The sequence below is a fragment of the Musca autumnalis genome, unplaced genomic scaffold (assembly GCF_047663935.1).
Source record: "Musca autumnalis isolate F117 unplaced genomic scaffold, ASM4766393v1 scaffold_1, whole genome shotgun sequence".
NCBI classification, from domain to species: Eukaryota; Metazoa; Arthropoda; class Insecta; order Diptera; family Muscidae; genus Musca; species Musca autumnalis.
In genome coordinates, this window is record NW_027411644.1 from 296803631 (window position 1) to 296866277 (window position 62647).

Consider the following 62647-nt stretch of genomic DNA (forward strand, 5'->3'; position numbering starts at 1 on the left):
AATAATCGGTTGCTTGCCAGTGTGGCCGTTCATTTTGCCTCGTCTGTTTTTACTGCTTCATTTCTGACATAACCCTGCGTTTACACATGACAGGACAGTTGACTTCATGTATTGATTGTCAGAAATCGCTAAAATCACCTCTCATAAGCTGAGAACTGTATTCAACATCATACACCGCACCTAGAGAGAAGGAAGGCTTATACTGAAGGCCCTAAATAGTAACCCCATGAATTGACAGGAGAATAATTAAAGAAATTGACGAAAGACCCCATAGCAACACCAGAAAATTTCTTTTTCCAATTAAAAATATTTACTAAGCCTTCATCACGAGCGACTAGGTAAAAACCATGGTAGAATCATTACAAGGTAGGGCATAGCAAACAGCTGATTACAATTTTTTCTATTGGTTTGCTTATTCTTTCAAATCAGTATACACAAATTGTGTATGTATGTGTATGGTTTTGACAAATATGACAAAATATTTTATGTATAATATAATTCAGTCGAAATGAAAATTGTTATTATAACACTTATTATTTCTATTTACTACAACATTGTGATGAAACAAACTTTTGTAGATATACAGAAGCTGACTCTGTAAAGAAAACTTAGCCTCACAATTTATCTTTCGCGTTTTTAGTTAATGATCCAAAATATCAAATAAACAGTACAACCTGTTGCATATTCAGTTTTGGTAATTCTGACAGAAATACACCCAGGCCTTGTTTTTCACAATGTGTTCGAACCTGACCTACCTTCCAAATTAATGTACCATAGTAAAAACCATTGCCCTCCCAGCGCCATATACATATAGAAACTATTCAGACTTGTTACAGACAACTTTTCACGCCGGGATGACGTTATATTTCGACAATTCATGGGTGCACCTGAAGAAAAAAGTCGAGAATAGGTTGTCCACTAACAGGATGGATTAAATAAAATGCATTAAAGAAGAATGGCAAAAATGGAATATGACATTCCGGAACTTCCCAGCAAAAAGTTTGCATCAGCGGATGCAGTTAAATCACTAGAACAATTGCCGCTGGAGTACATCTATTCCTATGAATTCACCTATAAATTTTACAAGAGAGCGCGCAGCTAGGATGCACTCCATTTTGCTTCCACGGCACACAGCTAGGATGCACTCCATTTTCGATCCAAATCACAGCCTTTGATGTAGTGTTTTGAATTGAATTTAAATGCAGTCTAAAGATGTTATAAAATGCAAGCCATTGCAAATATCCCAAAATAAATAAAATACATTGCTTATTCGTGTAAAACAAGAATATTAACTTTATTACATTAACACAAATTATAAAAACGTTCCATTAAATTTGATCGTAACTCAGTTTACTTCCTCTACTCTGCTTTTTATGACATCGAAATTGATATTGCTTCATCATCCAAATGGTTTTTCATTTTTCCTCCTACTTCAGTTCAGATTTCCAAAAAAACTCCAACTCCACTTCAAAAATAATTTGCGTCTCGTGAATTACAGCAATGTTCATAACTTTAGTTTGTATTTCTTTATTTTTTATAAAACAAATTCTTAAAGGCCTGAGTACATAAGCTGATCTGCCTGATTGCCTTGCTTTCCTGCTTCATTTTTGACATAATAAAAATAAAAGAATAAAGAAGGCCGAGGAAATTTCGAACTGGGTTACCCTTTTCGTTTTTCCCCCTGTTTTTGTAAAAGTTTTTATTCTTCTCACACGAACTGTCAAATTTTGTAGATCGATTTACTCGCCTCAGCGCAAATGTAGAGCTCTGATTTTTAAAAGAGGATTTCTTAACTATGTATGGAACGCGTCTACGAAAAATTAGGTCCGTATGTCATCTGGGAGCTGAGCTATGGATGCCTAAATTATTACGAATATAGACGAACGAACAAAAAATAGTTACAAAAACAGGGGGTTTATTCTTTTATCAGAAGTAAGCAAGGTAAGCAGGCAAGGCAGCTTATGTACGCAGGCCTTTAGAATTTTAACACTCTTTCTTGTGTTCAGAAAAAAATACTGCGACTGTAGGGATCAAAAAATTGACTTGCTTGGCTAAGGATCTTTAAGCGAGTGCTTCCAAAATGTATCGAGTGCAGTGCATTTTCATAACTCCGTGTGGACTGCATCGAAAGATGTATTGAAATCATAACTCTGCATTGCACTACTTCCAAACTTTTTTGCTGGGTTATTTATTAAATTCAGAGACGTTTACAAGTTGTTATTGATGCCCAATGTGGGCATACAAAATATTAGAACCATCTTTTCGAAAAATACCGTGAAAGACTGAAAAGTTGTGAATTTTGAAATTCTATAGTAGAGATTTTTTGCTTTTTTTGCCTGTTTTCGTACTTTATAAAGTGGTAAAAGTAGTAAAAGTTTTAAAAATCGTAAACGATTTTCATATAAATTTTGTGTACGGGAACGCAAAATGTGTAAAATTAGTAAAAATTTTAAAAACCTTTTAGTTCTGGGACAGAGATTTTTTTTATAAAAAAAAGGTCTGTACGATAACCCATCAATTTGTACAAATTCGTAAAAAATTTTACTGAATGCTGTTCGCTAACAAAATTATCCTTTAAAAGAGAGCGAGTTGAGAGAGATTTGTTGACAGTTCTGCGACTGAGAACTTGGAAATTGTTGCTGGGAAAATTTGTTCTGTAAAATTTGTAAGTTTGGTCAGCTAACTTTAAATCACCTGTTCATTGTAAACATCTTGAAATGTTAATATTTTTGACCAAGAAAGTTTCACAATTTCACATTTTTTTAGATTCTAAACCGTTGCGGATAGGATTATTATTTTAAATAAGTAAAATGCAATTTAAAAATTTATGTTTTTGTTCCATTTGGTTTAAAATATCAAAAGAAACAAAAACAAATTCCCTACATGTTGGAAAACAGCAGAATTTATCGCAAGTTCTTACAAGATGTTGTTCGATAACTTTCCGCAATTTTTCTTGCTTGAGAGAGTAAAATTCACTGAGATAAGTTGCTGGAACTTTCTGAGTAATTATTGCTGCAGAAACTGTCGTCTGTCAGGCTAAATTTAAATGTACAGTGACACAGAAATGTATACATACACCCTACAAAAATGCAGTTTAGGCTAAATCGTTGGGTTTTTTACAGCAACAACTGCACTGTGTGGCCCCTTGGTGACAAAATAACCATAATTACACAAATTTATTTTAATCTAATACGTATATTTAATACAATTAAAGAAATTCAATTTGCACAACACAGAAAAGTATACATACACCCCAAGGAAATACGAGCATTATCGTAAAATTTATGGAATTAGTAGCAAAATTTATAAATTTTTTAGTTTTGGCGAATGTATCTGGGTGTCTCAGATATATTTTAGAGAAAACTAATCATTTTTGGCTGTTTTATGCCGTTATTTAAGGTCGGACTTCTTGTATAGCACATTAAAGCTGACCCTTGCTTAACTCTCTGCGTTTTTAGGTATTGTACTTTATAAAAAGCACAAAATTAGTTTCATATTGCAAATCTTGAGACCCAAGAAAGCTTTGGAGTTCTTATTGAGCAAAATATTCCTTCCTGGACGTCGATTAATGCACGTTTTTCCTCAAATTTCTCAGGAAGTTAATATTTTCCGCGGAATTCCTGGCGCAAATTACATACAAAATGCATTAAATTGCCTTGTACTATGGTCTGATACAATCCTTGGGCATTAATTGAATCAGAAATGTGACATATTTTGTTACAAACCTGTCCCCAAAGCTTTTAAAGCAACAAAATATAAGCACTACCAAAAAAGCATGAAATTTGTACTGTGAACAACGTTGTTTTCGTATTATGATCATTACCGTTACAATAGGACCGAAACGTTTCGTATAATTGTACATTTCTGAGTCAATTTATGCCCAAGGATTGTATCCGACAATATTACAAGGAAATTCAAGGCCATCTATATATAATTTGCACCAAGATTTCCGCGGAATCTATTCACTTCCTGAGAAATCTAAGTGAAAACGTGCATTTATCGACGTTAAGGAAGGTATATTATGCACAAAAACAACTTCAAAGCTTTCTAGGGTCCCAAAATTTGCCATCTGATACGAATTTTGTGCTTTTTTATAAAGTACAATACCTAAAAACGCAAAAAATTAAGCAAGGGTCAGCTTTAACGAGGTATATAAGAAATTTGACCCTAAAGAACGGCATTTGACCCCCAAAAATTATTTTCTTTTCTCTAAAATATATCTCAGACACCCATAGACATTCGCCAAAACTAAAAAATGTATAAATTTAGCTACTAATTCCATAAATTTTACGATAATACTCGTATTTCCTTGGGGTGTATGTATACTTTTCTGTGTTGCGAAAATTGAATTTCTTTAATTGTATTAAATATACGTATTAGATTAAAATAAATTTGTGTAATTGTGGTTATTTTGTCACCAAGGAGCCACACAGTGCAGTTGTTGCTGTAAAAAACCCAACCATTTAGCCAAAACTGCATTTTTGTAGGGTGTATGTATACTTTTCTGTGTCACTGTACATCTTAATGCAAATTACCGCTGCCGTTTGTCTAGGGTATAACGTTTTAGCTAAAAGCTCTTTTATAGCTCATTTAGACTAGCCATAAATCCAGTACAAATCTCATTGCATTTAGATATACATTTTGGAGGACTTAAATGGCAGTCAGCTGATTTTTGTTCACAGCACAATTACCAAGGTAAATGCATCAGCCCATCTGATCGAATTTGAAACGTCAAAAGAATTTTTTTGTAAATTGAATTTGTCTCAATAAACATACGTCAAATTACAAATTTATTGTTTAATACTGATAATGTTAGCACATTATGCTACTAATGCTAACTAGGGAGCAAATAAAGAATTATTTAATCGCAATTTGTCCATCTTGTCCAAATAAATAAACGAATTATTTTATCGTTTAGACATCGTAAATATTAGTCTTGGTTGATTAAAATCAACATCGAAATAATTTTTTTTCGCCTTGTTTACAATTTTGTACATTTTATTTTATTTGTGGTGTAGCAATTTACCGATGCATCTACCTTGTTTCTCGTGCCAGCTTGCAACTTTTTGTATTTTCTAGCAACATGTTGCAAAAAACAGAGTTGTATGCGAGGATTTATGCCAGATTTAAAAGAAATCCACTCAATACGAGGATTTATTTTTGTATGGGAAATCTGGTAATTTTTAGCTGGATTTAGCAAATAAAAGCTGATAATGTGCCAAATCCGCCTAATGAACTCAGATCTAAATGGCCTATCAAATTGTTAACGGCCGACTGTTATTCAGCAATACAGGTGATAATATCACTGGCAATACCGAACACCAATGAACTATGTTCAATGAGCATATGTCATGTTATGTTTTTATATCTGGCAATGCTGTGAGCATTTACAAAAAAGAAAAAATAAACGTTTTTATCATTTTATTCACAAATTATCAAGTGTGCTTCGACAATAAATTTATCTTTAACTAATACTGCTACTACTGAACCTCATATTTGATGCAATGTGATGGCGACAAATTAAAAGTTACGTTTCGTGTATGTGAATACGTTTATGATTGGTTTTGAATTCTTATTAGCTTACGTGAAGTTGAATTGGGGTCCTGAGTATAACGATATAAATACTTAAATGAAATAAATACTTTCCTGCCAAATTAATTAATTAAATGTCTTACATTTTAGACGACAACAACAACTCTTAAATTTAACTATTATATAAAGCGTGGCTGACTTCATAATTGCAGTGTGATGCAAGCAAAAATGTGGAGTATGTTAATTACCCATTAAGCTAAGGCAAACTTTTCATTTAAATCGTAAGTTTTCTTTAAATATCAGGCCTTCGAACGGAGATTTAAGACTTTCTCTGATGAACATGGGCATATACTATCAGGTAAGCAAACAAAATTGTCTTTAGTACATTCATTTCTAAGTAGCTGGCTTTATAAACAAGGGAAATGTTGGATCTTCAGAGGTCTATATCTCCGAAAGTATGGGCTTCCTCCAAAACTGTTATATACAGTATATAACCAAAATAAAACTTATCTCTAAATAATCGATGCATTTATTGCAATGCACAGTGTCCGATTTTCTGAAAAACCTGGCCAAAACTCTAAAAATTAATAGATTTTTGACCTAACCTTTGGTTCTTATGTTTTTCCGGCCGCTGATTACATTTTTGATATTATTTAACCCTCAGACGGTCATTTAAGGGGTCTTTTTGGTCCCTCCTCCTATAAAATGTGATCTTATCGGATCAAAATATCCTACAAATTTGTTCGCCATCAATTTTTATTATGGGTCCTAGAATACACCAAAACTCTATACCTTACCTAAACTCCACAAATATGCACAATTATAAACACATTTTAGGGTTAAGGGAGTACTTCATGTGAATTTTTGCAAAATTGTCCATAATTTTAGCAGAATGCCGTCAAAGACAAAAATGTTCTCTGCTAAATTTCACTATAAGTTACGAAAGAAAAGAAATCTCTATTTGCATTACATACCAAGAAATATCGGTATCAGTTTTGCCGAAAAAACCAAAAAAACTAAAATAGGGTTGCAAGCTTCCACCATTTCTACAGTTTTGGAAATATTTGAGTTAAGATCACTTGGAATACTTGCACTTTAGGTGTATAATGTCTTTGGTAGCTACACTGACAAGAATGCAAGGAATATTTTTCTTAAAAAAATTAACCCTCGTGCGAGTCAAAAAGGGGTCCTTTTGGTCCCTTTTTCCACAAATCTTTAAAATCTCCTATAAAATGTGATCGGATCAGACCAAAATATTCTAGAAATTTGTTCGCCATAAAATTTTACTATATGTCTTAGAATATACCAAAACTCCAAATTATACCCAAACGCCAGAAAGTGACCCTATACTATATTCTGACATTCTGAATGAAAGAAAATCTGTACATACCTGCAAGAAAAAATATCACATAAAAACAAAAAGTGCAAATAACCCTTCCTTTTTTATGAAATGATAAATTACACGGCCCAACTCGATCGTACTCACCACTATTTTCATAATTTATTGTGAAAATTGATCTTGAAAAAATTAACAAATACGGACATCAATTATTAAAGAACGCACAATTCATTGGCAACACTGAACATCTTAAATATGTTTCACATACCTTTCATTACAATTACAAAAAGAAAATATTTAATAACCATTATTTATTTTGCATATTATCACAGATTTATAAACAACTTAAATATTGAAAAAAAAAAATCCAAATAGGGTCACTTCGACCTGCTTTTATACCTACAAGAAATGTATATATTTTTTCATAACTACACGCACTGGTATCCTATAAACAATATCTGACGCTTTTTAGTGTAAATTGACAAAAATTGTTTTTGGCCAGGTTTTTTGGAAAATCGCACACTGTGCAATGGTGCAAATTAATGGGTTTGTTGAAAAATAAAATTGGAATTTGGAATAAGTTTATTGTCTGTTTGTGTTTGGCTCAGTAGATCCCATTAACCCAGGTATGCCCAATCTCCTATATATAGGACACACAAAATTCTTGCCAATTTGATATGTTATGTTTATCAAAGTACCGTTTATTTCGGTGATATACTCAGTACACATCTGTAGCTCTTGGGATATTAAGTGATTCCATTATTTTGAGCTACTATTTTTGAGTTTTAATGTCTAGTTCATCGAATTTGCCAAATGTCGGTTAGTTTTTACAATGATTTGCGTTATGACCGATTATTTATTGTGTAGTTTTATAACGAAAACATACACGATGTGGAGCCTACTACGAAAAAACGTTTAGATTTTTAACACTTTTGCTTCTTAAATAATATAAAAATACTTTTAAAATGATCACAATCAAGCAATGGGCATATCTGGGTTAATACGCTAACCTGGCTGGTGCAGATGGAAACGTTCAGTCTACAGTTTGGAATTGCCACTGCTGCACTTAGTATTATCAATCTCATCTGTTTTTTGTCCTGCATGATGATGACTTACATGTTCGTCCATGTGATTTATGAAGCGCAGCCAGTTGGCCTTAGTCGTATTGTCTATATATGTGGTGAAGGCGTTTAGAGCTATTGTCGTACTTTGCTGCTTGAACAATCTAAACTGCTTATTCGCAACCGTAAAGTTATCTACCATATTTACGGTGACCAACCGTACTCTATTATAGAGGACAGTACTCTATTGTAGGTGTCCGTACTCTATTTTTTCAACGTACTCTATTTGTCCTCTATTTTCATCAATGTACTCTATGTCCTCTATTTTTGATTTGTCTGACAAATCACCTGGTCTGACAAATGATGTCGTTTCTCTTGGACGTACAAATTTTGCCGTAAAATATATTGAGTGTTTGATAGAAAGCGGGAAGGATAGAGCTCCTCTACAATTAATTTCACAAAAACTCAATTTATTTTACGCAAACCTTTTACGTGTGACTACCAACGTTTCGGAGTCGAGCCATTTTTGTTTCGACTCTGCCTCCGGAGTCGACTCCGAGGATAATTTTTAATAACACTCAATATGAATAAAATATACACAAGTTTCCAATTTTTTCCTATATGTTGGCCTTTTTCTGTATTATAATAAAAATACAAGATCACCGAAATTTGAAACTCTGTGTAACAGGTTCTGAAGTGGGCAGGCTTACGCTCGGGAATATGAGCAATTTGGGATCATCTTCTTGGAATAAAATTGATCATATTCTAGATCAAGAATGTGTGGGATCTAAAACAAATATTCCAAAATATTTATACATTTCTAATCGTACATTAAGAAATCGACCCAGCTTGCAAATTCACGCTAAAGTTGAAACTCTAATTCGATTGTCATGGAATTTTAAGTTTGCTTTATGGGCCGATTCCGTACAGCGAGGCGAGTCGTGTCGCGTCGCCAAATGCAATTTTTCGATTCCGTATGGCAATATCGCCTGACGTCGTCAAATTTTGTCGCCGAAATGTTCATTTTCCGGCGACAACAAATTAGCTGTCGCCGTACATTTTTACTAACGAATAAAAATAAAATAAAAATAACTTGTTATCGACGATTATTTTCTATCGCTGTACGTAGTACATTTTTTAAATTTTGTCACAGAGACGATAGACGACGCGACATGACTCGCCTCGCTGTACGGAATCGGCCCATTAGAGTATTAATTGGACAAAAAAGTTCTTGAAATTAATTTTAGATAAATGAAGAAAAAAATTGTTGCCCGGAGTTGGAGCCAAGTTTTTTTTTCTACTCAGTCTCCGAGTACAGCATAATTGCTCAACTCCAATTCAGACTACGACACCCTATTGACTACTTACTATAGGATGTTGTTTCATCGCGTCGTCATCACGTAGAAAATTGTGAAAAATGGTCGGACGAAAATGTTCACAACTAAATTCCATATCTTTTTTGCAATTAATTCTTCAAGTCCTGTAAAAAACGCAATAAGTGGTACGTCATACCGTACTGAGTACGCTTAAGCTAGAGAATGTTAAGCTTTCCAATGGAAATGGTAAATGGCGCCCGGCATTGTTGTCTAGTCCAGAAACTTATGTAGTAGCCCTCGTATGTGTACTCTATTTTCATCCAAAAATATTGGTCACCGTAACCATATTGGAGATAAGCAAAGCTGCGGTTCAATCCTCTTCAACATTGTAATACAAAACAAAACTGACACTGGGTTGACTTGATTAGAAAAAGGCTTCAAAAATACTTCATATCTGCAAATTTGCAATAAGGTTTGTATAAATAAAATTTATCAAACTCAGTCTTTGTCTTCTAGCCATTCACATCCGATATGCCCGATGAGCTGAATTAAATCACCAGCGAAACGATCGTAGCATATTGGTTGGGTGTGTGGGATTTTGCTAGAATTCACTTTTTCAATACAAATTCTTTAGGTCATGTTAGCTCGATTAATTCAATTAATTAAAAACTTTCAAAAATAATGATCTTCGTCCTAATAAGGCAACAACAAACAAAACAATATTGGTTTGGTTTTTTTTATTAAATAGGAATGGTTTACACTTTATTCGTTCTCATTAATTCTTTCTTATTTTTGGTATATGAACAATGTGTTGAATATTCTCATTAAATCATAATGTAAAAAAAAAAACAAAATATTTATCTTCTAAATGAAACTCAAATTTCAATGCGATTGATCGTCGAACAATTTCATTTGTGGATTATGACTTTTTTCGTATGGCTTAATTAAACTTAAGACAATCTAGAGGGAGACGAGAATCACTTGATTTGCAACAAACAAATCAAATGAATATGCAAACGTGTGGCGGCTCTGGTGTCTTACTTAACAGAAAAATATCTCTAAATAAACAATTTGGTGCTGCTACAGAAGGCGGCTTAACGATTTAATCCTTTGATGGCATAACCTTCAAACGTTCAAAAGCTTGTTTCTCCAGCGTTTGACGATGATCGGGATGAGCAATTTGAATAAGTTCATAAGCACGTTGACGCATATTCTTGCCAAACAAGGAGGCAATACCGTGTTCGGTGACAACATAGTGGACATGGGCACGAGAGGTAACAACACCGGCACCTTTAGAAAAGAAAATGTATTATTTTTTATACAACCATGTGCGTTTATGGGTATGTGAGCTTACCTGGTTTAAGTGTGGGCACAATTTTACTTTCACCCTTGTTGGTAACGGAAGGCATGGCAATGATTGGTACACCCTTGCCGTCAACACCTTCAGCGGCACCACGAATGAAATCAACTTGGCCACCAAAGCCAGAGAAGAAACGTGTACCAATGGAATCGGAACATACTTGACCAGTCAAATCGACTTCAATGCAGGAGTTGATGGCAGTCATACGGGGTTGTTGTTTGATTACACCAGTGTTGTTGACATAATCAATGGCATACATTTCTGGAAAATGGGAGAGATTATTTATTAACAATTAATTTTCTAAGCATTATTTAGGTCTTTTCTAACACTTACCAATGAAGGGGTTATCATTGACGAAATCATACAAAGCTTGATTACCAATCAAGAAGGAACCCACAATACGTCCCTGATGCATTTTCTTCATGCGATTTGTTACGGCACCAGCCTTAACCAAATCGACAACACCATTGGCAAACATTTCCGAGTGAATACCCAAATCCTTGTGATTGTGCAAGGCATTCAAAACAGCATCGGGAATATTACCAATACCCATTTGCAAGGTGGCACCATCATGTACCAAATTCTCGGCAATCAATTTACCAATTTTAGCTTCAACTTCACTGGGACCCTTGCCGCCATGTTGAGGTAGTGGCACATCGATTTCAGTCATATAATCGAAATGGGATGAGTGGATGGCAGCATCACCAAAGGTACGGGGCATTTGCTTGTTGACTTGGGCTGGAGAAAGAAGAAAATGCGAACAATTTAATATATCTCAACCTCAATAAGAACTCTATTAAAAACTCAGATCTTACCAACAATCTTCTTGGAGTGCAAGAGGGCAGCTCTGACACAATCAACACTGGTACCCAAGGAGCAGTAGCCATGACGATCGGGTGGTGAAACATGAATCAAGGCAACGTCGGGTTGTACAATTTTCTTATAGAACAATTGTGGAATCTCATGCAAGAAAATCGAAAAGTTGTCGCCACGACCTTCGGCAACAGCTTTACGTACATTACCGCCCATAAAGAAGGAATTCGAACGGAAAATCTTATCATTTCCGGGTTCAGTGTAGGCAGCAGGACCTTCGGTGTGCATGTGACAGACAGTGACATCTTTCAGGTTACTCGACTTGCCATGTTCAACCATAGCATTGATGAGAGTAATGGGAGTGGCAGCGGCGCCAGAACAAAATACAACATCACCTACACAAAAAAGAAAAAAAATAGCAAAAAAGAAAAGTGAAAATGAGTAAAAACATTAGAAGAATGCAAACAGAAAGTAAAACTTGAACAAAAAATGTCGCTTTTGAATGCAATCCAAAAAGAAATCGAAAGAGAAGAAAAACAAACAACTTGTTTTCATGCACTCGGATACTGGCATTTGCATTAATGCATTCATTTTGTAGATATGTATGTTGTGGTGGGTTGTATGTGATTTTGTATATTGCACTGATAGATAAGTGACGAGGAGGAGGAGGAGGGAACTGATGTAAAATCAAGTGTAAATAAACCACCTTGAACTGCTTTTCATTCCTTTTGAAAAGTGTATTGACTAAGAGCGATAGGGAATTATAATGTTCTTTGTTCTTAGTACCATCTCACATCTGTTTTTGTGTTTTTTGCATCTATGACTAATTTATTCTCATCTATTATTATATAAAAATAAACCAGACAAATTTTTTTCAAAATAAAAAACTAATTTTGTTTACAATCTTTAAAACAAAATATTACATCATTTTTCTGAAATTAGCCATGTTTCCCACTCCATACTCTTGAAAAACGATTAGACTTCAATCTATGAAAACATATTATCCGCTACCTTTAAAATTAGAAGAATTGATACATTTTTGAAGTCCTTGAGGTCATCCTTTTGGTTAATAATTGTAAAAAGTTGTTGGAAATGCTTTTCGTTGACAGTTTAAGGGAAAACATGTAAAAATGCATCAATGGGCTTTGCTAACGGGTACCTCTCTCCAATGTGAGGAAATGTCTCTGATCGATTCGACCCCTATTATGGCGGTACAATTTGTATACTACCTTCAGCCTTTATGCTAATTATACACACTTTCATACGGTAAAAATGTGCATCATCCGAATAATGGTTTTCGACCCCAAGTATGTTTGGACAAAATCCATTTTAGACAATTTGGAATCGATTTAGCCACGTCCGTCTTTTTGGAGCGCACTATAACAATCGAAAAGATCAATCGATTTTGCCCAAAGTTTGGCCTTCCTAATATTTTTTTTACACCCTCAAAGTTCAGAAGTTCAAGACTATTCGCTAAAATGGTGCGCACGACAACTCCTGAAGGCAGTAACCGATTTGGTCCATACTTAGCATACCGTAGTATTTCTACGAGACATAGATCAGGTTCGAATATGGGCTATATCGGCCTACTGCTTCGGCTACCTCAACAAAATATTGGTTAAGTGCAGTTAAAGACCTGCTCTTGAATCGTTTTATTTTTTTTGCAACGGGCTGTTCTCGGGCCCCCTTTTACCATGGATCAAGTTTTTTTTATACCCTCAGCATTTATGCTAACGAGGGTATATACACTTTCATACGGGCAAAATGTGTCTCATTTAATAATGGTTTTAGACGCCAAGTATGTTTGGACGAAATGTGTTTCAGACAATTTGGAGTTGATTTAGCCATGTCCGTCCGTTTGTCTTTGTGGCTAGAGCGCACGATAACTCTCGAAAAGATCAACCGATTCGGTCCAAAATTTGGCTTTCGTAATATTTTGTCCAAGGGTGCCACCGTGGTGCAATGGTATGCAAGCGCGCCTTGCACGCAGAAGGTCGGGGGTTCGATTCCCCGGCCAGGCAACATCAAACATTTTTTCAACGGTGGCAAAATACCCCTCAGTAATTTTGGCGGGTCCAGGATGAATGTTTGGACTGGATTTGGATCTATCTGTAATTTTTATCACAGGCAGGGCTTGCAGTGCTGATCACGTTAATATATATATCATGGACAGGAAGTCCATACTTCCCAAGATATAGGCTTCGAAAGTTCAAAAATTACCTTGGTTTTGACGATAAGTTTAGTTTAAATCGAAATTTTTCCATATATAGCAGGCCTTCGGCCGGGGATTTAAGAATTTCTCCTATGGACAGGTACAAATCTCGGCTAACGCGAACAAAATTTTCCTTTAAACCGAAATTTTTTTATCATCGATCCGAATCCAGTCCGTATATTCAACTTATGCCTGTTGGCGACATTTCCTGAGTATTTCAGCCTTGAAAAACTTCTCCATAAGTGGTGTCTTAAGACACGCCGTTCGGACTCGGCGATAAACAGTAGGTCCCATATCATTGAGCTAAATATGAATCGGGGTGCACTCATTGATATGAGAGAAGTCTCCCTTGTTGTGGAACAATGTTTTTTTTTAATATTTTGTTCAAACGTAGTTTAAGTTCGAAGATGGGTTATATCGGTCCACTCCTTCCGGTACCTCCCCCAAAAAAGTTCGGAAATGTTCGGAAAATTTGTGCGCACGATAACTCTTGAAGGAAGTAACCGATTTGGTCCATACTTTGCACATTGTGAAATTTCTACCAAACTTAGATGAGGTTCCAATATGGTCCACGCCTTCAGCTCCCACACAAAATTTCGGAAAAAGTTCAGTTTATGACCTGCTCTCGAATCGCGTTGATTTTTGTTGTAGCAATTTGTATTCACTGCCCCCCATACGGCGCTATAAGTTTCATCAGGGGCAAGTCCATACTTCCTGAGAAAATAGCCTGAAAGGCACAAAAACCCCTATGACACCGTGTGTAGTGGTTGGAGTTTCGGTCCAAAATGAGGCCTTCGTAATATTTTGTGGAAACTTAGTTTAAGTTCGAAGATAAGCCATATCGGTCCACTCCGTCAGGTACCTCCCCCACAAAAGCTCAATCATGTTCGGAAAAATTGTGCGCACGATAACTCTTGATGGGAGTGACCGATTTGGTCCATACTTTACACTTCCTAGTATATCTACCAGATATAGATCAGGTTCGAATATTGACTATATTTGTCCACCCTTCGGGTACCTCCCACACAAAGTTTTGGATGAACTCAAGGTAAGGTCACATTAGGCAAATATTTGCTCCAGCGACCGGCATTGTGCGCTTACTGAGCTCAAGTGAGTGTTAATAATATATTGAATTTATGCTAACTTGCTCTCAGTAAGCGCACACTGCCTGTCGCTGGAACAAATATTTGCCTAATGTAACTCTACCTTCACTCATACCCCCAGTTTATGTATTTCAAAACGAAAATGTGTGCGCATGAAAGACACCCAAACTTTAGTTTTTGAAATATTATTTCATTTGCTTTTGCTTCAAAACAAAAAACAAATTTGAAATACACACTAAAATTTGGGTAAGACCTGCTCTCGAATCACTTTGATTTCTGTTGGAGCAACTTGCATTCGCTTCCTCAATTACAACAGTAAAAGTTTTTTCAAGGGCAAGTCCATACTTCTTGAGAAAACAGCCCGAAAGTTGTAAAAAACCCCTAAGGCACCAAATAAATGAGCGGCTCGAGAGCTCGAACCAAATACTTGGTTCGTCCACACTTTGGATATTATAATATTTCTTCGAATATTAGATGAAATTTGAAGGTGTTGCTTATATGTCTACTCCTTCCGGTACCTCCCCCACAAAAGTTCGAATATATTCGTAAAATGATACGCGCCATTTCTTATAGACGTAGCAATCGATTTGATCCAAACTTTGGATATTTAAATATTGTCGAAACATAGTTTATGTTCAAATTTGGGCCCTATCTCTCCTATCCTTGTGGTACCACACACACAAATGTTCAACATTTTTGTGTGGTTAAGGGTCTGTCCGAGGATCCTTTGGACATTTTACCGAAGGTTTTCCTAGTGGCACTGTTTAAAGCGATATTATTTTTTTCGTAGGCTAGTGTGATAAGAAAACCCTATCTATCGTTATCCCCTTAAAATTTTGAGCTTTAACCCTATCCATACTTTTGTCGGTTCATACGCCCAAAATCTTGAAGTTTTTTTTTTTTTTTTTTGGAAAAAAAATATTTCAATCCACACAGGCTGAGGGTATATCTCTGTCGGCAAAGCCGACCGATACTTTTTTACTTGTTACTCAGTATACTCTTTCAAGCTAGAAAAATTGCAGAAAGTTATCGTACAACATTTTTAAGAATTATCTTTTGTTTTATTGATTTGGCTCGAGGTCAGGGAAAAATTAAAACAATGTTTTGTTTTGATTTTTATATTTTTATTTTTGCCAATATTTCGATCATATTCTATGATCATCATCAGGGCATTTTCACTTTTAAAAAGAAAACAACAGAAAATTTATATAAATATATAGCAAAAAAAAACATTTTTCACATTTGGATAATTACATTGTTATTTCTTTCTTAGCACCACATACGTCTTGCTCTTGTTTGAGTTCAGAAATCAACTAACTTTTTGGTGTTTTTCAATTGTGCTCCTGTATATTTGCGCACAGTGTTCGGTATCTGTTTTATAGTTTATACGTTTTTCTGCAGGAATGTTAATGATATGTAACATTTCCAACATATATCTCCTTCTGTAGTTATTTTCCTGCGCTAAGATTTGTACTTGTTTGAGATTAGGCGTATGTCCGTTTTTGGAACAATGAGCTGCTAAAGCAGTCTTTTGTTCCAAGGGTTTATTGTTGTTTTTCTGGTCGGATTTGTGACCACTCATCCTAGTTTTGAGTTTGCTTTTTGTAGTGCCAACATATACCTTTTGGCATATGTTGGACTTGTCACCATTACAACTGATCTTATACACAACGTTTGATTTGTCGTCTAGGGGTATTTTTGATTTTGTCCTGCTGAAGAACGCATTGTTTGTATTACCGCTCTTTAAGGCTAGTTGGTATTGGTCTGTATTATATAGATTTGATTTTGAAAAACGTTCGGAAAAACCAGGAACGTATGTAGATCTTTTATATGTTTTTTCTAATCTTGTTTCTGTATTTCTACTTTTGCTGACCTTTGTATGTTTGATCAGTTCATTTATAGTTTTTATGGGGAAATCATTCATCATCAATATTCTTCTGACCTCTTTTGTATTTTTGGAATGAAACTTCTTGTCACTGATTTGAAACACTCTTCTTATAAAATTCGTTGCGGTATTGATTTTGATACGTCGAGGATGTTTGGAGTAATAATTGATGATACGTCCGGACGAAATAGGTTTTTGATACCAGTCTAAAAATAGAGAATTTCCCTGTCTATGTATCACTGAATCAGATTCACATTCCATTGTAAACTTTAACTGATTATTGTATGCGTTTAATGCTTTGAGCGTGTTTTCTATTTGGTCGTTTTTTACGATACAAAATATGTCGTCGACATATTTTGTCAATAATCGTGGTTTTATGAGTAAATTTTTCATTGTTTCGTCGAGTAAGTTTTCCATTACTATATCAGCAATCACTGGGGAAATTGGAGAGCCCATCGGCATTCCCTTTCTTTGCTCATATATCTTCTCTTTGTATAAAAAGTATCGTGAGTCCTTGATACATATAGTCAAAATATCAATAAATAGATTCATAGGAATGTTGGTATAATCCTTGATAATGTGCCATTTTTCTTTTATGGTGCTGATGGCTAAGTTGACAGGGACATTTGGAAAAAGAGATATGACATCAAATGATATGAGCTTTTCATCTGTGTCTATGTGTTGGTTATTGATTTTTGATTTAAATTCCACTGCGTCATTTATGTTGTATATGGAGTCTTTTGTTAGAACTTTGAGTATTGTTGCAATGTATTTTGACAGATTATAGTTGGGAGAGTTTATAAAGGAACATATTGGTCGTAAGGGGATTCCTTCCTTGTGGATCTTCGGAAGTCCATAAACTTTGGGAGGTACTGACGTCTTGTTTAACATCCTGTTTTTTTCAATTTCGTTTATTATTTTTAATTCAAACAATTTCATTATAAAATTGTTGCATTTATCTTGTAGTTTTGTTGTTGGATCTTTTTTGATTCGTTTGTAGGTGCATAAATCTGAAAATATTGTGTTCATTTTGTCTTCATATTCACTCTTTTGCATCGCTACTGTTTTGCCACCCTTGTCTGAATTAAGTATCAGAATATGTTTATTTTCCTTTAGGAACTTTGTTGTATGTCCCACTGTGTCTAATGTGAAACGATCTCTCTTCCCTAATTTTGTGTTTCTCATGTAATCATTTATAAGTGTGACCAAATTTACTCTGGCGTTCTCTTGCCGTTCTTTGCTCTCCAGTGTCTGTATACACTCTTCTCCCTCTGCGATAATATTGAATAATGGAAATGTTGTTTTTGTTGTAGGGAGACTAAATTTGGGACATTTTGACTATATGTATCAAGGACTCACGATACTTTTTATACAAAGAGAAGATATATGATCAAAGAAAGGGAATGCCGATGGGCTCTCCAATTTCCCCAGTGATTGCTGATATAGTAATGGAAAACTTACTCGACGAAACAATGAAAAATTTACTCATAAAACCACGATTATTGACAAAATATGTCGACGACATATTTTGTATCGTAAAAAACGACCAAATAGAAAACACGCTCAAAGCATTAAACGCATACAATAATCAGTTAAAGTTTACAATGGAATGTGAATCTGACAATCACTTACCATACCTTGATTCAGTGATACATAGACAGGGAAATTCTCTATTTTTAGACTGGTATCAAAAACCTATTTCGTCCGGACGTATCATCAATTATTACTCCAAACATCCTCGACGTATCAAAATCAATACCGCAACGAATTTTATAAGAAGAGTGTTTCAAATCAGTGACAAGAAGTTTCATTCCAAAAATACAAAAGAGGTCAGAAGAATATTGATGATGAATGATTTCCCCATAAAAACTATAAATGAACTGATCAAACATACAAAGGTCAGCAAAAGTAGAAATACAGAAACAAGATTAGAAAAAACATATAAAAGATCTACATACGTTCCTGGTTTTTCCGAACGTTTTTCAAAATCAAATCTATATAATACAGACCAATACCAACTAGCCTTAAAGAGCGGTAATACAAACAATGCGTTCTTCAGCAGGACAAAATCAAAAATACCCCTAGACGACAAATCAAACGTTGTGTATAAGATCAGTTGTAATGGTGACAAGTCCAACATATGCCAAAAGGTATATGTTGGCACTACAAAAAGCAAACTCAAAACTAGGATGAGTGGTCACAAATCCGACCAGAAAAACAACAATAAACCCTTGGAACAAAAGACTGCTTTAGCAGCTCATTGTTCCAAAAACGGACATACGCCTAATCTCAAACAAGTACAAATCTTAGCGCAGGAAAATAACTACAGAAGGAGATATATGTTGGAAATGTTACATATCATTAACATTCCTGCAGAAAAACGTATAAACTATAAAACAGATACCGAACACTGTGCGCAAATATACAGGAGCACAATTGAAAAACACCAAAAAGTTAGTTGATTTCTGAACTCAAACAAGAGCAAGACGTATGTGGTGCTAAGAAAGAAATAACAATGTAATTATCCAAATGTGAAAAATGTTTTTTTGCTATATATTTATATAAATTTTCTGTTGTTTTCTTTTTAAAAGTGAAAATGCCCTGATGATGATCATAGAATATGATCGAAATATTGGCAAAAATAAAAATATAAAAATCAAAACAAAACATTGTTTTAATTTTTCCCTGACCTCGAGCCAAATCAATAAAACAAAAGATATAAAAAGTCCAAAGGTCAACAATAATTATTACAAGAATTTTTAAGAATTTGCAAAAAAGTCACCTGTTTCCGAAAATGTATGAAATTGTGTTTTTGTTTCTTTTGATATTTTAAACCAAATAGAACAAAACATAGATTTTAATATTGCATTTTACTTATTTAAAGTAATAATCATATCCACAACGCTATAGCATCTAAAAAATGTGAAATTTCTTGGTCAAAAATGTTAACATTTCAAGTTGTTTACATTGAACAGCTGACTGAAAGAAGATTTGGTGTGTCAATGGCCCACTGCTTTACTGTTAGATCATCCATTCGTGAATAGATTCTTTTAGTTATCTGTATCATCTCCCCAATGTTTATAAATATGAAAACGATTTAGCACATTACGCATGAGTTTTTGTTTGTTGGAACATTTTCTAAAACTTATTTTTAAATATATTATTTTTTTAGTGGAAACACGGGCGTGTCATAATGTGTATCTTTTTTTTTTTGACAAGTATGCTTTCAGATAAAAAAGGAAAAATATTATTTTGATACAAGTGTCGTCTCTATATGACGTCTGTATGTATGGATACGTACTATTTAAAGCATTCTAAAAAAAGCACTGCGAAAATTTGAGGTCAATGGCCAGCAATTACAATACATACATAGGGACTGAATTCATTTTAATATTTTTTTTTTTTGATTTCATTTATGTATATGGTATTTGCATAAGTAGAGTAGAGTTCCAAAACGTATGAGTACCATCATAACAACTAACGTGTGATATTACGTATACGTATTTTTTCCATACAAACGATGTGGACGATCGGAACTACGTAGTGAACTTGTAGACTCTCTACTATGTAGACAACTCTACTACCGAGTGATATCAAAACATACCAAGATTCTCCTTATTTGGTGGGAATGAAATCCCATCATAATATTTATTTTTTCTATTAGACAAATACAATTTTTACAGTGCTGCGATCTGAAAAAGTAAACTTTGAACGTTCAGACAACGAACTTTGAATGTAGAAGAAAATAATCAGTTTTAAAACAAAATATGTATGCCAATCTAACGAAGACAACAATCGAAGGTCAAGAATAAAGGAAAACATTTTAAAATATATGCCAAAAAGTTTCTTCATCCTTTCTTATCGCAGCACATGCTAATTCTTTTATTAAATTATTTTAATGTGAAATTTTAACATATTCAAATGGGTCTGGCTTGTTAAAAAAAAAAACCAAAAAAAGATGCAACTGTTTGGTAATTAAAATCTTCAATATGATAACACAAATCATTGCACTGAGATTACTTAAATAATACGCTAAAATTCCTATAATCATAAAAATATATATTTTTTAAATTTGTTTAATTTTTTATGACCCCATCGGAAATGTTTGTGGAAATGGCTTTAAAACAAAATTTATTAATCTATGACATTAATTAAAGGCCAACAATAAAAAACACACTTTTTATTAAAAAACAACATTGTTCATCTTCTTATAAAAAAACGCTAATTTGTAGTTTACTTATTTCAATATAAAATTATAAATTATTAAAATGTGCCCAGTTTACTAAAGTTCCATGATTTTGATACTATAAAAATGAAAATTAAATTTTTTACGACAAAAAATAAACAAAATACGTCGTCTTTATTTTCATTGATTAATGAAAACCTTACGCCCTAGTCTTAAAAAAATCGTAAACAAATTTTCAATTTTATAAATGATGAGCATTGCCATTATATGTAAGTGCGTCTTAAATCTCTCATATACCCACTGAGCGAGAAATTTAACGATGTATTGGCTGGGTTATCAGTCCCAAAACAAAATACATACATAGTTTAATCTTAGCCTTTAATTATAGGTCAAAAATAAAAATATGTTTTTTTATAGAATCAATCATATAAAGTGGTTCATTTCTTCTTATCAAAACAAATGCTATTTATAGGTTAATTAAATGAAATATAAAAAATATATAAAGTGATATTAATTCTATGAGTAGGAAAAATGTGCATATATCAAAATTTATCCAAGTCTTATAGGACTTCTTTTATTTATTTCACATTTGTATGTAAAAACCAATTCCGTTTCAGATCGTCAGCTTTTCTGGCTGGTGCGCAAGAGAACACTTAAGAAGCATTACAACGTAATACAATTTTCGCACAACGTAATATTTTTCATGCACCAAAAAATTGATTGTCAAACCATCAATATTTCAAATTAAATTGATGGTATTTGGTAGGAGGAAGCCAATGAACTTGACGACGTACGATAAGATAATTGAGTTGAAAACTTGGTGAACACAGACGTTCTCTTAATTTTAAATAAAATTATTAAACATTAAGATTGTTCATGGTTTTGTTTATTAAAAGTTTAATTGTATGATATTGTCAATGTTTTTCGCTAACAAATTGGTCTGTACTAGAACCGACGAGAATCACTTATTTTTGCCAGATGTACTATTTTTTCCTTTACCAATTTGAAAATTTTTGTACCCTACATACACAATAGCCAAAAAGCATAGACTTGCTCACAAAAAAAAATAATAATATAATAAAAAGTATCACAAGCAGTACTTTTGGTAAAATGTCATTTGTCCGATGTAGCCCATCTTCGAGCTTGATTTAACTTTGAGATAAATATTGATGTGCATAGGTGAGACCAAGGCCTATAGAAGGTCGGCCATTCAGAGTTCTGTTAACAACTTTTGACAACAAACATAATAGATTTTATATTATTGTGATTTGAGTTTCTTTGTATTTTAAATCACAATAATGTTTTTGACAACAAACATAACAATCAGGTGGGCTTAGTGTCCAATTGTATATGTATAAACTGTGGGTGAGACCAATTTCAAATCTTTGGGCCAGTACGTCTCAAACCCACCCTCGAATAGCCCCCAAACCGCACTTTTTTGAATTTTCTTTAATTTTTGTGAGGTAAATATTTAAAGATGTTGTCCGATTAATACCTTCTTGAAACTTGATGTAAGTTTGGAATAAATTTTACGATGTAAAAAGTTTCTAACGGTCATGATGCGGACAGAGTTTTAAGAGCTTTCGAAAAAAAGGAATTGTACTTCGTAATAGGGGCCATAAGGACAACTTACTGTAAAATATTTAAAATGATCCGAGAGTTGGTCTTAAGCTGAACTTTTATGAAGAATTGTGCTATATTGTATGGGTGCCACCGTGGTGCAATGGTATGCACACCCGGTGGTGACAAAATCCCCCTTAGTAATTAATGTTGGCGACATTTCCTGAGTATTTCAGCCATGTAAAACTTTTCTAGAAAAGTGGTTTCTTAGACACGCCGTTCGGACTCGGCGATAAACTGTAGGTCCCATATCATTGAGCTTATATGAATCGGGGTGCACTCATTGATATGAGAGAAGTCTCCCTTGTCCCTTATGGGATGTTTGTGGAACAATTATTATAATACATATTGTGTGGGAGGGGATTCCAATCTTATTCTGTGTTAAGAATAAATATTACGATGCGCAAATTTGGGACGAAATCACTTACACTCTTCGAGAGTTAACCTGCGCATCATTTAAGCAAAAAAAAAAAAAAAAAACAGTAAGGAAAGGATCAAAGTCGGACTATATAATACCCTACACCACTGTGAATATGTAACATATATATGGGAGCTAAATCCAAATCAGAACATATTCTGGTATAATTTTTCACATTTATTTGTAGACCAAATTCCGTCACATGTATAGCGTGTTTCGTGCATCAAATACCTCAAATCGGTCGAAAATATATATGGGAGCTATATCCAAATCTGAACCGATTTCGAGATGATTTGCCACAGTTATTTCTAGACTAACCACCGTCACACATTTCAAATTTCATTGAAATCGGACAAATATAGCGTGTTTCGTGCATCAAATATCTCAAATCTGCCTAAAATATATATGAAAGCTATATCCAAATCTAGGCCAAATCCCGGCAAACATTCCAAATTTTATTAAAATTGTACATATACAGTGTTGGTCACAGAATTAGCACACCCCTTTGGGGCAAAATGATTTCAGTCCGCTAAGAGTTTTGATAGGGCAAATTGAAATATTTTCGTAAACAAAATCCTTGCCTATAATGTATTTAACAGATTTAATGATATAAGTGAAAAGTATTATCAGTGGTTTTTTGAAAATAAAAGTTTTGTGAAGACGTCCAAATTATCAAGGGGACATATAATTAGCACACCCTATGATTTTTTAATTTAATTCAATTAATATACAAAAATTAATTTATATTGAAGTTAATTCATATTCAAAACGCATTGAATAAATCATTTTTTCAAAGACAACATAATTTATCACCCCGGAATCTCAAAATATATCCCAATAGCGGACCATTTTTCGTAATGTACGCCTAAACGTCAGAAAGTCGCAAAACTTTAAAAATAAATGTACAATTGGATCTGAAATTATTAGAGTTGTTAACCGATTACTGAAATTTAAATATAAAGTGCAAAAACTTTTCATAAAGTATTTAAGGTCGATGATTCATTCAAGAAAATGTTCGATTTGGAAGGGGTTTATAGAATGAAGATCAATAAAATGCACCCTTATGTAAAGAAGGATCAACTTATAACACCATTTGTTATTCAAAATTACAAGTCTGAATAACACCAAAGACCTATCACAACAAAACTGTCAACAAAGCGCTAGGTGAACACGTAGCAAATGAGTATGTTCAAAGGTACAATCCCTTTCTAACAATAATGGATTTTGAGGTTTGCTGAAATTGGTCAGAATCCATGAAAATAGGCATATACTATTCAAGATAAATGTTTTCTGGATTATTGATTTTAAATTTAATCGTTTTAAGCTCCGGGAAACATATTATCTTGCGGTCTCACTAGACTATCTCCAATTTGCCTTATGTTTACAAAATTATTGAAATTTGCGTAGGTCCCATAGAGATGAACATAGGTTTATCGTGGCATACATCACGACATATCGCTAAAATTCAGTCCAGATGGATAAGTATTTATATAATCAATAGCTCAAACCATCATATTACAGTTTATTAATGAAAATTTTTGTGTCAAACGGATTTTACAGATGCACACTGCTGGTGGGTACATCCCACTATTCGCAAATTTACAGAGATGAACAACAATATGATGTTTTATTTGATGTTTCTATGAACTACTTGCATCATTGAATTTGTTTACATGTGCAAAAATCGATAAAAAAACACTAAAAACTGAAATTTCTATCAGTCCTTGGGACCCAAGGTATACCCCATATAATTCCCTTCTGACACTGCAATTTCGGAGAATGGTGGAGAGTATAACTAGCAGACTGGAACTTATTCCCAAACGAAAGGGATTTAAAACTGAATATGGACGAACATATTGAAACTATTCACAATATTAGTGATTCTTTTAAGGTGTGCTAATTACGTGTCCAGTGAATTTAGGACATTTTTTACATTTTTGGGGGTTAGTCAAATTGACAGTTATGTTTCCGTTTCTGTATTGCGTTGTATTCTTTAAGCATACAACAGAGAATATATTAGTACAAATACTTTATTCAATACAACTACTTTTGAAGGTATTTTTAGGCAAAATAAATGTTGGTAGTGGGGTGTGCTAATCGTGTGACCAACACTGTATAGCGCGTTTCGTGCATCAAATACCTAAAATCGGCCGAGAATATATATAGGAGCTATAGCCAAATTTGAACCGATTTATATATAATTTGGCACATTTATTTCTAGACTAAATACCGTCGCACATTCCAAATTTATTTGAAATCGGACATATATAGCGTGTTTTGTGCACCAAATTCCTTAAATTGGGCGATAATATATATGGGGGCTATATCCAAATCTGAAGCGATTTCTATATAATTTGGCACACTTATTTTTAGACTAAATTCCGTCGCACATTCCAAATTTCATTGAAATCGGACATATATACCTTTAATCGGGCGAAGATATATTTATGGGGACTATATCCAAATCTGAACCGATTTTTACCAAAATAAATAGCGTTCGTCCTTTAGCAAAAAAAAACTATCTTCCCCTATTTTCATGCGAATCGGACAATAAATGCGATCTGTACTTTGTTTACAAAAATACATGGACAGACAGACGAACATGCGTAAATCGACTCAGAAAGTGATTCTATGTATATCCCTAAAAGGAACTATGGGTCTATCTCGTTTCCATTTGCATGTTACAAACTAATGCACAAAGACATAATACCGCTTACCACAAGGTGGTGTAGGGTATAAAGAACTTCTGACATATGTTTCAAAATTCATATAAGATTGCACAAAATATTACGAGGTCAGCGTTTGGACCAAATCAGAGATACATCGCTTGACTCAATAAATGTCGTCCAAACATACTTTGAGTCCAAAACCAAGCATCGGATTTCTTTATGATGAAGACAGAGAGTATAAAAACAATCTAAATAGTGTTTATAACCCTCAGCCTTTAGGCCAAAGAGGGTATTGCATACACTTTGATAGGACCAAAATTATGTCTCAGTCATGTCCGTCCGTCTGTCTGGTGTGCACGATAACGCTCGAACGGATCAACCAATTTTGGTTCGTATTGTTTTTATTAGGGTAACCCTAGTACTACCACATAAAATGCAACAATCTGGCAGCATTATAGCAGTGTTGCATGCATCAGTAGTTTTAAGTTATTATCTCTCTCTACTCATTGTCAGTACACAGTCAGTTAGTTACTTTGCAACCACCAATTAATAGACATCTCATCTGTACATATTTCGTCATATTTCATTGTTCTTCATAATTAATACTTTATTTCAACTCATAAAACAACTTAAAGTTTTATTCAATAAATGAATTGATTGTTATGTTTAAACATCGTCTTTCATTCAATCGACCACCTCCGTAAGAACATAACAGTTTTGTTCAAACTTAAGTTCGAAGATAGGCCATATTGGTACCGCCACAAAAGTTCAAAAATTTTTGGGTAAAATGGTGCATACGATATCTCTCGGAGGGAGTAACCGAATTGGTTTGGTGTAATAACTTTGTATATGGTACTATTGATTCCAGGCATAGATCAGATATGGACAACCCCCTGTTTATGTATTTCGAAACGAAAATGTGTGCGCATGAAACACACCCAAACTTTAGTTTTGGAACTATTATTGCCTTTCCTTTTGCTTCAAAACAAAAAACAAATTTGAAAACACACTCAAATTTGGTAGTTTTTCTTGCGCATTCATTTTCTTATCGACATACATGAACAGGCCCTAAATCCGTATACTCCTTCGAGTACTTCTCACACAAAATTTGGAAAGAGTACAGGTTTTAAATTTTTTGCTACAATTTTTGTCGGCGACAAGTCTATACTTCCTGAGATAATGGCCCAAAAGCTATAAAAAAGCCTGCCGACATCAACTGATTTGGTCCAAACAGGGGGGTTTTTGAACCTTTCAGGCTATTTGCTCAGAAAGTATAGTTTTGCCCCTGATGAAACTTGTACCGCCGTATGGGGCCCTGAATACAAGTTGTTACAAGAAAATTCAAAACGATTCGAGAGCTGGTCCTAAACTAAACTTTTCCGAAATTTTGTGTGGGAGGCACCCGAAGGCTTGGACCGACTGAGTCCATATTGAAACCTTATCTAAGTCTGGTACACATTTCACGATGTATGGTATGGACCAAATCGGTTACTTCCTTCATGAGTTATCGTGCGCACAAATTTTCCGAACATTTTCGAACTTTTGTGTGGGAGGTACCGGAAGGAGTGGACCGATATAGCCCATCTTCGAACCTAAACTACATATGTTTGGGCAAAATATTACGAAAGCCAAAATTTGAACCGAATCGGTTCATCCGTTCGAGAGTTATCGTGCGCTCCAGCCAGACAGACGGGCATTGCTCAATCGACTCCAAATTGTCTGAAACACATTTCGTCCAAACATACTTGGGGTCTAAAACCATTATTTCGATGAGTCACATTTTGCCCGTATGAAAGTGTATATACCCTCGTTAGCATAAATGCTGAGGGTATAAAAACTTTAAAATACCTGAAATTTGGTGGTACTGTTATACCCAAAACGGTCGGAAATGGTCATATCGACGTAAAATTGCACGGTGATCAAGAAAATATATACATTGTGGGATCTTAAATTACTATTTCGTTGAGTTACAAAACGAATGACAAACTTATTGTACGCTCAAGTATTTGGTGAAGGGTATAAAAAGTAGTGGAACTTGTATATGACTTGTTAGCTATAACGATAAATAAAACGTTATTGAATTAATTTTAATTTAATTTTAATTTTTATTTGACAAACACAGTTTACTTTGTCAATGCAAAGGTTATTATTATCAATCAAGCCTCATTTTTTATCTTTGTATGTATTTTTATAAAAAGTTTATGCAAATATTGGCAATTTCCCTATTCACCACTGTCTGTATCATACGCATATGCATGTAAATATGCATACCTATGCAGTGTAAAATTTGTTTACACAAATGTTTTTTTTCGTTATCAATGCTAATTGTTAATACAAAATTATTGGGCTTGTTAGTATAATTAGCATGTATTTACAGGTTTACTAAAAATCCACGTAAATACACTCAAACAAGTATAAATATGTAGTTGTTTATGTATTGAATTTTATTAACAAACTTGTTGTATTTTTTATGACGCTCATTTTCAAATTGTGTTAATTTGAAATGCACACAATTTCTTTTGAGATATAATATTAAGATACAAATTTACAAACATATGTTTATGTGAGGTATAATTGATAAGAATAGATTATTTGGTGGTGAACACAAAATTTCTTAATTTCACAAGCAATTTGTCAAATAAATTAATAAATCGATAATGTTTCGAGTTGGTTGTGGCGGTTATTCCTTAAAAAACATTGACAATAAAAGTTTAGACATTAATCTATAGATGTGATCAATGTGGGGTTTAAATACTACTCAAATAAATAATAACAAAATAAAAACCTCAAATATTTTTGAAGATATTAAAGAAAGAACAATTTCCCTAGTTGTTAAATTTCTGATATATGTTTTCTTCCCATTTCATTAATTTGGTATTAGGTTAAAGGCTACGACGAATATAGACTACTTCATGTGTCATTTCAAAGTATATATGTACATACCCAATATAACAAATATACACAACAGCAACAAATTGAATCACACAAAAAATGTTGAGATTTTAGGTCTGCAAAAATGGGCACGTTTTAGTTAATTTGTTGATTAGATTGTCAATAGCCAGGGAAAAAAACAAGGGGGTAATTGCGTCAGAAGGGAGTGTATTTGTGATTTTGTTTTCTTTTGCGACATTATTGTTTTGTTTTTGTCGACACACATATACACATATGTATCAAAACTTAATAAAAAAAAAACATCTAGACAGCAAAACCCACTTGAATGTATGAACATTTATTGCTACTTGATTTGGGCGATATTGAAATTAGCATATCGATGTCAAGACAAGTGGGATATTCTTTAGAAACTTCAAAGTTATATTATATTGATCATGGGGTTTTGAAACTAAATGTGCAGTACATACATACGTACTACAATAAGGGGTATATTAGAAATGGTTTGTTTTTTATTTAAAACACGAGCTGCTACCTGCAAATAAATGTTTGTTCTAGAAACGAATGTGTAGATAAGATATGCTGCTTAGTTAACACATAATGTCATAATTTTGAAAGAAAAAAAAAAAAATAGTATAATAAAATAAAATTATGTAATTGGAGAAACCCCACACAAGCGGTCAATTTAAAACATTTACACTTCTTCACTCCAAATGGCTGAAAGGCATTTTTGAATAAAAGCAATAGTTTGGATTATTAATCTCAATATTTATATAAAAGAATGTTTCAATAGGCCTACAGCACAAACTGACAAATTCCGAACATATTGTACCTATAGTCGGATCAGATGCGGTTCAGTCTCTTCTTTGGCTTAAGTTGTTAACCCTCGTTTTCTGTCTCTTCACCTTAATCTTGGGCATAATGTTATAAGCATGATCATCAAATGATTATAGTGTGGATTATTTTTAAAACCGGACAGATTTTGCCTGTTGTGTTATCAATTCTGATCGACTAGAAATTGGTAGTCCCATACGGAACCCACATTCAGATATGCTTTCTATTACCGAGACGCCAGGGACATTGTAGGGGGGTACTTATTTGTAGCCTAGTCTAGGCAAGCCGTCAATTTACGGCACAATCTTAGGAACACCATATGGAGAAGAATGCAAATGAAACAATGAAATCCCCAAACAAAAATGTCGTTTGCAGTCTGGAAATTCTTCCGAGCTGGTGGTAGCTATCCTATAGTGTGTTCGGAACCATTCTGACACACTTAATCAGCAAAAGCCTAAAAAAACACGACTCGGTACGTCCTTAAATATGGACAACATATGAGTACCAATAAAACAACTTAACAAGTATCAGTCGCCTTAGCCGACAGGGATATATCCCAGACGTAACGAGAACTATCCAAACAAAGTTCAAAATATATGTGCAAACTAGCCTGAACCATCTTCAAATTGTACTTAAGTAAAGAATAACGATTACGATGTGCAAAGATTGGACCAAATCGAGGACTTCCTTTAAGAGCCATTCACATGGGGGCATAACAAAACGCAAACCTATGTCCATTATTTTTGGTGAAGTTTCTTCATCATTGGGAATCCTAAATTTCAAATTGTAGCTAATTCGGTCCAATTCGTGATTACGGCTTATCTTTTCTTTACCGACCCACCTCAGAAAATTATGAAAAAATTACCACAGATAGTGCTTTTTATCCCGATTCCAACCATGTATTGCTTGGAATCGGAAATGTTTAGTTCCCGAGATATGGGCCTCCAAAGTTCCACAAAGGCCCTAGTCTAAAATGTTGGCAAACCACCGCAGAAAATTATTAAAAAATTACCACAAGTAGTGATGTTTATACTGATTTCAACGATGTATTATTTTGTTGAAGGGTATGTATACTTCCCGAGATATAGACCTACAAAAATATTAAATTTAAAAGAAAATTTTGTTCCTGTTCCCGAGATTTGCACCTGTCCATAGGAGAAAGTTCTAAACCCCGGCAGAAGGACGGCTATTTAGAGAAAAATATCTAATTTAAAAGAAAATTGTGTTCCTATTCCCGAGATTTGCACCTGTCCATAGGAGGAAGTCTTAAATAGCCGGCCGAAGGCCGGCTATTTAGGGTGAGATTTTTTTAGGTCCATATCTCGGGAAGTATACATTTCCGCAACAAAAGCAATACATCGTTGGAATCGGGATAAAAAGCACTATCTGTGGTAATTTTTTCATAATTTTCTGCGTTGGGTCGGTAAAGGAAAGGAGTTCCGTGATTACATTTGAGCTTGATCTATGTTTGAAAAATTCTGTGCCAAAAATGTTTGAACAAAAGGGTGTACACCATTCGAAAGTTATCAACCATTTTAGTTGTTCCATCTTCTAAATTTATCTAGGCTTGGAGGTTTAGGCAAGTGTAGGTGTAGGCAGATTAAATGCACATCGCTGTTATCACTCCAAGAGGGACTACTTGTGCTGAGAATTTCATTATTATGTTTCTGCTTCGAACTTGATCCAAGTTTGAAGGTTTAGAGGTCCACTTTTTGGGAAGTTTGGGTTTCCGCCTGATAAAATGCACCATAGACTTTTTTGGTTGAAAATTAAGAGCTGGTACACTCCTTGGCCCACTCTTTAGAAGGTGTTGACAGAGGTTTAAAGCCATAACGATGCACATAGACTATCAGGGGCTGCTGAGAATTTCATTTAATAATCTAAAATCAAAAAATGTTAGTTATGGTGACAATCTTAAAATTTTTAAAAAATATGTAATACTAAACCATTTTCTCATTGTACGGCATTGCAAAGTCGTCCCCATGATCCTAATATGTAATTCATTTATTATCTGCTACGGCAAGTAATTGCTATTGTTCATTCAAATCACTTATTAAGTGAAAAAGCAAAACAGCCAGAGAACTAATTTATTTGACTACCCCTCGTCCCCTTGTTTTGTTGAACATTCCGCAAAGTCTATCAATTGACTATAAATGTAATTGTTGTTGTGTTTTCCTTTTTATTATTTTGTTAATAGGTATATATTGCGTAGAAGGAAATAACAGATTCTCCCCCACCCTCTTTGGCCATAGGCAAAATCAATTTTGATTTGATTGATCAAAATAAAGTTAATTTGCTTGTAAATTCTATGACGTAAAAGTGCGGGTAATCTAAGTTAAGTGACATCTATTAAAATAACAAACAATTATTTATTTGGCTGTTAACATTAATCTTATCTCTTGAGATAGGGAGGGGGGAAGGTGGTATGTAATATTCTCTCAGTAGGCATTAAATTTTCTCATTTCTCACCTGAAGTAAATAAATGTAATAAATATTTAAATTAATTCCACTCAAGTACACAGTGTACTTTAATTAAAATATTAAACAAAACGCTTCAATAAAACTATCCAAGACTATCTTGTTACATAACCACACATGAATGAACACGTAAATAGTTTGGCGCTGACTTGATGTTGTTCGCCAACATTCTACTTTGACATTCCCCTTGTTCTATTTGCTTTCATAGTGTTCATGGAGAAATTAGATTTTTATTAATAAAACCATGGGCCTCCTCTCTCACAGCTTATGCAACATACAAAACCACCTTAACTTACAAGGCATTAAATGAAGAATTTTAAAACGTTAAATATGTTAATCTCCTTGAAAAATAGTTACTTACCCGATTTAATACATTTTACAGCTTCTTCGGGTGTTCCATTTGGTGGAACACGATTTAATGGATGCGAGATTTCATTGGCATAGGTGTAAAAGCTATTATTGAGGGCAGCAATCATTAATTTTGGCTGCTTTCCACCGACAACACGTCTCAAGTTTTTTGTCAACATTGAAGCCATGTTTATGTTGTTTCACTCCTGTACAGCTAAAAATTTATTTGGGATGTTTTTTGATCAGTATAAACTTTTTATGAAAAGAGACTGTTGGGGGGGTTAAAAAATCATTTATCTCTTTCAATAAATTGAAAGTTTCAAATTTAGCACAAGCAATAAAAAAATTCGCTCGTTTTCAATTCTTTTATTTAATTGTTGTTGCTTTTGTTACTAATACTACTAACCGATTTCTTTTTTAGCACAACACCACCACACGGAACTTGTTTATTTTCTTCACAAAACACCACCACCCAACCGATAAACGGACAACTTGAAACTGTGCTAACTGTGCCGGCGTTTTTTTGCTATACCCGTTCGTGAAAGTTATGAATATAAATAGCTACAATGACGGCGTAAGTCGTTTGGTCGTTTGTCGGCAAGCACAGTGCTTTTTACTGTATGTTTAAGAGACTTTTAATAAAAGAATGATAACAAATTTAAACATTTAAAATGCTCTCTTAATAAACAAAATGTTTTTATTGAATTAGCATTATATTTTTTACATTTTAATGTTATTTTAACCGTTTGTTAAGTTCATGATGTGCCGCTTAACGACATGATTATGCAGTCCGTAATGAATTGCTGATTAATACGTAACGTATGGTGTATATCGTAAATCATTTTGCACGCCATTAGGTGTGTTCGTTTACTCAACAATTTGTTCGATAAATTCAAACTATAACAAAAGAAGACTTGTAATAATGGATGTATGTGTTAAAATTACCAAATAGAGTAAAAAATAATAATAATTACTTTAGCTAGACTCCAGAATATTGTTGCTAGAAAAGTGTTCCAAAAATAACAAAAGTTGTACCCAAACTTATGACAGTAAAAAATAGCATTCTCTTGTTTTCTACTTGACAAGTGATTGATGGCATCTGACTTACAGATACATTTCAGCCAGAATTTTTATAATATTTGTAATATTGATGTTGTATTTGTTTCGGCTGAAGGTCATTAAAAATCAGTGTTTTTTATTTTAAATTTTGTTCTCTTTATTCATCCAATATTTCGATTGTCGTCGACAATCATCTTCAGGGATCTGTTGCAAAAACACAATATATTATAAAAAGATAAACATACTAGTATAACACAAACATTACATTATTTACATTATCCATTGCTACTTATGGAATAAATTTCAATTAATATCAATATTTGTTCAATCGAAAGTATTTATTACTATTAACATTAACAATTTAATTTTGCCATGCAAATAAAAATCGTTTTTATTTTTAAGATATAGTGTTGCAGCAGAAGTTTTTGTTGAAACAATTTACCGATGCATCTACCTTTATTATTGCATAATGTCAACAACAAAAAATATCAACCCTGTTTTTGACAGAATAGGTATTAATAAGTCCGTGTTTATACATGGAAAGTTGATGGGAAAGAAAATTGAGTTTATGGGCGAGGGAGTAGAGAGGAATAAGAGGGGGTACACACACCTCTGTACTGGCAAATTCTGTTTTGTTTCGTTTTTCTTCGTATACAACCTGAAGTTGGCTGCAGATTTGTTTTTGCATTCTCTTTCATTTTATTTTCTCTGTCGAGAAACAAACAACAGCGAAGACAATTGAAAAAACCTTTTACCCTGCGTTTACAAATGCCAGTATTGGCAAGACAATAGCAAAAATACAATTAATTTCCTTTGACGTAGTGTCGTTATTTCCAAGCGTACCAATAAATTTAGCATTAAAGACCATCACGGAAAAATGGAATATACTTAAGGACCACACAAGAATACCTAAAGACTTATTTATAGAAATACTGAGTCTTTGCATTAAAGATTCTAGATATTTCATATTTGAAGACAAAGTGTACGAGCAGCGAAAAGGACTTCCAATGGGATCGCCAGCGTCACCGATTATTGCTGACGTAGTAATGGAAGAATTATTGGACGCTTCTATTGAAAAGCTGACGACGAAGCCGAGGCTATTAACTAAGTACGTGGACGATATATTTTGCATAATTAAGAAAACTGAAATCGAAAACACATTGCAGATTTTGAACTCATTCGACAAGAACATCCAGTTTACACATGAAATAGAACAACATAATAAGCTACCATACCTAGATGCAATTATAATACGACAAGGCAGTGAACTTAAGTTAGATTGGTACCAAAAACCAGCAGCGTCCGGACGATTGATAAACTTTTATTCAAAGCATCCCAGAAGAGTGAAGGTGAATACAGCTATGAATTTCATCAACAGGATTTTCAGTATAAGTGACGAGCAATTTCACTTAAATAACGAATTAAAGATAAAAACGATTTTAGCGAAAAATGACTTCCCACAAAAAACTATAGAAGAGTTACTAAAACACGCTAAAAATAATCGTAAATCAGCAATAAGAGAAGAAAACAAAAAGTCATACAAATCTATAACGTATATCCCCGGTTTTTCGGAAAGATATTGTTGTTCGGACATTTATAATAAAGACAAATATCAACTAGCTTTAAGAACCAATTATAATGTTAACAAGATGTTTAGCAAAACAAAATCTAAGATAAAAAAAGAAGATAAGTGCAATGTAGTTTATAAGATAGCTTGTAACGGTGACGAAACCAACGTATGCCAAAAGGTATATGTTGGTACGACAAAAACAAAACTTAAAACTAGACTTTCCGGACATAAGTCGGATCAAAAATCAGACAAACCCCTTGAACAAAAGACGGCATTAGCAGCACATTGCACACTGACAGGACACAAGCCCAATTTTAAAGAAGTCGACATTTTAGCTCAAGAAAATAACTACAAGAGACGTTACACACTAGAGATGCTACATATCATAAATACACCCAACGACAAAAGAATGAATTACAAAAGTGATACGGACCACTGTGCACACATTTACAGGAATCTAGTTCATAAGCACAGCCGAAAGAAAACTTAGTTTAGCTTTGACGTTAAATTCGGATAGACGTTTTTTCTCCTAAAATAATGTAATGTTTGTGTTATACTAGTATGTTTATCTTTTTATAATATATTGTGTTTTTGCAACAGATCCCTGAAGATGATTGTCGACGACAATCGAAATATTGGATGAATAAAGAGAACAAAATTTAAAATAAAAAACACTGATTTTTAATGACCTTCAGCCGAAACAAATACAACATCAATATTAAAAATAGTCAGGTCAACAATAAACAACAACAGAAAAATACAAACCTTTTTCACAAATACATTTATAAAATTTTTAAATATGTATAGAGAAAAGTATGAATGTATTGGTGAAAATGGTTTGTAACTTTGCTATTGTCTTGCCAATACTGTCTGTGTGTAAACGCCTAGTTAGAGGAAAAACTATTTTTTAAGCAAAAAAAATTCGAAATAAGTGGAAATATCAAAATTAAAATGCAATCCAAGGGTTCCTTTAATAAATAATTGCTTATCACTTACATCCATTTTTACTTGGCTTTGTTTTTGCGCGGAAATTTTAAAAGAAATTGAGAAGAAAAATTTTCTTTCCTTTTTGAGTGTCTAAACATGGTCTAAGAAAAAAATTGTAATCAGCTGTTAGCTCTGGCCTACCTTATAATTATTCTACCATGTTTGATTAGTTAAAATGTAACGTAATGCCAAGTTTACACTTGCGCTCCAAAATCCACAGGATTTCACGAAATACTGAAATACACCCCGGTGTTTACACTTATTTTTGTTGATTTCAAACATATCACAATGATCAAGGTAGATGCATATGCGCAGGTGATCGAACATGAATTTTCAAAACAAGTTGTTGTAAATTGAATTAGTCATCAAAAATATACGACAATATAGAACTTTACAACTTTATTTCGAAAATTATCGTAAAATTATCTATATATCGTTGGTCTGTTCCAGTACTGCAAGAATCTAATAATTTTTACTATTTTTCCCGATAACATAAAGGAAAAAATGCTATCGTAGTAAAAAATAGTAGCTTCTTGCAGGTACTGGAACAGAACACGTATTAATTGTGTATAGTAATAACACATGAAAAAATAAAAAATGATTTTATCGTTGAGACATCATATAATAAATTTTGATAGATAAAAGTGGTGTTCAGAACTTGCAGCAGTTTTCCGGTTTAGTGCTAAAAATGCGTTCCCGTACTCCGAAGTTTAGCAAGACTTGCACTTCTCTTTAAACAAAAACAGCGCCGAATAACACCCTATTCTCCTGTTTTTTGCCATACAATTTTGACATAGTAGAAACTAGCAACATGTTCATTATCATCTGAATACGATAGCTGATATGTTGATTTGCTGCAGTTTTTGCAATTTCCGTAATTTTTTCGTTCCATTATTTTTTAAGAAATTTGTATGGGGAATCAATTTTTGACAATTCGCTCTTTTTTCTAACATTACCATTAAAAAAGTACAATAACACACTGAAAAATAGCCTTGTGACAAAGTAATTTAATACTTTTTTCATATTGTTTACAAATTTTGATACTAAAACTTTTTGTTGCATCAATTGACCATCTACCTTGTTTATTGTGATACGTGAAAAGTGTAGCAACTTTTGGTACTTTTTCAGGCAAAACCAGGGTTGTATATCATGTGTACTGTGATTTCAATGTTGATTTCGCTGAAATCACGAAATGAGATGATTTCATTTTTTTATGCGAAATCATGATAAATTTTGATTGATTCCGCTCGAAATCACGAAACGCCTTCGAAATCACGAAACGACGCCGAATGTAAACCAAACATAATATTGTGAAAGGGTGGCAAAACAAATACCGAAGAAAACAATTTAAAAATCTACAACAGACAACCGTTTTATAGTACGGTTACACTAGAGTTTTTTGTCGGGTTAACCCACTTCGAGAGGATTTATTTGACGTTTGCGCTATGGAATTGACATTCAAAATCCAAACCCAATGGGTTAATCCGGTTAAGTGTAACCGGGGTATTATAGTACGTAGCAAACTCACTCAATGCCAATTCCATTGCTTGTATTTCAAAGAAATCCTCATAAAGAAGGAAGGAACCCTGCAAAATGCTATAATAGGTCCGTCTGGTTGCCCTAAAACTTGAACCAATTCGTACCAATTGTTGCTGGAAGTCGTCTGCTAACACAAAAAGCCAGCAAAAGAGAGCGAATCGAGAGAGACATTTTGACAGCACTTTTACTGAGAGTTTGCAAATTCTTGCTGGACAAATTTCTTCTAGCAAGCACATGCAACTCAATCAGCTGTTTTTAATTATTCGGTTATTTATGTTTGTAAAAATTAAAAACAGTTTTATTGCGGAAATATCACCCCTTATTCTATTGTTTTTTTTCGGATAACAAAGACACAAAGTGGAAAAATTCCTTTTTTGGGTCATTTTCTTCTTTATTTTTAATAAATCACAATTTAAGGGTGGAGAGGAGGGGAGGTTGATTACCGAAACTTTTTTGGCTAAGCAAATCCAAAATTTACCGTTCTTTGCATGACTTCTTGCCCAGGCCCACAAACTATGGCCTTTTTCACCAACAACCGTACGTTGCCTGTCCTCCCAATAATTGCCTGTTATATATTGCAGCACACAGTATTTTCGTATTTTCTCTAGGTAGCCTTTAACTCCAACACCTATTCAATAATCACAACTTGCTGATTGTTCTCTACTTGCTGATTGTGTTAAGTCTGTTCCAACATATAACAGCGCCACACAGCATCAATTAAAGAAGGCAAAACTAAACTTCATTCACCAATAACAACAACCACCATCCAGGTGGTATTTACTTATAATGCATCCATATGTAATGTGTCGGTTTTCTCCACAACACCTCGGCCTGTAGCTCTTCAGATTCCTTCACCAAATAGGTTTCTGCATTATTGCGTTGTATCTACTTCCAATTGCTGTTTTGTTAATGCTGTATCTGCCTCCATCTACCACCGTCATCATTTAAATAAAAATCCACAACCTGCTGCAAATAAAAGTATTATTTTTTTATTTCAATTCAATTAAGATAAAAAAACAAAAAAGGCACAACTAGTAAGCTGTTAAAACATATTTTTTCAAAAAATACATATATAATCTGCGTAAACCTATGTAGGCAGGCATTTTGTTCAATTATCTGCTTAATGTTCTCGGTTTCAGGCCAAACATTTCGGCGGAGCTGGTGCTTGTACATGACTTAAGGATGCAAAGATTAGCGGTAGATATTATACATTCCTTGTATTCGTTTTAAATTTTTTGTTAGGATTTTTCAAAAATATTTCATCTATTTGTCTTTTTACGGTTTCTTTGTCTATCTCCAACTGATTATCATATATATATTTATAATTTCAGACTGGGTATCACATGAGTCATGCTCATTATCAACGTTTTCTGCATTTCTTCGCACATTTAATAGCTGTCTAAGTTTGTCCTCTGGGACCCCAAAAACTTTGGCATATTCTTCCGCAGGTGATTTAGTAAGCATGCACACTTCCTCCGCTTCATTCATATTGATATCAAGATAACCCGATGCTTCGGGTGTTTCTGCGTGTCTTTGTGTGCCCGAATAGGAATCAGTTATTGTTTGATTACAATAATGTATTTCGGGATGAAAAAGGGCAGTTTCTGTTGAAACGTTTTGTGTGCCACCACAATATTGATATTGTGTTTCGGGAAATGATGGTGCTATTTCTGCCATTTCTGCGTGTGTTTGTGGGTCCGATGAATAGGAATCACTTATTGTTCCATCACAATAATGTATTTCGGGATGAAAAAGGGCAAGGGGTGTGCCACCACAATATTGATATTGTGTTGCGGGAAATGATGGTGCCATTTCTGCATGTGTTTGGGTGGCAAGGATTCTGGTGTAACTATTTTTATTGCGCCACCACAATATACACAAAAATATTGTGTTTGTTCTAATGCAAATGTTTTCGTGTCTGATGAAAAGGCAGTTTCTGGTGTAACGTTTTGTGCGTTTTGTGTTTCGGCGTGTGTTTGTGTGACGTTTGATGCAAATGATGATGATGTAACGTTTTGTGTGCCACCACCCAGATCAACGTTAATTCAATTTTATTTTTGATGATTTCTAATAGAACAGATAGAGATATAGAGATATAGATATTATATATACATATATATTTTTACATATTACAATTCATAATTAGTTTTGAACAAAGTATTGCATGCTAATTTTGTAGCCTTTATTCTGGCTACTTTTCTTTGGCCATCTTCTCCCTCAAAAACTTCGTCTCCAACTGCAATTTTGACATGCTTCAACCCATTTCGTGTACTTTCAGTGAATGTAACATCCTTTCGTTTCGAATTCAGCAATGCTCCGGGAGCCGTTTGTTGCCAGTTGGGTGGATGTAAGGGTTCCCATTGAACACTTGCACCCTTATCTTCCCATTCCTTGAACAATTTGAACATGGAGTACGATGCCATTGTAATTAATGGCCTCGTCTCCATGTTCTTTTGAGCCATTTATTTTTCCAAGAAGTAAAGGCCTGCGTACATAAGCTGCTCTGCCTGATTGCCTTGCTTTCCTGCTTCATTTTTGACATAATAAAAATAAAAGAATAAAGAAGGCCGAGGAAATATCAAACTGGGTTGCCCTTTTCTTTTTTAGTCTTTTATCAGAAGTAAGCAAGGTAAGCAGGCAAGGCAGCTTATGTACGCAGGCCTTTATCCTTTAAAATGTCGTCATACACTAGCATTATCGCCTCTTCTTGACTCCTTCCTTCTTTGGCAATCTCTTTATTTCCCCACGTTGTGTACGCGAGCACTTTATTATTTTCACTATGGAAAGTGAAGGTCACCCTATTTATTTATCGAGGTCTATTTCGTGAATATCAAAGCCTAATGCCATGTTTATACTTGAGCTCTAAAATCCGCTGGATTTCACGAAATCCTGAAATACACCCCGGTGTTTACACTAATTGTTTTGTTGATTTCGAACATATCACAATAATCAAGGTAGATGCATATGCGCAGCTGATCGAACATGAATTTTCAAAACAAGTTTTTGTAAATTGAATTAGTCATCAAAAATATACGACAATATAGAACTTTACAACTTTATTTCGAAAATTATCGTAAAATTATCTATATATCGTATAAATTGTGTATAGTACTAACAAATAAAAAAATACAAAATCATTTTATCAGACATCATAATAAAAAATTTTGATAGATAAAATTTGTGTTCAGAACTTGGAAAATATTAATACCTGCAGCAGTTTTCCCGTTTAGTGCTAAAAATGCGTTCCCCTACTCCGAAATATAGCAAGATTTGCACTTCTCTTTAAACAAAAATAGCGCCGAATAACACCCTATTCTTCTGTTTTCTGCCATACACTTTTGGCATAGTAGACACTAGCAACATGTTCATTATCATCTAAATACGATAGTTGATACGTTGATTTTGACATTTCTGCTGCAGTTTTTGCAAGTTCCGTCACTTTTTTTGTTCCCGTATTTTTTAAGAAATTTGTATGGGGAAGCAATTCTTGACAATTCGCTCTTTTTTCTAACATTACCATTAAAAAAGTACGAGAACACAATGAAAAATAGCATTGTAACACAGTAATTTAAAATTTTTTTCACATTGTTTACAAATTTTGATACTAAATTTTTTTGTTGCAGCAATTGACCATCTACCTTGTTTATTGTGATACATGAAAAGTGTTGCAACTTTTGGTACTTTTTTAGGCAAAAACAGGGTTGTATATCATGTGTATTGTGATTTCGATGTTGATTTCGCTGAAATCACGAAATGAGATGATTTCATTTTTGTATGCGAAATCATGATAAATTTTGCATGATTCCGGGCGAAATCACGAAACGCCTTCGAAATCACGAAAAGACGCCGAATGTAAACCAAACATAACTAGCCTAACTGAAAATGTCTTTTGGAATATCAAAATTATACGGTATATATTGTACTTCAAACGTTTTTTGCTAAATAAAAGTAGTTATTTGCCGGAAAATTGTCCTAAAAGTACGTTGACTGTCAGTTTTGAATGATAGTGTGTACTCCCCTTAAAATCTATAATCGATGTCATCGAGTTTTTGCCAGCTCTATCACAACAACAAAACATACAAAAGCGATTGAAAGCGCGCAATAGTTAATTCAGCAATTAAATAATCAGTCGTGAATAGAAAATGGCATATGAAATTATTAATTTTAATTTGACAAATGGAGCCCGTCCTCCTTACAACCCGCTACAAGACAAAGTGCTAGTGTTTAAAGCACTTTCTAGGAGTGCCTACCTCATAGAGCAGGAGTTTATGTATTTCCGAACGCCTGCTTTGGAGGTTGTTGAGTCGATGATGTTCCCTTGGGTCGACATGGGTTTTCTAAGAACAACTTCCGCAAAATTAAGAGATTTATTCAGAACAATTCCAGAAGACGAAAAACTGTGTGTTTTAAGCTTTGATGCCTTAAAGGTGGATGATGAAAACCTAAAGGAACAATATGCGTTTATTCTCACATCACTGAAAGGGACTTGGAAATTATTAGTAGGCCCCGTTGGCCTACTACATTCTGACATTCACCTACCATTTGTGTATAGTACAGCGAGGATTATTGGAGTGAAAATTGTTTTTAGTGTCTGCGATGGGGCAAGAGAACATGTCCAAATAATGCGACCACTTCACATCAATGGAATATGTCTGGATAGCACGCGAAGAATATATTGGGCCCTGGATATGTCCCATATCCTCTGTAACTTTGTCCGATCTGTCATTATTTTTATTAAATTAGCATTATATCTTTTACATTTCAATGTTATTTTACCCGTTTGCCGCTTAACGACATGATTATGCAGTCCGTAATGAATTGCTGATTAATACGTAACGTATGGTGTCGTATTTCGTAAAACATTTTGTACGCCATTAAAGAGGATTTGGTTAGTTAAAATGTAACGTAATATTGTGAAAGTCTGGCAAAAACAATACCGAAGAAGACAATTTAAAATCTACAACAGACAACCGTACTACAATAGTACGTTTATAGATAACCGAGTTTAACAACCACTGGCTTTTAAATGTCAATCCCATTGCTTGTATTTCAAATAAATCCTCATGTTTATATTATAAAGCATTTTACAGGTTTACAAAATGCTATAATATAAACATGGCCTTATACTAGGTGTGTACGATAACCCAATAATTTGTACAAATTCGTACAAATTTTTACTGAATGCTGTTCGATAATAAAATTATCCAGCAAAAGAGAGCGAGTTTGGAGAGTTTTGTGACTGAGAACTTGCAAAATTTTTGCTGGGAAAATTTGTCCCGCAAAAATTTGCATGTCTGATCAGCTGACTTTTAATCACCTGTTCAATGAAAACAACTCGAAATGTTAACATTTTTGGCCAAGAAAATTTCACAATTGCACATTTTTTAGATTCTAAAGCGTTGTGGATAGTGCTTGGTTTACATTTACGAAATCCACTCGATTTCAACTGTCAATTCCATTGATTAAACGTCAAACGAAATCCAATGGATTTCAGATGAGTTTTCATTTGACGTATACGCAAAGGAGTTGACAGTTGAAATCGAGTGGATTTCGTAATGTAAACCAAGCATAGGATTAAAGCATTAAATAAGTGAACTGCAATTTTAAAAGTTATCAGCCTGTTCATGTATGTCGTACGAAAAACTATGCGCAAGAAAGGCAGTCGCTCGCTTGCGCTTAAAAAGGCGTTCGTGTATTTCGAAAATTTATTTTCGTTCATACTTACGTATGACTATTTGAGTGTTATGCTGTCATATATGTTTAAGGTTACCACATTGTTATTTACATAAAAATCTATTGTTTTAAAAAAATATGTACATAAATGAAGGTAAGGAAATACAACCAAGAGTGTAGCAGTGATGACATAAAAGAAAAGCTTAAATTTCTTTGAGGAGCATATCTGTGATGAATGGATCACAATGAGTCGCCCAGAGGATGAGAATAGTGTAAAGCGGGGCTTTTACGGCATTGCTGGATTTCCAGGGATAATTTGATGCGTAGATGGTACACACATCTGCATAAAATCCCCAGGCAGTGATATAAAACATCTATATTACAATCGGAAAGGGTTTTACAGCATTAACGCAATGGTGGTGAGTATTATACCATGCAAAATATACATGCTACATGAATAATATTCAAGGATTCTGATGCAAAAATTTTATCATGTTAGACACCCAGTTTATGTATTTCGAAACGAAAATGTGTGCGCATGAAACACACCCAAACTTTAGTTTTTGAAATATTATTGCCTTTGCTTTTGCTTCAAAACAAAAAACAAATTTGAAAAACACACTCAAATTTGGTAGTTTTTCTTGCGCATTCATTTTCTTTTCGACATACATGAACAGGCCCAGAGTCCCTGGACAATGAAAATACCTTTGGTTCTTTTGGGTCACTTCTTTTAAAGTTGGTTAAGTTGGTTTTAGCGAAAAAGTTTGTAACGCATCGAAATAATGGTCGTAGACCTCTATTTATGTACAAGTTATGCCCGTTTAAAGTAAAACAATCTTAGGAATTCCGTTGTTGAGTACATTTGTCCTTAAAAAACAAAAAAAGTGACCCAAAAGAACCAAAGGTATTTTCGTTGTCCATAGACCCTAACATGATAGAACTTTTGCATCAGAATCCTTGAATATTTTTTCGTCAACTTTTGCAACACAGTTTCATTAAAGTATACTTTAAAAAAGTATACTTAGCTGTTATCATTTGTTTCAGGTATGCGATCATACAACCAAAATAATGTTTGTTCATGCTGGACATCCTGGTGCTAACCACGACTCATTTATATGGGAACAAAGCCATATTAACGAAATATTAGAAAGAGACTTTGCAAACGGGAAACGAAATACATGGATCTTAGGTAAGCACTAATTAAAATTAATATTCATTCAAAATAACATATACAATCCTTAGGCGATGCTGGATATAAGCTGAAACCTTACTTAATGACGCCATATAGAAGTCCTCAGGGCCTCGCCGAAAAGAAATTCAACAAGAAGCACATTAGCTCAAGAAATGTAGTAGAGCGTTGCTTTGGAGTTCTAAAAAACAGATTCCGCTGCATATTAGGGTCCAGAGGGCTTCATTATGACCCCCCAAGGCAAAATAAATAATAAACGCATGTTGTGCCCTTCACAATATGTGCATCTTTTACAACTGCCCAGATCCTGATGATGTTCTTGTTTTGGAAGATATACAAGATATTCAGCACGAATTAGAAATAGATGAAGAAACACAGGCTATGTCAATTAGAAGACACATTGCAATTCATTTATGAAGTAGAATTTATTATAAAATTAATTATGTACATAAGTATATACTATACTAATAACCTAAACTAGATAAACGAAATATTGGAATAAATGATTTGTTCTCTTACCGCATGTGTACGGGCTTCGTTTTTTGTGGCATCCTCTTTTGCCTCATTTTCACATAGTATGTTATCTGCATTTATTGAAGTCCTTGCGACAGCTACAGCCTTACTGGATGTTGACGGGGTTCTTGTCAGCTCGTCATATATAGAACTGAGTGTGTTATCTGATAATTCTTCTATTTCTAGCGATTAATTTTTTTTCTACTTGCTTTTTTCTATTACATCCAAATATATTTCCTGGTGGTGCCGCAGTTGATAAGAGCGGTGAAGACCTGTTGCATTTAAACTTTTCCTGTTCTCGGATATTTTTTTCTTGGTTCGAGATTTTAGGTCGGACCACGTCTGTAAAAAGAAAATTCGGAAAATATTACTACAGCTGCGGAAAATTTGTTATCATATGCCTATAGCATTGTATGGAATCCGGATATTCGGAATGCACATCCGCGGATCACGAAGATGCATTTTTTAGAAAACAACACAAAATTTCTACAAACTGTAATCTGCTTTTGTTTGTTTTCGTTGCATTTGTTCACATTTCTTACCTTTTTCCATTCCACTATTGAGCGAGCTGGTGGTCCAAGGGAATTCAAAATTTGAACAATTTTAGACCACTTCCCATCCGCACATTGTCTGTTGGATCCGAAAACTGGAATCCCTCTGGCTAAATCTGCATTCTCCTCCATATACTTCACCAACGTTTCCAATTGTTCCATAGTGGACTTTTTTGACCTGGAAAGTATTTTTAGTTGTATGTATATACAGTTTGAAGAAGTTTAACAAATATGTATTTACTTACATTTTGCCCTCCATTCCAATATTTTTTAATATATTTTCTTTTTTTATTTGATTTATTTTCCAAACGACAACAATAGTGCTAGTGAGTGATTTTGACGTTTACGTTCGTATTTTGAAGCACGATTCGAAATACATAAACTGAATTTTATAATAATTTGTACGTTACGTTACGCTTTCTTTTGCTGTCTACATCGAGTCAAAAATAGGACAGAAGGTGTTTACAAAAACAGAAAATGGATTTCGAAGCGAAATAAACCTTTCGTGCGACATACATGAACAGGCTGTATGTTTTTGTTCCGTTTGGTTTAAAATATAAAATGTACACTAGTTTCTTGAAATTATGTGTTTTCCCAAAAAAATGCAAAGTTTTATGTCAAAATTTCATTGAAATTACTCTAGTGTGGCCCGGGACTTACGCAGCCTTGTTGTGAGAAGCATTTTTTTTGCTCGAATCTCCATCTAAAATCACTGTAAATAAAAAACAAAATTTTTGTACATAATTGCTATTATATTGCTTATATATACAGTGAGTGTCAAAAATATTCGGTTTTAAATTTCACCAATAATAACACCTCAGTATTTTAGAAGCCCATACCGAATATTCAAAAAATCAAATACTTAAAAAAATGTTGGTCCTGTGGCAATTAAAAATGTAGGTAACATGGATCCGTGGCAACCCTATAAGCGAGATTAACAAAGAAGAAGTTGTTAACCCTGTTTTCTATGCGTCAAAAATATTCGGTTTTTGTAACTTTTGTTAAATATTTTGGCAAAATATCGGTCAATATCGAACTTTTTCTGCAATATTAGTGTAAATTTCAATAATTGCGAAGAGAATCTTTGTTTCTGTGTGCAGAAATATCATATTTCATAGTAAATTATCAAAATTTAGGGCTAAGGAAAAACGCTATCCTAGAAAAGAGAAAACTGTTTATATTTCATTATAAAAACGGCAGAAGTAAGGGGAATTTTCGCTTATTTTTTAATATTTAGTCGAATATAGTTGAAATAATGTGGAAAAGTCACGAAAATACAGAAATAATCGATTTCGTGAAACACTTAAGCCAGCCAAACCAAGGACTGGGAAGGAAGGTAGAGGTATCTCCTGAAAAATTACGGCTAAACCGCCCTTAATTTTCTTGAAATTAGTCACCGAGCCCTAAATGACTTTCAGAAGATAGAAAATATGCAGTTTCCAAAAAAATCGTAAGGGTAAAGCCTTTCATGGCCTTGTAACAGATCACACACCATCGGCTTACTTACATAACCAATAATCTAGTATAAATTTCGCCTTGATGTACCTTCAAAACTTGATGTACACCAGAAACTTGGTGAAAAGGAGTTAGTTTTGGATGTCAAAGCTGGAAAAACAGTATACCACCAAGTTTCCGGCCTTTCTGTGTACTCCAACACAAAAAGTACGAAGGAGCTTCTAGGAGGCATGTATTTATCAATGACTTATGATGTGTTAGCAGGCCATGAAAGGCTTTACCCTTACAATTTTTTTGGAAAGTAAGTGCATATTTTCTATCTTTTAAAAGTCATTTAGGTCTCGGTGACTAATTTCAAGAAAATTAAGGGCGGTTTAGCCGTAATTTTTCAGGAGATACCTCTACCTTCCTTCCCAGTCCTTGGTTTGGCTGCCTTAAGTGTTTCACGAAATCGATTATTTCTGTGTTTTCGTGACTTTTCCACATTACTTCAACTATCAGGCATGTCACAGAAACGAATTCCGATCGAAAGTGGAATTGATTCCGTATTTAGCTTCTTCAGAAAACGAAAAACGAAGAATTTTTCGGAATGAAACCACTTTTGATTTTGCAAACGGAATTGTATTTTTATTTTGTTTAAATCTGCCACTTTAAAACACTCTAAAAACACTAAAGCTGATAACAGATACAACGTTTAATTAAAGTTTTGTGTCGTTTTGGCCGGTTTTACACTGTTGGGCATGATGTCGAAAAATTCAAATTCATTTGAAATATATGCCGACAAACAGATAAACGCTTGACTTTGGTATCGTCGTCGCCCTGTTGTTGTTGTTTTTTCTCGACGCCCAACGCAAAACTTTAATCAAACGTTGTATCTGTTTTCAGCTTTAGAAATAATTAAAATGTTGTTTCGTTAACAAATTTACATTTTATTTCACATTTAAAATAAATAATTAAGTTTTTTGACTTCACAAAATCGATCGGAATCTAAAGAAGCTAAGACAAAAACGATCGAAATGAAATTTCGGAATTGCAACCATTCCGATCGGATTCTGTGACATGCCTGTATATTCGACTAAATATTAAAAAATAAGCGAAAATTCCCCTTACTTCTGCCGTTTTTATAATGAAATATAAACAGTTTTCTCTTTTCTAGGATAGCGTTTTTCCTTAGCCCTAAATTTTGATAATTTACTATGAAATATGATATTTCTGCACACAGAAACAAAGATTCTCTTCGCAATTATTGAAATTTATACTAATATTGCAGAAAAAGTTCGATATTGACCGGTATTTTGCCAAAATATTTAGCAAAAGTTACAAAAACCGAATATTTTTGACGCATAGAAAACAGGGTTAACAACTTCTTCTTTGTTATTCTCGCTTATAGGGTTGCCACGGATCCATGTTACCTAAATTTTTTAATTGCCACAGGACCAACATTTTTTTAAGTATTTGGTTTTTTGAATATTGGATATGGGCTTTTAAGATACTGAGGTGTTATTATTGGTGAAATTGAAAACCGAATATTTTTGACACTCACTGTACTTACCTTCGCGAATCATCCATTTTAGTTATATATATTTTTGTTTAATTACAAAATTATCAAAATCACAGGCGAATGCATCAGAAAATAAAGTGATACTTGTTTGCTTTTTACCTTGCGTTAAAAATACCTGTTTTTGACGTTAAGAAACACGTAGCTTCGTAGTTGTTAAGTACATCGGCGATAAGAACCAGAAAACATTGTATATTATTGGTCTGTTCCAGAACTGCAAGAATCTACTAATTTTTACTATTTTTTCCTATAACATAAAGAAAAAAATGTTATCGTAGTAAAAATAGTAGATTCTTGCAGGTTCTGGAACAGAGCATATTTGTCATTTGTAAAGCAATTGACAATACGAAAGTCAGCTTTAAGGCCAGAACAGAATCAATCGTCGCTTGCTTCCCCAAATGTCAAATTATAAAGGAATGCCAGAGCCTCTTTGCAAATCCGTCTGCGTTCCCCTTTAGGAGGATCTGGCATTCCTTTATAATTTGTCATTTGGGAACCAAGCAAAGGAAGCGACGATTGATTCTGTTCTGGCCTTTAGAGTCGACAAACTTTCGACATTCCCAATAGTATATGTATGTGTGTTCGTTTACTTACAATTTGTACAAATTGTTACTGGATGTTGTTCGTTAACTCTACAGTACCATGCAAAAGACCTTAGTCGACTACAAGAAGTTACTGGACTTGTACAAATTTGTACAAATTATTGAGTACGAACCGACCTTATATATTTTCGATATTTCAGCTCAAAGTATCGATATCTATCGATATTACCGGTAATTTGTCATTACCATTTATTTGGAAATAAAAATGGCGGAAAGTTCTATGCTTTGGTTTCGTCGGTGTCATGATTAACTATTCCATATGCCGTTTTTGACATTTTGAGATCACATTTTCTACGCTACCTAATTTCTGAATAAGCAAAAATAGGCAACCCCTTAAATAATTGTTAAGCGGGCCATACATTATCAAATTGGCTTGTCCATCCGATGAACTCCTTCTGTACGTGTTAAAGTGCTGCAAGTGCCGTCTTAAATGAACTGACATTTTTCAAGACTAAGACATTATTGATTCATTCAAGTCATTCGCACAAACTAAGCCGAATGATTCAAATTACAGTTATGAATTAGTTCAACTGAGTCATTGTGTGATGGCTTGTATAGGCTTGACCACATCGATCACAAGCTTGATTGACTGTAAGTGACAACGTGCCATTTTGAAGCTTGTGGTCACTTGTACGAATATTGTGATCATTGTGGTCGCTTGTGCGTTTATTTTGATCATTGTGGTCGCTTGTGCGTTTCATTTTGATCATTGTGGTCGCTTGAGCGAATGTTGTGATCATTTGTGTGTGTGTTCTACAATAGAAAGGTTGTGTTTGAGTAGTGAAAATATGGAAAATTTTGAAAATATAAAAGAAATAATAACTAGTGGAGAATATACCACAGTTAAAAAAACTGGAAGAAGTGAAGTCTATAATATTTTTATGTATATTAAAAATGAAAACGGTGAAATTTTGAAAGATATCGTGATTTGTAACACGTGTAAAAACATATATAAAAACAATTAGCGATACACTTCGAATTTGCTGAGGCATCCATGCTATAAAAAATATAAAAACGATAAAGAATCAAATAATATTAAAGTGCAACCAGAAAATGAACTGAAGAAAATGTGTTTACAACTGGTCGTGCAATGGGTAGTTGGTAACTGTAGACCGTTCAACATTGTAAACGATGACGGCTTACACAATCTAGTAGAATTTATACTACAGACTGGTCATTCGTACGGTAAAAATATCGATTTTATGAAGTTATTACCGCATTCTACTACCGTTTCCCGTAATATTGCCATTTTGTACCAAACCCAACATGTTATATTAAAGGAGGAATTGGTATCAATAAAAGGTAATGGATTTGCTATAACATGTGATTTGTGGAAGGACGATTTTTTGAAGAGAACTTATATTGGCGCCACGGCTCATTATATTAAGGATGGATCGCTGTCACATAAAGTTTTGGCTATGATAGGAATGGATAATCTTAAAAATACTGGTAAATATTTTATTTAACATTTTTCTTTGTTTTTGTTGATATTTCTTAATTATGTCTTATTACTTATAATTAATTATATCAATTTAGGACATAACATCAGAATTAAAATGGAGAACATTTTAAAAGACTTTGGATGCGAGCTGAAACAGAGGCTCAAACATGAAGACGGCTTTTTCAAATGAGCAGCACATTTTTTGCATAAACCACTTTCTTAACAACGTCATTGAAAAAGCAATTGCTGATGTGGAGGAGGTCAAAACAATGTCATGTGAATGCGCAAAAGTGGTCAAATACTTTAAGAAAGCAGGTATAAACAGCAGCCTTCATTCAACTCTAAAAAGCTACACTCCAACACGATGGAATACCATTTACTTTCTGTTGGAATCAATTAAACAGAATTGGACAGATATAACACGAATGCTTGAGGAGAAGGACGAATACAGAAGAATATCTCACCTCAACTTGGGAACCATCAACGACATCGTTGAGATTCTTAAACCTTTTGAGGAGTCCTCACGACTATTGGAAGCTGAGAATTATCCCACATTGCATCATGTCATTCCTCAAATTCACAAATTGAAAAGTATATGCAGACAAACAAGCTACTCGGAAATCACGCGGAAATTTAAAGAAAGGCTACTGCATTATCTAGAAACCTTGGTTGCCTCAAATATATTTGATGTGCATAGGGTGGCACTCTTCTTGTTTCCACCAGCAAACAAACTTCATCATTTTGAGCAGAACGATGTGGAACAAATTCACGAGGAATGTATAAAAATGGCAAAGCATTATGAAAATTCTTCAAGTGATAGTTCATCAAATGATGTAGAAGATACAAATATTGAAGAAGATGCATTTTCCTTTTTTGTTCAAAGTTCAGCATTGCTAGGACAACGTGAGGGGTTGAGTAACGAAATAACCAGATACATTGCAAAAACCGTTTTGTATTATAAAGATTTCAATTTACTGAATTGGTGGGAGTTACATAAAAGTGAGTTCCCACTTCTTTATAAATTGAGTGTTTTTATATTTGCCACACCTGCAAGTTCTGCAGCGTCAGAAAGAATTTTCTCTAGAGCACGTAATTTATTATCCGTTAGAAGGTCAGTACTTGGTAAAAACACATCAAACGTTAACAATATTATTTTTTTAAATAGCAATTTAAATTTAAAAAGTATTATTTCAAATACTCTAAATATTGATTACTAATTTTACTTTTTACATATTTCTTTATGTTATTATATATTTATTTTATTTATCTTATTTAATTTTTTTCTTTTTAATTTTTATAACTTAGTTATTCTTAGTTGTTTTAAATTTTTATGATTTTAATTACTTGAATAGTTTTTTGTTGGTCTAATTTTAATACAAACATATATTTCAAATTTAATAATCTATCATTTTTTCTCTAGGTTTCAGGGTTATCAGGAAGGTTTTCTGCCGTTTATACAATAAAAAATAATTAAAAAACCTAACCGTGTTTTATTTATATAAAATCAAATATTCTGGAATGCCGGTAATTTGTATTAAAAATTACAGAGGTTTTCCTTATTCATGTAACCTAATTCACACACGACATTTCATCACTCCAACAGGTAGAACATTTCGAATTGTTCAAACATTTGTCGCTTCACATATTTTTTGACGCACCACTCAGCTGTTGTGTTGAGCGACTTTATCGTGGTGGTTGGTTTGGCTTGGGTGGTCTTGAAAATTTCGTTGTGTAGCTTGGATGGTCTTGACAATTTCGTTGTGTGGCTTGATTGACTCGAATATTTTGTTGTGTGAGTTGATTGACTCGAACATTTCGTTGTGTGGCTTGATTGACTAGAACATTTCGTTGAGTCGGCATAGCTTGACTGGTCTTGAAAATTTCGTTGATTTGATTTACTTGACTCGTTTGTAGCGTTGGCATACAACGACTTATCTTGTTTTTTGTTCCAAGGCTTGAATGGAGAAACAAGTGGCTTGTGCAGATGTTTAGTACGTGTGTGCTTGATAAGTGTGTAGCAAAGCATTCAATCAGCCTTCAATCTGCAACCGAAATCTTCAAATTTTCTTCTAAAAAACGAATGAACTTAATTTTTTTTTGTTTCTTTCCAAACACAATGTTTTCTTTTTCAAAATTTATTTTTGACAATTTTGAAAATAAACCCTATTCATCGGATTGATTGGGTTTCATTTTGAAAATCAAAACTATTTTGATTTTCCTCAATCCATAAAATACACACACACATTCTCATATTTTAAAAGATGTACACATACTACTACAAATGTTGACATCAAAATTTGATAGTGTATGGGGCGCTTTAAGGCCCTCACTCATTACCCAGTTGTTCAATAAATAGCAATTGTCTACTTTGGCATAGGCATGTAACTAGTTACTCATTGATCCTAGTTACTTTACACCCAAAAATGGCACACAAAATAGCCTATAGCCCGCTTTTGCCACTGGAAATGGGCTTCCCTCCTATCATGTCAATGTACTAGTTACAGGTAATGCAGCGTGTAACATATTGACTATTTTATAGACTACCGATGGATAGTGTAATCGACAATATTTCTCTCCTGTAATCTCTTGTCAACATTATTTATTTTTTAACAAAAGAGAAAAAAATATTCTGTCATTTTGTTTAGTCATAATTAAAAAAATTATTGATGCCTTTTTTGGTAAATGATGAACGTGAACGTGTTACGAACAAAATCATAGAAAGGATGATATATTTAAGAAGAATATTTATAATATACAGTCAGAGTCAAAAGAAAGTTTACACCTCACAAAAAGTTGTTAATAGCATAATTACGCCGGTATAGGGATATAACAAATATAAAATATAAATGCAGTTTTTTTAAGTGTTTAGTTGTGAATTAAAATCCACAAAATATTAGGCCTTGCATAAGCTTAATTATGAAATAAATGAAGATTGATAAAATAACCCAAAATTTTAAGAGTCAAAAGAAAGTTTACACCCTTGCCAAAAGTAAGACATTTTTTAATCCTGTAGCTTGACATGCCTTTATTTAGGCTTTTTAACTTATTTTGGTCCTATTCGAGTGTCTAAATAGTAAATCCACCAGTATTTTGAGGAAATCCGGTGGTAATACCCCATTGGACCCGTAGTTCGGTTTTCGGGCAATTAAGGCACAAAATAGGGCTTTATTTAAATTTCTTTCGAATTTTTTCGGTAAGTACTCAGTGGATTTGAGGTCTAGAGACTACAATGAGTGATCCTAGATGCATGGGAGTAAAATATAGCAATTTTTTATTCATGAATATGGGCTAAGCCTTCAAAGCCCTGCCCAAATGTCAGATCCCCCTTTGATATACGCCCCATTTCAGTTCACTAGGATCAGTAATCTCGTGTCAATAGGAGTATCTGATATTGTTCTTGTATCCTTGAACCCATACAAACTATTTCTTTGAACCCCGCTTCTGTCAGGTACCCGATGAACATATATAAGACACTCTATCAAGTTTGATTCTGTATACAACATTTTCACTGTTAAAAGCTTCGTTTATAATTTTCCACAGGTTTGACAATTTTTTCACCAAATATAGTTAAAAAAATTTATTTTTCTATTATCATAACCATTTTCACATATTTTGTCGCAAAATATGCCACAACTGTCGAAAAACATGAACGAAGCTTTTAACGGTGAAAATGTTGTATACAGAATCAAACTTGATAGGGTGTCTTATATGTGTTCATCGGGTACCTGACAGAAGCGGGGTTCAAAGAAATAGTTTGTATGGGTTCAAGGATACAAGAACAATATCAGATACTCCTATTGACACGAGATTACTGATCCTAGTGAACTGAAATGGGGCGTATATCAAAGGGGGATCTGACATTTGGGCAGGGCTTTGAAGGCTTAGCCCATATTCTTGAATAACAAATTGCTATATTTTACTCCCATGCATCTAGGATCACTCATTGTAGTCTCTAGACCTCAAATCCACTGAGTACTTACCGAAAAAATTCGAAAGAAATTTAAATAAAGCCCTATTTTGTGCCAAAATTGCCCGAAAACCGAACTACGGGTCCAATGGGGTATTACCACCGGATTTCCCCAAAATACTGGTGGATTTACTATTTAGACACTCGAATACGACCAAAATAAGTTAAAAAGCCTAAATAAAGGCATGTCAAGCTAAAGGATTAAAAAATTTCTTACTTTTGGCAAGAGTGTAAACTTTCTTTTGACTCTTAAAATTTTGGGTTATTTTATCAATCTTCATTTATTTCATAATTAAGCTTATGCAAGGCCTAATATTTTGTGGATTTTAATTCACAACTAAACACTTAAAAAAAACTGCATTTATATTTTATATTTGTTGTATCCCTATACCGGTGTAATTATGCTATTAACAACTTTTTGTGAGGTGTAAACTTTCTTTTGACTCTGACTGTATGTATATGTGGTAAGTATTGATACATATCTTGACACAATTCATTATCGCTCCATTTCATTAAAATTCTATACATTCTATTCTAGGAAGGACCCACGAGAAAAACATTCCGAGGACCAAATAAACATAAGTCGATTTATCAAGTAGTCATTCACTAGTTCCAGTATCAAGGATCTAGATCTATATGTATACAAGATTATATTGTCCTTTGTAAGATATTTGCACTCCATGTAATAAAATAAATGACTTCAAGTTACTAGTATTTTTGGCTATCATTTCTGAGTACCGAATTGACTGGTTACTGGTAATGCAGTGAAGGGACAATTGGGTTTCCCAAGACTATCGATTTGACTGGTTACTGGTAATGCAATGAAGAGACAATTGCCTTCACACGACTATCGAATTGGGTGGTTACTGGTAATGCAGTGAGGAGACAATAGACCCCTTCCTATGACATCCCCATGTTAAATTCACCAGTCTATAACATTGCGAGTAGATTGGGTGGTAACTAGGGGTGTTTACCAGTAGCCAGCAAAATTGCTAGTTATTCCCTAGTTACCCGAACAACTGGGTAGTCAGTCTGACTGCCAGCATTTATGGTAGTATGTGTAAATTTTTGAAATTTTGAGAATGTATGTGTGAGTTTTCCAAGACTGATGAAAATCAAAACAGTTTTGATTTCAAAATGAAGCCTCTTCAGTCCGATGAATTGATTATTTTGTCAAGAAAGAAAATGATGAATATTATTAATTTTCTTGTCATTTTGTGTTGTCTGTTTTTTGATTTTTGCCGTTTTTAAATTTGAACTTTGCATTTTTTAAGAAAAAAAAAAAAATTAAGAATAGAAGAAGAATACAAAGATCGGTACAAAAAGGCTGAAGATTATGAACATTTGCTGAGAAAATATAGGGAATACTAACCCGAATCTACCATTGATGAAATGAAGAACAAAATAAATACGTTAAGGTCGAACTTCCGGCGGGAATTAAGGAAAACGGAAGAAAAAACCAGGAGTGGAGCCGGAGCGGATGAATTATACGAACCAAATCTGTTTTACTTTGATGCAATGCAATTTTTAAGAGATTGTGAAACTCCGAGAAATCCTATAAGTAGTATGGACCTGACAGAAGATGAACTCTCGGTTTGTAAAATGGATAAATCGCATTATAAAATAAAAAGCTTTACAAAAACATGTCCACCAAAAAATGTCTCCGAAACAGAAATCCGGTTGGGCCTTCGGTCGATTATTTAAGAATTTTATCTATGGCCAGGTTCCAACAATAGAATTTCGTTTTAACGGGAATTTCAGACTTTTGCCTATGGGCAAATTCAAACACCTGCGACTCGATGTAATGTATTAAATCTTTTGTGGATTTTCCAGAACATTTAACATACATAGTATCTCGAATGATATGGACTTCTGCAAGTTAATAATTATATTGTTATAGCCGGAACTTTCTGTGGATTTTGTGATTCTGATTACAACGATAATAGGATACCAAAAATCCTTCAAAAGCCAACCGCGAAAGCATGTGGTGTCCGGTTACCTAGATTATACTGCACATAGGAGGGGATCTAAAAAGTTTGTCCTCAGAACACAAAACACCCCCACTTGCAATTTCCCACACCCACACAATGACCCGACAGATGATGCACATTGTGCATTATGAAATAGTATGAAAAAGCCAAAATAATAAGCAGTAAATATTTTTATATTTTATACAAATTTTGCTTGCCAAGGTACTTGGCCTTCGTTCATAAAGTATTCAGCAAAATCGTTTCTAATTTCTTTTGCAATTTCGGAGGCATTCTTAGCTTGGCTTGGCAATAAGGCGTTCAAATTCGCTACCTCTCTCCAAGATCCATTATTTATCGTCCCTCTGCTTGTATCTTCTCGATCAACGCAATTTTCAGGTATATAGTCAATTTTGCATTTACTTCTCAAGAAATTGTGTAGATGGCAACAAGCCAAGACAACGATTTCCACCTTTTCTGGAGATAGACCTAAAAATGTAATTAATATACAGCAGAACTAAATGTTTATATTATTATGAAATACTAATTGGACTTTGCAGAACTCCGAATCGTGCTGTCATTATCCCAAAAACGTTTTTAACAATTCTTCTCGCCCTACTTAGCCGGTAGTTGAAAACTCTTGCTTTAGGGCATAACGATTTATGGGGATACGGTTTCAGCAAGTTTTCCGAAAGTTGGAAGGCGTCATCTCCCACCAAAACAAACAGCAGTTCTTTATTAGATGAGTTTGGTTTTTTTGGTAAAGGTAAATTCAGCTTTTTTTCATTGAATGCTTTACCAAAACTCGTATTGCTGAAAACACCCCCATCCGATATTCTTCCATTCGTTCCTACATCCGCTACTATAAACTGATAGTTTGCATCAACCACAGCCATTAACAGAATACTACAAAATCCCTTGTAATTATAAAAAAAGAACCGCTTCCAGGCGGTGTTCTAATAGCAATATGCTTGCCGTCGATAGCTCCAATACAATTTGGGAAGTTCCATATCTTATCAAATTCTTTTGCAATATTTTCCCATTCTTTTTCAGTAGATGGAACCTGGGCAAACCATCATTATTTTTCAGCAGTGGCAATAACCAATGAACTTTATTAGAAGTACCCTTATTCGTGGAATACATCTTCTTATTGGTATATTGGTTCAATGTTTATAAACTTAAGATTTGTTGGAAATTGGAAAATGTATATCCCATTTATTTACTTTTTATTATACCCTCACCCTTTCGGCTAACGAGGGTATATACACTTTGATACCACCAAAAATGTGCCAAATCGAAAAAATGGTTTTAGAGCCCGGTGAGTGCTTGGACGAAATCCGTTTCAAACAATTTGGAGTCAGTCTTTTTATATGTCTGGCTGGTGCGCACGATAACTCTCGAACGGATCAATTGATTTGGTTCAAATTCTAGGTATCTTATTATTTTGTCGAAACTAGTTTAAGTCAGAAGATAGGCCATAACGGTTCACTCCTGTCAGTACCTCCCTCACAAAGTTTGAAAAGGTGTGGTGTATAAGAGAACATACACAGGGAGTTACATATTCGGTCCACACATATTATTTCTTCCAGACACGGATCATGTTCGTATATGGACTATATCGGTCGACTACTCGGGTTCCTCCCACAAAAAATTTGGAACCAGTACCAAGTAACAACTTCTTTGCAAAAAGTTGTACTTGCGACCCTTATTATAACAGTAAAATGTTTTCGGGGGGAAGTCTATAGTTCTTCAGATAATGACCCAAAACTAAACTGACTAGTGTGCATATAACTCGCTAAGGGTACTGCCCTATTTGACTGCAACTTTGAATATTGTATTATTCCTTAAGCCCGCGGCACATACGGCACGTTGTGCGACGCGTTGCGCGTTGAAAACAACAACCACATGAAAAATGTGTAAGTGATGCCAAGTTTGTTCTTGAAGTTTTCATGTGGTTGTTGTAACGCAACGCTCAACTCGCCGTATGTGCCGAGGCCTTTATAGATTCGGATTATGACCAAATATGGACTACATCGAAACACTCCTTCAAGTGCCTTCCACACAAAGTGTGGAAATTTCTTATTTATTTACCTTAATATGCCCTTTAAGGGCCTTTATTATAGCTTCGCATGTTTCCATTATAATTCTCCAAACAGCCTGCGGGGAAATTACTGCGCTGAATTTCAGGGTTTCAAATTTACAGCCGGTGGCTAAAAAGGGCAATGTAAGGAATCGCTTTTCGTAATTGTGTATCTTGTTTCTCTATTAAGGGGGCAACCAATGACAACAATTCGTCGAAACAGGACATGTTCATTCTCATAAAATTCCTAAAATCATTAGGCGAGGTTTCCCACAATTCGGCAATAACATTTTGAACCGTGTATTGGTCACGTTTTTGTTAGCAATCCTTCACCCAAAAATGTTTCTTTCTACTTTTCATTGTTAGGGCTTTTTTCCTTCTTTTGATTATTGATGCCACAGCGACGGCAATAATTTTTTTTTATTTTTTGCTCCCATACTTTTTCCACAAAAATTTTATTTAGAATGTTGACTGATAAGTGTGTAGGAAAGTCTTCAGTCACACACATACGAAGGGGTTCATCGGACTGACGGCACAGACTGACTAATGAGTGGGGGCCTTTAAGGAGACCTATAATGGCTTTGTTCCTTTACGTTATACTAAGTTTACATTTACGAAATCCACTCGATTTCAACTGTCAATTCCATTGCATAAACGTCAAATTAAATCCAATGGATTTCATATGAGTTTTCATTTGACGTATACGCCATGGCACAACTACCAGGTAGATGCGTCAGCCAACAACTACAACAAATACCGGTTCAGTACTGTGAAATGTCAAAAAAGTTTCCAAAAATAAAGCGATTCACACAATTTTTTAACAAAATTTTGTTAGGCAGATATTAATAAATGCATTATTACAAAAAAGCAGCAAAAATTCACAATTTTTCGTTTAAATTTTTGTTTTTTTAATTTTGTGTGTTTCAATTACAACAACTTTTTTGACAGCTTGCAGTACATCAGCTGGGCTGATGCGGGTACCTGTATGATTGTGCCATGGTATACGCAAAGGAATTGGCAGTTGAAATCGAGTGGATTTCGTAAATGTAAACCAAGCATTCCTTAAGTGGGGTGCACACTATCAACTATCAGTTTTGACCGTCAGTTTTGTTCAAATAATCGGTTGCTTGCCAGTGTGGCCGCTAATTTTTCTTAGTCATCAGGCAATCACAAAACACCGCTTATAGAGGCGGTACAATATTTGTTAATATGTGTGGTATTTTGTTAAACTTGAAAAAATAAAGCCCTAATAAACGTGTGCTATTTTGGTTTTAAAAACAAAAGATTGAAGCAGCTTCTCCTTTTTCTCCAGCGACCCCAATTCTAAAACTAAAGAGAAATAAGTCCCCTGGAGAGGACGACATACCCGCAGAGCTTCTTCAGACCAACTCGACAGCAGCTGCAGAAATACTGCTACCATATGTACATTCAACAAGGGTGGATAGACGAGGAATTGCCTGAAACTTGGACGAAAATAACAATCATAAAACTTCCAAAGAAAAACGATCTGACAGATTGCAATAATTGGTGGGGCATTACCCTCCTCAATACCATATATAAAATACTTGCAACAATAATAAATGACAGGCTAAAGATCGTGGAGAAGGGACTAAGCGATGAGCAAGCTGGATTTAGACCCCACAGGAGCTGTCTGAATCAGACGAACACCATCCGGATAATCATTGAGCAATCAATAGAGTGAAGAACCCCGCTATGCTTAGTCTTTATCGGCTTAAAAAAAGCCTTCGATTCCATAAAAAGAACAGCGATATGGGATGCACTTCTGGCGAAAGGTGTTGCATTAAAAATAATACACATAATAATAAAAGCTATGTACCACAATGCTGCGCTCAAAGTCCGACACAATGGGATGGCGAGCGAACCTTTCTACAACATGGCCGGCGTGAAACAGGGCTGCCCATTGTCACCACTGTTGTTTGCGGTGGTACTAGATGATGTCATGCTAATTCTAAGCAAGAAAAAAAGAGGAATAACTTGGAACTTTCAACAACATCTGGAGGACCTCTACTATGCAGACGACATATGTCTATTATCCCACAAATTCAATGATATGCAGAGCAAATTAAATGACCTGGTGAAACTTGCGAAAATGGTTGGACTGGAAATCAATGAAGAAAAAACATATGCAATGCGCCTAAACCATATCACCGACAACAACCTCACTGTCAATAATCACCCGATTTCCTATACTAACAAGTTCTGTTACCTGGGAAGCGTAATGTCAGTAGACGATGGCGTGGAAGAAGACGTTACAAATAGACTTAAGAAAGCACGATCAGCATTCGGTCGCCTCAACAAAACATGGAGAGCAATGAGCATATCAACAAAAACAAAAATGAGACTATTCAATGCATGCGTAAAAAGCAAACTCGTCTATAAAAGCGAAACGTTTTGATGACTAAGATCATAGCCCAAAGACTGCAAACGTTTATTAACAAGTGTCTACGAATGATACACAGAATATTTTGACGAAGAAAAATCAAAAACGAAGAACTACTCCTATTAGCCAATGAGGAACCTATAGGAAAGCAATTAAAAGGACGGAAATGGAAGTGGATGGGACACACACTTCGTAAATCACAAGAAAGTATTGCAAGAGCAGCATTAGAATGGAACCCACAAGGCACAAGAAGGCCGGGAAGACCAAAGAACACATGGCGACGAACAGTGCTTGCCGAATTGAATAAGATCAACAAATCATATAATGAAATAAAAGTAATATGTAATGATAGAATAATATGCTGTTTATATTAGAGCTTTTTGCAGGGTTAACCTTCTTTATGAGGATTTGTTTCAAATATAAGCAATGGAATTGACATTTAAAACCCAGTCGGTTTGTTAAATCCGGTTATATATAAACGGGGTATAAGTTGGAAAAACATTGTAGAAGTCCTATGTTCCCATGAGGAAAAAAACATATTTGCAAGAATTATACTTTCTGCGAGAAATAATGCATTTAGTGGAATGCTATGGAAACATTCAAATTGAAAATCTAACGAATTTTCATTCATGTTTTTAAAAATATTTAATCAAATGTGAAAAATATTTGTTTTTTAACTCCAATAATTTGTAGACATTTCCTTGTTTACATTTACCGATGACAGTAACATTACAAACAAATTTATATGTATGTGGTTGTTGTTGAGTTGTATTTGTTGTAATATTTACTTTACCTGGATTGTTCTAACCCCAAAATGTAAAACTGGAGGCAATTTTTAAGAGAGAGAGACAAATTTCTTCGGGTAAAAAAATTGTGAAACTGATTTTCAATGTTTTTAATTGTAACATAAAGACAAAATACTTATTTGGACAAAAAGAAGAGAAATTACTAAACAAATTAAAAAATAGTTGTGCTATTACATATTTGTGTTTATTTCAGCTTGAGTCGATATTTTGTTGCAATTCAATTGTTTGAATAACAACAAAATATTTTAAAGTGGATATGAAATTGATTAGTTGCGGGCGAAGGGTAGGGAATACTATAGTTTCAGTTGTCACCAAACAACTTCATCAGTTCCCTTTTTTCGCCGACTCTGTATCGATAAACAAGTCAATAAAGCCATCTAGCAAATTAAATAAAATGAGAAATTTGCTATATGGCCCTAAAGCTGTTTACCCTACAATTTGAGTCGAACTAAAGAATTTCATATCCACCACTGTTTTTATGTCTTCTTTGCTTCGCAAAGAATACGAACATAGGAGTGTTGCTTCAATAAGCGGGGGTAAAAACAACAAGAAAGTTGTTTTTGCATTACGCATTGGTCAACAAGGCCGTGCTGATGCCTATTATTGTTGTTGGCGTTTTTTATTGTTGAACTGCAGAATTTTACATATTTGTGTTTATTTCAGCTCGAGTCCATATTTTGTTGCAATTCAATTGTTTGAATAACAACAAAATATTTTAAAGTGGATATGAAATTGTGCTATTAATCTTAAATTTTTAATTTTTGGCGGGTGGTTCATCTTCACTTTTAGCAGTGTTCTTATTGGGGTGGGGGCCACCGTGGTGCAATGGTTAGCACGTCCGCCTTGCACTCATAAGGTCTGCGGTTCGAATCCCAGGCCAAGCAACATCAAATTTACAACGGTGGCAAAATTCTCCCTCAGTAATGCTGGCGACATTTCCTGAGTATTTCAGCCATGAAGAACTTCTCTACAAGTGGTGTCGTGAGACACGCCGTTCGGACTCGGCGATAAACTGTAGGTCCCATATCATTGAGCCAATATGAATCGGCGTGCACTCATTGATATGAGAGAAGTCTCCCTTGTCCCTTCAGGGATGTTGTGGGAACATACAGTTTGTCAAGTAATTGTTTTCGAACCAAGAAAACTAAAATTTTTCTGTATTAATTTATGAAAAATGACTGATAATTGGGATAAAAATGTCGGGTTTTTTGCAAAAAATAGTTGGT

General features: G+C 34.2%; 1 protein-coding gene and 1 long non-coding RNA gene across 2 annotated transcripts; both read right to left on the reverse strand.

Moving 5' to 3' along the window:
• Nucleotides 1–9974: 9974 nt before the first annotated feature.
• Nucleotides 9975–32737, reverse strand: LOC141389772 (succinyl-CoA:acetate/propanoyl-CoA:succinate CoA transferase). Its single transcript, XM_073961797.1, has 6 exons — nucleotides 32470–32737; nucleotides 32077–32277; nucleotides 11424–11816; nucleotides 10942–11346; nucleotides 10603–10869; nucleotides 9975–10538 (listed from the first exon to the last, which is right to left on the reverse strand). The coding sequence occupies exons 2-6, from the start codon at nucleotides 32249–32251 to the stop codon at nucleotides 10351–10353; spliced, it is 1428 nt and encodes a 475-aa protein (XP_073817898.1). The 5' UTR covers nucleotides 32252–32277; nucleotides 32470–32737; the 3' UTR covers nucleotides 9975–10350.
• On the reverse strand, nucleotides 20269–32041 carry LOC141389773 (uncharacterized). Its single transcript, XR_012409172.1, has 2 exons — nucleotides 31184–32041; nucleotides 20269–31117 (listed from the first exon to the last, which is right to left on the reverse strand). It is a non-coding gene; the product is annotated as an uncharacterized lncRNA (long non-coding RNA).
• Nucleotides 32738–62647: the final 29910 nt, after the last annotated feature.

Bases quoted from the DNA above. Each gene is read 5' to 3' on its own strand.
- LOC141389772 (XM_073961797.1), bottom strand. From the start codon at position 32,251: ATGGCTTCAATGTTGACAAAAAACTTGAGACGTGTTGTCGGTGGAAAG. The intron at 11,817-32,076 runs GTAAGTAACTAT...TTTTTTGTGTAG, and splicing joins TGTAAAATGTATTAAATCGG to GTGATGTTGTATTTTGTTCT. The intron at 11,347-11,423 runs GTAAGATCTGAG...TTCTTTCTCCAG, and splicing joins GCACTCCAAGAAGATTGTTG to CCCAAGTCAACAAGCAAATG.